Genomic DNA, 69998 nt, shown 5'->3' on the forward strand with positions numbered 1-69998 from the left:
GTTTCCCTTTTAGTGTTTTGCTTACAGTTCTAAAACTTCAATACAATTAACCGTAGCGTAGATAATGGATACCCTTGTATTGTTTCTGATCACATTAAAACACTTAACTCCATCAAGAGTTTATATGTAAAGAAAAATGAAAATGAATCTTACTGTGTACATAAACGCAACTGATTAATGAAAACTTTTTGTTTAAAGTTGAAATATAGCATAAAATAAATATATCAATGAAGATTAAGAGAATATGTACATATGAAATTATTGTAAAGGATTGCAAACTTATTCACAGACAAGATTATTAACCAACCAGAACTTGGTTAATACCTACCCTGTACCCTTTATGGAAAGAATATGTTAAACTGCAAGACCTTGGCCCTAGCATTCAACATCTAAATATCTAGTTATATTCATTAACATACCAAGAGACAAAGAGCTTCCAACTATGCAAAGGATTGCATCTAATGTGTTAATACCCACTGATATTAATGACTGATTGTATTGCCAACTATTTTTCCAAGCACTTGTCTGTATGCACAGATCCCACACCTTAGACTGCTGCAAAGTCATGAACCTTGTCCCTGAAGCTGATACTATCCAAAGGGCAGATTCAGACACTGAACAAATAATACCTAATATAAACATCACAGTGACACTGTTTTGTTACCTATATCAAATATCAGATCTAGGTGCATCAGCTTCTTTGAGTTTCTTATCTCTTTAACCTTTTGGTAGCTATTGTCTAACCTACAAGTATAGCATTAATAAAAGACAGAAAGAATTGCTGTATGACTTGTAGCACACATATGCACAAAAAAAAAGGTATGCTTTACAAGCAAACTGGATGTGTCTTAAGTCATTTGCACAATTAAGATTATTTGTCCAATTAAATGTATTTATCAAAATTCATAATACATCCTTAATGTTTTATTATAAGGAGGGGAAGTAACAAGACAAGTCTCATTCCAAGGGTTACAAATGAAAATAACTTTTATTAGACATTGAAATTATTTCACAACTATGAGAATTGTTACTCTCAATTTATTTTTTTAATATGTTCTGTGAATAAAAAGTAAAATTTGGAAATGCAAATGAAGAAACAGTCCATTGACTCAATCTACATATTAAATTTGAATCCAAATACCTTCTTTTACCTCAAAACTTACACTGTCTTTAACATTCATAAAATGTGACACATTGTAGATCTCCAAGTAGAAATACTTTATATATTCCTTTATTTTAGTCTCTCTGACTCAAAAATAATTGTGTTGGGGTAGTATTGTTGTACTTCCAACCATGCCAAAGGAAATCATAAATATCAAAGTATGTAATAAGAGTAGTCATCACTTTTTTCCTTGCTTAAACAGTTGCACTGTAAATTGCAACAAGCCGAAGAAAATAAATTTTTCCAAAAATTAAAACCACCTATGAATTGAATTAACGATGTCCTAAGAGGAACTTTTTATAAGAGTCAGTAAACTTCTCACTCAAAGTTCCAAGTTCTCATTCTTGAAAACCCATTCTATATGAACCTCATGCTAGTTTCAGGGGTTATAATAATATACATACTATTATCACAGCATGTGAACTGTACTGACCCTGAAAAGTTAACTAAGTTGCAAGGACCTGGAATGATTTCTGTCCTGTTAAAAGAGCCTTTAGTCCAAATAGACAGCTATTGGTCACCGCCAACACATGAGTGCCCATTATTGGAGCTTTGTGGACATTTTGCCTTGCTGATAATTGTTTGTAATGTTGAAGCACTGCTGATTGATTAACCTCCCTTAAGAGCTTGTACGGTGTTTTCTGAAACCCTGGAAGCGCGACTGTAGGAAGGCTTTCAGGTATTCAACTCGAAATAGCTAATCCTGTGTCCTAAGTGTGAGGTGTCTTCAATAATACTGTCCCACAATCAACCTCAGAGAGAAAACTGAGGGGCACACCACTCATCTATACTTACTTATTTCATATATTAGGAGTCATCTGTAATAACCAGACAAACACAGACACTCTAGAGGTAAAGAAATCTGAAAACATTTCAGGGAACCAGAGCTTTAAATGAGATACTAGATCTCATTCCAGAAGACAAAGGATGATGTGTGAAAAAATTGATGAAACACAAGTTAAATGTAAAATCTTTTGTGCTCTGATGCTGGGGACTCATTCTTAATAGACATGCCAAATAAACTGGGGACAGGATCCTTCCGGTTTTTATCTGTGCCCTGGAGCTGACTTTATGCCAAGTGCTCCATATGCAAATCCCTCCATCAGAGAGCTGGTTTCCCAGGATTGCTGACACACCTGAGAACACAGGTGAGAACACAACTTCTGCTCAAATTCCTGGCCCAAGAGGGAGAGACCTGAACAGAGCCCTCAGGACACAGGAACCAAGGAACAGCAGAGGACAGGATCCTTCTGGTTTCCTTCTGTGCCTGAAGCTGACTATGTGCCACAGCTCTCCATATGCAAACTCCTCCCAGAGAGAGCTGGTCTCCCAGGAGTGCTGACACACAGGCAAACAGGAGGGACAAGTCAGTCAGAGACAGCAAGACCAGTTAACATCACAGATAACAAGATGGTGAGAGACAAGTGCAAAAGCATAAGCAACAGAAACACAGACTACTTGGCATCATTAGAACTCACTTCCAACACAGCAAGCCCTAGATACCCCAATACACTTGAAAAGCAAGACTTATTTAAAATTACATCTCATGATGACGATAGTATCTAAATATCTCCCTTAAAGGAATACAGGGGAACACAGGTAAACAAGCAAATGCTCTCAAAGAGGAAACACAAAAATACCTTAAATGAATTACAGAAAAACACAAGAAATAGGTGAAGGAATTGAACAAAACCATCCAGGATCTAAAAGTGAAAATAAAAACAATAAAGAAATCACAAAGGGAGAGAACCCTGGAGAAAAAAAAAAAAAAAAAAAAAACCTAGGAAAAAGATCAGGAGTCAACAACAGAATACAAGATAGAAGAGAGAATCTCAGATGCTGAAGAAACCATAGAAAACATTGACACAATAGTCAAAGAACATTCAAAATGCAAAAAGCTCCTAATCCAAAACATCCAGGAAACACAGGACACATGAGAAGACAAACCTAAGGATAATATGTACAGAAGAGAACGAAGATTCCCAACTTAAAGGGCCAGTAAATATCTTCATCAAAATTATAGAAGAAAACTTCCCTAACCTAAAGAAAGACATGCTCATAAACATACAAGAAGCTTATAGAATTCTAAATATATTGGACAAGAAAAGAAATTCCTCCTGTCACATAATAATCAAAACACCAAATGGACAAAACAAAGAATATTAAAAGCATTAAGGGTAAAGGATCAAGTAACATATAAATGCATAACTATCAGAATTATACCAGACTTCTCACCAGAGATCATGGAAGCTAGAAGATCCTGGACAAATGTCATACAGACCCTAAGAGAACACAAATGCCAACCCAGGCTACTATATCCAATGAAAATATCAATTACCATAGATGGAGAAACCAAGATTTTTCCATGACAAAACTATATTTACACAATATCTCTCCTCACATACAGCCCTTTAAAGGATAAAATATGGAAAACTCTGACATAAGGAGAGAAACTACAAACTAGAAGAAGCAAGAAAGCAATCTTCTTTAAACAAACACAAAAGAAGATAGCCACACAAACATAATTCCATCTCTAACAAAATATATATATATAGCAGCAAGCAACAAACACCTTTCCTTAATATCTCTTAACATTAATTAATTCAATTCCCCAATAAAAAGACATAGACTAACAGACTGGCTACGTAAACAGGGTGCAACATTTTGCTACATACAGGAAACCCACTTCAGTAACAAAGACAGATACTACCTCAGAGTAAAAGTCTGGAAAACAATTTTCCAAGAAAATGGTCCCAAGAAACAAGCTGGAGTAGCCATTCTAATATTGAATAAAGTCAACTTTCAACCTAAACTTATCAAAAAAGACAAGGAGGGGCACTTCATGCTCATCAAAGGTAAAATCTCCCAAGATGAACTCTCAGTTCTGAACATCTATGCTCCAAAGGTAAGGGCATTCACATTCATTAAAGAAACTTTATTAAAGCTCAAAGCACACATTACAACACAGACTTCAATATCCCACTCTCATCAATGGACACATCATGGGAACAGAAACTAAACAGAGACATAGTGAAACTACAGAACTTATGAAACAAATGGATTTAACAGATATCTATAGAACATTTTATTCTAAAACAAAAGGATATACCTTCTTCTCAGCATCTTGTGATCCATTCTCCAAAATTAACCATATAATCAGTCAAAAAACAGTCCTCAAGAAGATTGAAATAATCCCATGCATCCTATCAGATCACCACAGACTAAGGCTGATCTTCAATTACAACATAAAAAATACAAAGCCCACATACAGGTAGAAGCTGAACACCACTCTATTCAATGATAACTTGGTCAAAAAAGAAAGAAAGAAAGAAAGAAAGACTTTTTAAAGTTTAATGAAGATGAAGCCATAACATATCAAACTTATGGAACACAATGAAAGCATTCCTAAAAGGAAAACTCATAGCCCTGGGTGCCTCCAAAAAGAATCTGGAGACAGCATAGATAAACAGATTGATAGCACATCACAAAGTTCTAGAAAAAAAGAAAGCAAATTCACCAAGAGGAGTCGATAGCAGGAAATAATCAAACTCAGGGCTGAAATGAAACAAAAAGAAACAAAAAGAATTATGTAAAGAATCAACCAAACCAGGAGCTGGTTCTTCGAATAATCAACAAGATAGATAAACCATTAGCCAGACTAACTAGAGGGCACAGGGACAGTATCCTAATTAACAAAATCAAAAATGAAAAGGGAGACATAAAAACAGAGTCTGAAGAAATCCAAAATATCTTCAGATCCTACTACAAAGGCTTATATTCAACACAACTGGAAAACCTGGATGAAATTGACAATTTTCTAGACAAATACCAGGTACCAAGGTTAAATAAGAATCAGATTAACAATCTAAACAGTCCATGCCCTAAAGAAATAGAAACAGTCATTAATAGTCTCCCAACAAAAAAAGGGCCAGGACTTGATGGGTTTAGTGCAGAGTTCTCTCAGACCTTCAAAAAAGACTTAATTCCAATACTACTCAAACTATTCCACAAAATAGAAACAGAAGGCACTCTATCCAGTTTGTTCTATGAAGCCACAATTACTCTGATACCTAAACTACACAAAGACCCAACAAAGAAAGAGAACTTCAGAACAATTTCCCTTATGAATATCGATGCAAAAATACTCAATAAAATTCTCGCTAACTGAATCCAAGAACACATCAAAATGATCATCCATCCTGGCCAAGTAGGTTTCATCCCAGGGATGCAGGGATGGTTTAATATACAGAAGTCCACCAATGTAATCCACTATATAAACAAACTGAAAGACAAAAACCACATGATCATCACTTTAGATGCTGAGAGAGCATTTGACAAAATCCAACACCCCTTCATGATAAAAGTCTTGGAAAGATCAGGAATTCAAGACCCATACCTAAACATGATAAAAGCAATCTACAGCAAACCAGTAGTCAACATCAAACTAAATGGTGAGAAACTTGAAGCAGTCCCACTAAAATCAGGGACTAGACAAGGCTGCCCACTCTCTCCCTACCTATTCAACATTGTACTTGAAATCCTAGCCAGAGCAATTAGACAACAAAAGGAGATCAAAGGGATACAAATTAGAAAGGAAGAAGTCAGAATGTCACTAATGCAGATGATATGATAGTGTACATAAGTGACCCCAAAAAGTCCACCAGAGAACCTCAGTGAATTAGCTAAATATAAAATTTACTCTCTGCAGTCAAGCTCTCCTCTTACAGGGAAGGTGCACAGAAATATGGAGCTCAGATCCACCTCCTGAGTCCTGGGGTCAGAGCCCTCCCTGGAGGCTGACTCTCCTCTGACTGGGAAGGTGTCTAGGGGTCTGGGTCTCAGCTCTGTCTCCTGGCTGAGGATGAAGGCCCGAAGGGACCCTGCCCCAAAGCTCTGGTGCTTCTGCTGCCCACATGCTCTCCTGCATAGACTGGTCTCAGTGATCCCAAGATTCTGGGTGTGTTAGGGCCTGCCTTTGTCGTTTGTTTTTTTTGTTTTTTTTTTTTTTTAAGATTTATTTATTTATTACATGTAAGTACACTGTAGCTATCCTCAGATACTCCAGAAGAGGGAGTCAGATCTCATTACGGATGGTTGTAAGCCACCATGTGGTTGCTGGGATTTGAACTTCGGACCTTTGGAAGAGCAGTCGGGTGCTCTTACCCACTGAGCCATCTCACCAGCCCTGCCTTTGTCTTTTGACCCAGTTGCTGCTAGCACAAGACCCTCTGGGTTTTTGGGAACTGATGCTGTGTTCTACTCTCCAGTGATCTCATGATCGCAGGTGTGCTAGGGTGCCTGCAGTGTGGAGAGTCCTCTGGGGACCATGGGACCCTCCACCAAGATCTCGCCCAAGATGGCATGGGGGCGGGGGAGGGGGTGGCACCGACCAGAACCCAGATCACAATCTTAAGAAAATCTAAAGGATATCCACGAACTATATTTTAGGAGTACATCAGTATGTTGGAAATTTTTAAAATCCTATAATTATGGCCAATATAGTTATATCCATTTCAACTTTTTCTTTTTCAACTTTCAGAACCATTGCACAACCTAGTTTAACATATAGTTGTATTTACACCTTTTATAATCTAGTCTTTTTCATTTGCTATAGCTTTATACTTACATCATTGTAACCATTTTCTCTGTACAGCTTCTGATCCCTTTTCCCTTTTTAAAAAATATTAAGACTTTTAATAGCAAAAACATAGAACTTTATAAGCATACTAAAACAGAAAAAATATAACTCTAAAGTTCTTTACCCATTAACCATACAATACGAGTTTTATCTAGAAAGGAATCGGCTCTGCTAAAGCATTTAGAGATTGCAGAGTCATTTTTTCATATCATCATTGGCAGAAGTAGACCAACTTACTAGAACCTGCCTCATGGAACTGATGCCAGGAATGGAGGCTGTGTCTCCTATTCTCAGTCAGAGCTGTGAAATAAATTAGAAAAGAGTAACCACCAGCAACAACCCAGAAAGACAAAGCCAAACAGATGGAGTCCGTGTATCTGAGGCCACTTGAGGTACAAGACAAGTGAAGCAGCCAGAACAGATAAATGTATTAGACCAGAAACTGTAGCAATAATGCATTGTGTAAAGATTATTCTTGTGATATTCAAATGCTGACTTTTCTGCCCTCATATCTTGTTTCAATCCAGACACAGCATTGTAAGGCTTAGGTCAAGAATCTCCTGTCTCTAGCTTGTGTAAGCAATTCTAACATTTATTCTCTGTCTTGTCAATAAATGCTGATCACCCAATGGATAGGCAGAAGAAAGAATAGGATGGGAATCTGCCAGGCAAGGGAAGAAGAGAGAGAGGGAGTTTTCAGATCGGCATGAAAAGGAAAGTGTTCAAGAAGACACTGTGAGAACAACATCTGAAGCCCAAAGAGCTAGATTAATAATAATATGCAGTATCATGGTTTGGGGCTAGGATGTAACCAGATTAGCATAGGGGGTTATTATAAATCATTTATCTGTCCAGTAGGGAGGTGCATCTTTAAATAAATCTTAGTTTCTTGTGTTGTTATGGAGGACTAGCAGAGGTAAAGAAATACAGCTGCTGAATTAATCCACTGGCTACACTTATACTTAAAATAATTAATTTTCCAAGAAACCACATGGCCCACAATGTGGGAAAACAAGTCAGAATGGATCAGTACACTAGACCACAGTACACTAAATGGGATGGCCTATTACCCAATTAGTAAAGAACAGAGTAATAAAGTAAAGTGATGAAAAAAAGAAAGATATAGTTTTAACTTAGGGTTGAAACCAGAGAGCAGAGGGATTCAATTTGTTGTGGGGAATGGAAAGAAAGTGCTGAAACTGGGAAAGGGAAGGTCCCCAAATGAAATTACAAGGCAGCACCTTGTAAGATTTTTTGTCCTAGAACACAAGAGTATTCCAGTCTCAAGGAGCCTTCAGAATAAAGTATACTATACATGTGTAAACATGTGATGCAATAATACAGACTAGAAAGTGCCTTCAGGCACACACTAGCAGCTTGACAGCACATCTAAAAGCTCTAGAAAAAAAAGGAAGAAAATTCACCCAAGAGGAGTAGACAGCAGGAAATAATCAAACTCAGGGGTGAAATCAACCAAGTGGAAACAAAAAGAACTATTATTCAAAGAATTAACCAAACGAGGAGTTGGTTCTTTGAGAAAATCAACAAGATAGATAAACCCTTAGCTAGACTCACTAGAGGGCACAGGGACAACATCCTAATTAACAAAACCAGAAATGAAAAGAGAGACATACCAACAGATCCTGAAGAAATCCAAAACACCATCAGATCCTTCTACAAAAGGCTATACTCAACAAAACTGGAAAACCTGGACGAAATGGATAAGTTTCTAGACAGATACCAGGTACCAAAGTTGAATCAGGATCAAATTAACGATTTAAACAGTCCCATATCCCCTAAAGAAATAGAGGCAGTCATTAATAGTCTCCCAGCCAAAAAAAAGCCCAGGACCAGATGGGTTTAGTGCAGAGTTCTAACCAGACCTTCAAAGAAGATATAATTCCAGTTCTGCACAAACTATTCCACAAAATAGAAGAAGAAGGAACTCTACCCAACTCATTCTATGAAGCCACAATTACTCTGATACCTAAACCACAGACAGATCCAACAAAGACAGAGAACTTCAGACCAATTCCCTTATGAATATAGATGCAAAAATGCTCAATAAAATTCTCGCTAACCAAATCCACGAACACATTAAAGCAATCATCCATCCTGACCAAGTATGTTTAATTCCAGGGATGCAGGGATGGTTTAATATACAGAAATCCATCAACGTAATCCATTATATAAACAAACTCAAAGACAAAAACCACATGATCATCACTTTAGATGCAGAAAAAGCATTCGACAAGATCCAACACCCATTCATGATAAAAGTTTTGGAAAGATCAGGAATTCAAGGCCCATACCTAACCATGATAAAAGCAATCTACAGAAAACTAGTAGCCAACATCAAAGTAAATGGTGAGAAGCTTGAAGCAATCCCACTAAAATCTGGGACAAGACAAGGCTGCCCACTTTCTCCCTACCTTTACAACATAGTACTTGAAGTATTAGCCAGAGCAATCGGACAACAAAAGGAGATCAAGGGGATACAAATTGGAAAAGAGGAAGTCAAAATATCACTTTTTGCAGATGATATGATAGTATATATAAGTGACCCTAAAAATTCTACCAGAGAACTCCTAAACCTGATAAACAGCTTCGGTGAAGTAGCTGGATATAAAATAAACTCAAACAAGTCAATGGCCTTTCTCTATACAAAGAATAAACAGGCTGAGAAAGAAATTAGGGAAACAACACCCTTCTCAATAGTCACAAATAATATAAAATATCTTGGCGTGACTCTAACTAAGGAAGTGAAAGATCTGTATGATAAAAACTTCCAATCTCTGAAGAAAGAAATTAAGGAAGATCTCAGAAGATGGAAAGATCTCCCATGCTCATGGATTGGCAGGATCAACATTGTAAAAATGGCTATCTTGCCAAAAGCAATCTACAGATTCAATGCAATCCCCATCAAAATTCCAACTCAATTCTTCAACGAATTGGAAGGAGCAATTTGCAAATTTGTCTGGAATAATAAAAAACCTAGGATAGCAAAAAGTCTTCTCAAGGATAAAAGAACTTCTGGCGGAATCACCATGCCAGACCTAAAGCTTTACTACAGAGCAATTGTGATAAAAACTGCATGGTACTGGTATAGAGACAGACAAGTAGACCAATGGAATAGAATTGAAGACCCAGAAATGAACCCACACACCTATGGTCACTTGATCTTCGACAAGGGAGCTAAAACCATCCAGTGGAAGAAAGACAGCATTTTCAACAATTGGTGCTGGCACAACTGGTTGTTATCATGTAGAAGAATGTGAATCGATCCATATTTATCTCCTTGTACTAAGGTCAAATCTAAGTGGATCAAGGAACTTCACATAAAACCAGAGACACTGAAACTTATAGAGGAGAAAGTGGGGAAAAGCCTTGAAAATATGGGCACAGGGGAAAAATTCCTGAACAGAACAGCAATGGCTTGTGCTGTAAGATTGAGAATTGACAAATGGGACCTAATGAAACTCCAAAGTTTCTGCAAGGCAAAAGACACCGTCAATAAGACAAAAAGACCACCAACAGATTGGGAAAGGATCTTTACCTATCCTAAATCAGATAGGGGACTAATATCCAACATATATAAAGAACTCAAGAAGGTGGACTTCAGAAAATCAAATAACCCCATTAAAAAATGGGGCTCAGAACTGAACAAAGAATTCTCACCTGAGGAATACCGAATGGCAGAGAAGCACCTGAAAAAATGTTCAACATCCTTAATCATCAGGGAAATGCAAATCAAAACAACCCTGAGATTCCACCTCACACCAGTCAGAATGGCTAAGATCAAAATTCAGGTGACAGCAGATGCTGGCGTGGATGTGGAGAAAGAGGAACACTCCTCCATTGTTGGTGGGATTGCAGGCTTGTACAACCACTCTAGAAATCAGTCTGGCGGTTCCTCAGAAAATTGGACATAGTACTACCGGAGGATCCAGCAATACCTCTCCTGGGCATATATCCAGAAGATGCCCCAACTGGTAAGAAGGACACATGCTCCACTATGTTCATAGCAGCCTTATTTATAATAGCCAGAAGCTGGAAAGAACCTAGATGCCCCTCAACAGAGGAATGGATACAGAAAATGTGGTACATCTACACAATGGAGTACTACTCAGCTATTAAAAAGAATGAATTTATGAAATTCCTAGCCAAATGGATGGACCTGGAGGGCATCATCCTGAGTGAGGTAACACATTCACAAAGGAACTCACACAATATGTACTCACTGATAAGTGGATATTAGCCCCAAACCTAGGATTCCCAAGATATAAGATATAATTTGCTAAACACATGAAACTCAAGAAGAATGAAGAATGAAGTGTGGACACTATGCCCCTCCTTAGAAGTGGGAACAAAACACCCTTGGAAGGAGTTACAGAGACAAAGTTTGGAGCTGAGATGAAAGGATGGACCATGTAGAGACTGCCATATCCAGGGATCCACCCCATAATCAACATCCAAACGCTGACACCATTGCATACACTAGCAAGATTTTATTGAAAGGACCCAGATGTAGCTGTCTCTTGTGAGACTATGCCGGGGCCTAGCAAACACAGAAGTGGATGCTCACAGTCAGCTAATGGATGGATCATAGGGCTCCCAATGGAGGAACTAGAGAAAGTAGCCAAGGAGCTAAAGGGATCTGCAACTCTATAGGTGGAACAACATTATGAACTAACCAGTACCCCGGAGCTCTTGACTCTAGCTGCATATATATCAAAAGATGGCCTAGTCGGCCATCACTGGAAAGAGAGGCCCATTGGACTTGCAAACTTTATATGCCCCAGTACAGGGGAACACCAGGGCCAAAAAGGGGGAGTGGGTGGGCAGGGGAGTGGGGGTGGGTGGATATGGGGACTTTTGGTATAGCATTGGAAATGTAAATGAGCTAAATACCTAATAAAAAATGGAAAAGAAAAAGAAAAAAAAAGGGGGGGCTCAGAACTGAACAAAGAATTCTCACCTGAGGAACACCGAATGGCAGAGAAGAACCTGAAAAAAATGTTTAACATCCTTAATCATCAGGGAAATGCAAATCAAAACAACCCTGAGATTCCATCTCACACCACTCAGAATGGCTAAGATCAAAAATTCAGGTGACAGCAGATTCTGGCGAGGATGTGGAGAAAGAGGAACACTCCTCCATTGTTGGTGGGATTGCAAGCTTGTACAACCACTCTGGAAATCAGTCTGGCAGTTCCTTAGAAAATTGGACATAGTACTACCGGAGTATCCAGCAATACCTCTCCTGGACATATATCCAGAAGATGCCCCAACTGGTATGAAAGACACATGCTCCACTATGTTCAGAGCAGCCTTAATTATAATAGCCAGAAGCTGGAAAGAACCCAGATGCCCCTCAACAGAGAAATGGATACAGAAAATGTGGTACATTTACACAATGGAGTACTACTCAGCTATTAAAAAGAATGAATTTATGAAATTCCTAAGCAAATGGATGGACCTAGAGGGCATCATCCTGAGTGAGGTAACCCAATCACAAAGGTACTCACACAATATGTACTCATTGATAAGTGGATATTAGCCCGAAACGTAGGATACCCAAGATATAAGATACAATTTGCTAAAAGCATGAAACTCAAGAAGAATGAAGACCAAAGTGTGGACACTGTGCCCCTTCTTAGAATTGGGAACAAAACACCCATGGAAGTAGTTATAGAGACAAAGTTTGGAGCTGTGACAAAAGGATGGACCATGTAGAGACTGCCATACCCAGGGATCCATCCCATAATCAGCTTCCAAACACTGACACCATTGCATACACTAGCAAGATTTTGCTGAAAATGGAAAGATCTCCCATGCTCATGGATTGGCAGGATATAGCTGTCTCCTGTGAGACTATGCTGGGGCCTAGCAAACACAGAAGTGGATGCTCACAGTCAGCTATTGGATGGATCACAGGGCTCCCAATGGAGGAGCTAGAGAAAGTACCCAAGGAGCTAAAGGGATCTGCAACCCTATAGGTGGAACAACATTATGAACTAACCAGTACCCCGGAGCTCTGGACTCTAGCTGCATATGTATCAAAAGATGGCCTAGTCAGCCATCACTGGAAAGAGAGGCCCATTGGACACACAAACTGTATATGCCCCAGTACAGGGTAACGCCAGGGCCAAAAAAATGGGAATGGGTGGGTAGGAAAGTGGGTGGGGAGGGTATCGGGGACTTTTGGGATAGCATTGGAAATGTAATTGAGGAAAATACGTAATAAAAAAAAGAGAGAGAGAAAAAGAGAAAAAACAAGAAAAAAGATAATGAAAGTGCCTCCATGAAAACATGTAGAGAGAATATGAGAGGTGAGGGGCTCCAGGAGATTCCCAGACAACCGATAGTGATGCTTTCTGCTTAAGACAGAGCTACTATACACTTGGCAACATGCTCATCTGTCTGTTATACTGAAGGTTTCCACCAAAATAAAGACAATGCATACTGTTTACATGACTCTCACTGGGTTGTAAATAAGTATGGAGACAGTTCTAAATGTGATCTGTGATAGCTAATCTTGGTTGTCAACTTGACTACATCTGGAATCAACTAAAACCTAAGCAGCTTAGCACATCTGAAGGATCTTCTTAGTCACTTGAGGTTAGAAAATTCACATTAATCTAGATCATTTGAGTTAAGAAGATCTACCACCCTAAAGCTGGGCCACACATTCTGGTGACAGCCTCCATAAAAAGACATGGAAGAATGAATCTTTTGCTTTTTGCCTTCACAAGTTTTTTCCTGACAAGTTCATCTATGAATGCTGCTGAGGCAGTCCTTCAGTGATATTAGAACCTACTTCTTTTTTTTGTTTTGTTTTTATTTTTATTTTTTTAATATTTTTTATTACGTATTTTCCTCAATTACATTTCCAATGCTATCCCAAAAGTCCCCCACACCCTCCCCCCCACACACACTCCCCTACCCACCCATTCCCATTCTTTGGCCCTGGCATTCCCCTGTACTGGGGCATATAAAGTTTGCGTGTCCAATGGGCCTCTCTTTCCAGTGATGGCCGACTAGGCCATATTTTGATACATATGCAGCTAGAGTCAAGAGCTCCGGGGTACTGGTTAGTTCATAATGTTGTTCCACCTATAGGGTTGCAGATCCCTTTAGCTCCTTGGGTACTTTCTCTAGCTCCTCCATTGGGAGCCCTGTGATCCATCCAATAGTTGATTGTGAGCATCCACTTCTGTGTTTGCTAGGCCCTGGCATAGTCTCACAAGAGACAGCTCTATCTGTGTCCTTTCAGCCAACGCTTGCTTGTGTATGCAATGGTGTCATCGTTTGGAGGCTAATTATGGGATGGATCCCTGGATATGGCAGTCTCTAGATGGTCCATCCTTTTGTCTCAGCTCCAAACTTTGTCTCTGTAACTCCTTCCATGGGTGATTGTTTCCAATTCTAAGAAGGGCCAAAGTGTCCACACTTTGGTCTTCGTTCTTCTTCAGTTTCATGTAAAGATCTGTATGATAGAACCTACTTCTTAAGAGTTCCACTGTACAAGCCCCTTCTGCTCCACTCGAGCCCCAGACTACCTTGCCAGCGGAGTCGCCTGACACCCTCAAGGGCCCACACAGGATTCCACAAGGGATCCTAAGACCTCTGGTGAGTGGAACACAGCGCCGGACCCAATCCAATCGCGCGGAACCTGAGACTGTGGTACATAGGGAAGCAGACTACCTGGGCCTGACCTGGGGCACAAGCCCCTTCCGCTCCACTCAAGCCCCTGGCTACCTTGCCAGCGGAATTGCCTGACACCCGCAAGGGCCCACACAGGATTCCACAAGGGATCCTAAGACCTCTAGTGAGTGGAACACAACTTCTGCCAGGAGTCCGGTTCGAACACCAGATATCTGGGTACCTTCCCTGCAAGAAGAGAGCTTTCCTGCAGAGAATACTCTACCCACTGAAACTAAGGAGAGCGCTACCCTCCCAGGTCTGCTTATAGAGGCTAACAGAGTCACCTGAAGAACAAGCTCTTAACAGAGAAAACTATAACAGCTAGCTTCAGAGATTACCAGATGGTGAAAGGCAAACGTAAGAATCCTACTAACAGAAATCAAGACCACTCACCATCATCAGAACGCAGCACTCCCACCCCACCTAGTCCTGGGCACCCCAACACAACCGAAAATCTAGACCCAGATTTAAAAACATTTCTCATGATGATGATAGAGGACATCAAGAAGGACTTTCATAAGTCACTTAAAGAACTACAGGAGAGCACTGCTAAAGAGTTACAGGCCCTTAAAGAAAAGCAGAAAAACACAGCCAAACAGGTAGAAGTCCTTAAAGAAAAACAGGAAAACTCATCCAAACAGGTAATGGAAATGAACAAAACCATACTAGAACTAAAAAGGGAAGTAGACACAGTAAAGAAAACCCAAAGCGAGGCAACGCTGGTGATAGAAACCCTAGGAAAGAGATCTGGAACCATAGATGCGAGCATCAGCAACAGAATACAAGAAATGGAAGAGAGAATCTCAGGTGCAGAAGATTCCATAGAGAACATCGATACAACAGTCAAAGAAAATACAAAATGCAAAAGGATCCTAACTCAAAACATCCAGGAAATCCAGGACACAATGAGAAGACCAAACCTACGGATATAGGAATTGATGAGAATGAAGATTTTAAACTTAAAGGGTCAGCTAATATCTTCAACAAAATAATAGAAGAAAACTTCCCAAACATAAAGAAAGAGATGCCCATGATCATACAAGAAGCCTACAGAACTCCAAATAGACTGGACCAGAAAAGAAATTCCTCCCGACACATAATAATCAGAACAACAAATGCACTAAATAAAGATAGAATATTAAAAGCAGTAAGGGAGAAAGGTCAAGTAACATATAAAGGAAGGCCTATCAGAATTACACCAGACTTTTCACCAGAGACTATGAAAGCCAGAAGAGCCTGGACAGATGTAATACAGACACTAAGAGAACACAAATGCCAGCCCAGGCTAATATACCCGGCCAAACTCTCAATTACCATAGATGGAGAAACCAAAGTATTCCACGACAAATCATAATTCACACAATATCTTTTCACGAATCCAGCCCTTCAAAGGATAATAACAGAAAAGAAGCAATACAAGGACGGAAATCATGCCCTAGAACAAGCAAGAAAGTAATCCCTCAACAAACCAAAAAGAAGACAGCCACAAGAATAGAATGCCAACTCTAACAACAAAAATAAAAGGAAGCAAAAATTACTTTTCCTTAATATCTCTTAATATCAATGGACTCAATTCCCCAATAAAAAGACATAGACTAACAGACTGGCTACACAAACAGGACCCAACATTCTGCTGCTTACAGGAAACCCATCTCAGGGAAAAAGACAGACACTACCTCAGAGTGAAAGGCTGGAAAACAATTTTCCAAGCAAATGGTCTGAAGAAACAAGCTGGAGTAGCCATTCTAATATCAGATAAAATCAACTTCCAACCCAAAGTTATCAAAAAAGACAAGGAGGGACACTTCATACTCATCAAAGATAAAATCCTCCAAGAGGAACTCTCAATTCTGAATATCTACGCTCCAAATGCAAGGGCAGCCATATTCATTAAAGACACTTTAGTAAAGCTCAAAGCACACATTGCACCTCACACAATAATAGTGGGAGACTTCAACACACCACTTTCATCAATGGATAGATCTTGGAAACAGAAACTAAACAGGGACACAGTGAAACTAACAGAAGTTATGAAACAAATGGACCTGACAGATATCTACAGAACATTTTATCCTAAAACAAAAGGATATACCTTCTTCTCACCACCTCACGGGACCTTCTCCAAAATTGACCATATAATTGGTCACAAAACAGGCCTCAACAGATACAAAAATATTGAAATTGTCCCATGTATCCTATCAGACCACCATGGCCTAAGACTGATCTTCAATAACAACATAAATAATGGAAAGCCAACATTCACGTGGAAAATGAACAACACTCTTCTCAATGATACCTTGGTCAAGGAAGGAATGAAGAAAGAAATTAAAGACTTTTTAGAGTTTAATGAAAATGAAGCCACAACGTACCCAAACCTATGGGACACAATGAAAGCATTTCTAACAGGGAAACTCATAACTCTGAGTGCCTCCAAGAAGAAACGGGAGAGAGCACATACTAGCAGCTTGACAACAAATCTAAAAGCTCTAGAAAAAAAGGAAGCAAATTCACCCAAGAGGAGTAGACAGCAGGAAATAATCAAACTCAGGGGTGAAATCAACCAATTGGAAACAAGAAGAATTATTCAAAGAATTAACCAAACGAGGAGTTGGTTCTTTGAGAAAATCAACAAGATAGATAAACACTTAGCTAGACTCACTAAAGGGCACAGGGACAAAATCCTAATTAACAAAATCAGAAATGAAAAGGGAGACATAACAACAGATCCTGAAGAAATCCAAAACACCATCAGATCCTTCTACAAAAGGTTATACTCAACAAAACTGAAAACCTGGACGAAATGGACAAATTTCTGGACAGATACCAGGTACCAAAGTTGAGTCAGGATCAAGTTGACCATCTAAACAGTCCCATATCACCTAAAGAAATAGAAGCAGTTATTAATAGTCTCCCAGCCAAAAAAAGCCCAGGACCAGACGGGTTTAGTGCAGAGTTCTATCAGACCTTCAAAGAAGATCTAATTCCAGTTCTGCACAAACTATTTCACAAAATAGAAGTAGAAGGTACTCTACCCAACTCATTTTATGAAGCCACAATTACTCTGATACCTAAACCACAGAAAGACCCAACAAAGATAGAGAACTTCAGACCAATTTCTCTTATGAATATCGATGCAAAAATTCGTAATAAATAAAATAAAAATTCATAATAAAATTCTCGCTAAACGAATCCAAGAACACAATCATCCATCCTGACCAAGTAGGTTTTATTCCAGGGATACAGGGATGGTTTAATATACGAAAATCCATCAATGTAATCCATTATATAAACAAACTTAAAGACAAAAAACACATGATCATCTCGTTAGATGCAGAAAAAGCATTGACAAGATTCAACACCCATTCATGATAAAAGTTTTGGAAAGATCAGGAATTCAAGGCCCGTACCTAAACATGATAAAAGCAATCTACAGCAAAACAGTAGCCAACATCAAAGTAAATGGTGAGAAGCTGGAAGCAATCCCACTAAAATCTTGGACTAGACAAGGCTGCCCACTTTCTCCCTACCTTTTCAACATAGTACTTGAAGTATTAGCCAGAGCAATTCGACAACAAAAGGAGATCAAGGGGATACAAATTGGAAAAGAGGAAGTCAAAATATCACTTTTTGCAGATGATATGATAGTATATATAAGTGACCCTAAAAATTCTACCAGAGAACTCCTAAACCTGATAAACAGATTCGGTGAAGTAGCTGGATATAAAATAAACTCAAACAAGTCAATTGCCTTTCTCTATACAAAGAATAAACAGGCTGAGAAAGAAATTAGGGAAACAACACCCTTCTCAATAGTCACAAATAATATAAAATATCTCGGCGTGACTCTAACTAAGGAGGTGAAAGATCTGTATGATAAAAACTTCAAATCTCTGAAGAAAGAAATTAAAGAAGATCTCAGAAGATGGAAAGATCTCCCATGCTCATGGATTGGCAGGATCAACATTGTAAAAATGGCTATCTTGCCAAAAGAAATTTTCAGATTCAATGCAATCCCCATCAAAATTCCAACTCAATTCTTCAACGAATTAGAAGGAGCAATTTGCAAATTCATCTGGAATAACAAAAAACCTAGGATTGCAAAAAGTCTTCTCAAGGATAAAAGAACCTCTGGTGGAATCACCATGCCTGACCTAAAGCTTTACTACAGAGCAATTGTGATAAAAACTGCATGGTACTGGTATAGAGACAGACAAGTGGACCAATGGAATAGAATTGAAGACCCAGAAATGAACCCACACACCTATGGTCACTTGATCTTCGACAAGGGAGCCAAAACCATCCAGTGGAAGAAAGACAGCATTTTCAACAATTGGTGCTGGCACAACTGGTTGTTATCATGTAGAAGAATGCGAATCGATCCATACTTATCTCCTTGTACTAAGGTCAAATCTAAGTGGATCAAGGAACTTCACATAAAACCAGAGACACTGAAACTTATAGAGGAGAAAGTGGGGAAAAGCCTTGAAGATATGGGCACAGGGGAAAAATTCCTGAACAGAAGAGCAATGGCTTGTGCTGTAAGATTGAGAATTGACAAATGGGACCTAATGAAACTCCAAAGTTTCTGCAAGGCAAAAGACACTGTCTATAAGACAAAAAGACCACCAACAGACTGGGAAAGGATCTTTACCTATCCTAAATCAGATAGGGGACTAATATCCAACATATATAAAGAACTCAAGAAGGTGGACCTCAGAAAATCAAATAACCCCCTTAAAAAATGGGGCTCAGAACTGAACAAAGAATTCTCACCTGAGGAATACCGAATGGCAGAGAAGCACCTGAAAAAATGTTCAACATCCTTAATCATCAGGGAAATGCAAATCAAAACAACCCTGAGATTCCACCTCACACCAGTCAGAATGGCTAAGATCAAAAATTCAGGTGACATCAGATGCTGGCGAGGATGTGGAGAAAGAGGAACACTCCTCCATTGTTGGTGGGATTGCAGGCTTGTACAACCACTCTGGAAATCAGTCTGGCGGTTCCTCAGAAAATTGGACATAGTACTACCGGAGGATCCAGCAATACCTCTCCTGGGCATATATCCAGAAGAAGCCCCAACTGGTAAGAAGGACACATGCTCCACTATGTTCATAGCAGCCTTATTTATAATAGCCAGAAACTGGAAAGAACCCAGATGCCCCTCAACAGAGGAATGGATACAGAAAATGTGGTACATCTACACAATGGAGTACTACTCAGCTATTAAAAAGAATGAATTTATGAAATTCCTAGCCAAATGGATGGACCTGGAGAGCATCATCCTGAGTGAGGTAACACAATCACAAAGGAACTCACACAATATGTACTCACTGATAAGTGGATACTAGCCCAAAACCTAGGATACCCACGATATAAGATACAATTTCCTAAACACATGAAACTCAAGGAAAATGAAGACTGAAGTGTGGACACTATGCCCCTCCTTAGAAGTGGGAACAAAACACCCATGGAAGGAGTTACAGAAACAAAGTTTGGAGCTGAGATGAAAGGATGGACCATGTAGAGACTGCCATATCCAGGGATCCAACCCCTTAATCAGCATCCAAACGCTGACACCATTGCATATACTAGCAAGATTTTATCGAAAGGACCCAGATGTAGCTGTCTCTTGTGAGACTATGCCGGGGCCTAGCAAACACAGAAGTGGATGCTCACAGTCAGCTAATGGATGGATCACAGGGCTCCCAATGGAGGAGCTAGAGAAAGTACCCAAGGAGCTAAAGGGATCTTCAACCCTATAGGTGGAACAACATTATGAACTAACCAGTACCCCTGAGCTCTTGACTCTAGCTGCATATGTATCAAAAGATGGCCTAGTCGGCCATCACTGGAAAGAGAGGCCCATTGGACACGCAGACTTTGTGTGCCCCGGTACAGGGGAACGCCAGGGCCAAAGGGGGGGAGTGGGTGGGTAGGGGAGTGGGGGTGGGTGGGTAAGGGGGACTTTTGGTATAGCATTGGAAATGTAAATGAGCTAAATACCTAATAAAAAATGGAAAAAAAAAAAAAAAAAAAAAAAGAAACTCCAAAGTTTCTGCAAGGCAAAAGACACCGTCAATAAGACAAAAAGACCACCAACAGATTGGGAAAGGATCTTTACCTATCCTAAATCAGATAGGGGACTAATATCCAACATATATAAAGAACTCAAGAAGGTGGACTTCAGAAAATCAAATAACCCCATTAAAAAATGGGGCTCAGAACTGAACAAAGAATTCTCACCTGAGGAATACCGAATGGCAGAGAAGCACCTGAAAAAATGTTCAACATCCTTAATCATCAGAGAAATGCAAATCAAAACAACCCTGAGATTCCACCTCACACCAGTCAGAATGGCTAAGATCAAAAATTTAGGTGACAGCAGATGCTGGCGAGGATGTGGAGAAAGAGGAACACTCCTCCATTGTTGGTGGGATTGCAGGCTTGTACAACCACTCTTGAAATTAGTCTTGCGGTTCCTCAGAAAATTGGACATAGTACTACCCTAGGATCCAGCAATACCTCTCCTGGGCATATATCCAGAAGATGCCCCAACTGGTAAGAAGGACACATACTCCACTATCTTCATAGCAGCCTTATTTATAATAGCCAGAAGCTGAAAAGAACCCAGATGCCCCTCAACAGAGGAATGGATACAGAAAATGTGGTACATCTACACAATGGAGTACTACTCAGCTATTAAAAAGAATGAATTTATGAAATCCTAGGCAAATGGATGGACCTGGAGGGCATCATCCTGAGTGAGGTAACACATTCACAAAGGAACTCACACAATATGTACTCACTGATAAGTGGATATTAGCCCCAAACCTAGGATTCCCAAGATATAAGATACAATTTGCTAAACACATGAAACTCAAGAAGAATGAAGACTGAAGTGTGGACACTATGCCCCTCCTTAGATTTGGGAACAAAACACCCATGGAAGGAGTTACAGAGACAAAGTTTGGAGCTGAGATGAAAGGATGGACCATGTAGAGACTGCCATATCCAGGGATCCACCCCACAATCAGCATCCAAACGCTGACACCATTGCATACACTAGCAAGATTTTATTGAAAGGACCCAGATGTAGCTGTCTCTTGTGAGACAATGCCGGGGCCTAGCAAACACAGAAGTGGATGCTCACAGTCAGCTAATAGATGGATCACAGGGCTCCCAATGTAGGAGCTAGAGAAAGAACCCAAGGAGCTAAAGGGATCTGCAACCCTATAGGTGGAACAACATTATGAACTAACCAGTACCCCGGAGCTCTTGACTCTAGCTGCATATGTATCAAAAGATGGCCTAGTCGGCCATCACTGGAAAGAGAGGCCCATTGGACTTGCAAACTGTATATGCCCCAGTACAGGGGAATGCCAGGGCCAAAAAGGGGGAGTGGGTGGGTAGGGGAGTGGGGGTGGGTGGGTATGGGGGACTTTTGGTATAGCTTTGGAAATGTAAATGAGCTAAATACCTAACAAAAAATGGAAAAAAATATTATCAGTCTAAGCAATTAAAAAAAAAAAAAAGAGTTCCAATGTAGACAGAAGATTAGCTGAGAAACCCAGACGTGTGGACTGAACATTTACCAGATTATTGGCCTTTCTTTCAGGAGACAGCCATGGCTGGATTACTAGACTCAAGTCTATAAACCAATCCAAGAAACCGCCTTTTAATACATATCCATTTATTATGTGTAATACATCCATATATTAAATTGATATGGAACAAGTGATTTCTCAAAGCTACAACAAGGAAACACTTTTTCTTTGGAAGAAATCAATTCCCATGGCTGTCATGGAATCTTAGGCAAGAATGAATATGCTGGACAGCAGCACTGAATCCTCTCCATATACAATATAAGTCCATTAATTCTAGAAGCTTGCTCCAAATTCTAGGCAATGTCCACTTTACATTTACTACTGGACAATTTGATAAGTGGTTTTTTTCTACAGTTTTTCCACATGTATGATACTAATACATCTGGTTTTTGCCTTAAATTTTCTTCAGTATGAGGATGACATAATCTTGAAGAATGAATTGGATAATATTTCCTATCACTCAGTTTTCTAGAATGGAATGTGTACAACTATTCTAAATGTTTTTCTATGTGTTTGACAGAATTTCATAGTAAAATTAGGTAGGCCTAGAAATTTTCAATGTGTTTTAGAATTATGAATACATTTTCTTCAGTGATGCAGAAAAATTCAGATATCTCTTTCATGTTGTGGACATTGAGAGCTAGCTCAGGACAGGTCATGATGTATATGAGCAGAACTACTTTTTTAATACTTCTGGTAATCTTTTCAATGTTGGAGAGGTTTAGCATACCTAGTCTTATGAATAAATAAGCTTATTTACGTGTCATCGACAAACAGTTTTGAATGTTATGAACAGAATTATGAACTCTAACTTCTCTAGAACATTTACTCATCGTCATCCTACTGTACCAATTTCCAACTAGAGCAAGAATGACATAAATGTCTATAATACCAAATTCCCGGTATAGCAGTGATAGCAGATGTCTCATTACCAAGAGTTAAAAAAAAAAATTATACCCAGTCACTGTTCAGTCTTGTGCTAGCATGATGTTAGGTGATTGCAAACAACTCTTTATTGCAAATGTCCATTTTGGTTGCATTTTGAAGTGATTTGGGAGTAAAAAATTCACCATGAAGAAAGCAAGTAAGTAACGGAGCCCTTTAACGGGTAATCTGGCAAGGTCAAGTCACTACTCAGTTCAGCAAGTGGTGGATACTTTACAGAATTCTGAGTCTGATGAGGAGACACTTTGCAAAGATTACCTTTCTCTTTCTGATTCAAGTGACAATTACACCGTGGAAGCATTGAGTGAAAGTGAAAGTAGTGATTCTGAAAATGAAAGAGTGTATTGTAAGAAGGGGACATGCCCACATCCTTCAACCTAGTGATAAGGAGAGGCGGGTGTGTTCTGTGAGGGTTTGACTAGGAACTTTGTGGCACCAAATGTGGATCTAAGCTTTAATGAGGAGGATGATAAAGGGCCAGTGAACATTCCAGATCATATCAGTGGAGAAAGAACAAACATATATTTTTCTCTCCTTGTTTATCAGGGACAGAATATAGCAGAATATGACAGAAAAGACAAATTTACATGCCCATCAAATGCATACAGAAAACTACTATTATCCCAAGAACTTCAAGGATGTTTCTATTATGAAATGAAAGCTTTTATTGGGCTCAGGATATGCATGGAGTACTTGTGTATAAAACCAAGCTATCAGGATTACTGGTCAAATGAGGGACCCGACTTTCTTGCGAGTGGATGATGGGCAGGATGTGAACGTTGATAAAACAGACACAAAAGCTGAATATTGGCATTCCAAGCAAGGAATTATTTTCTTATTTTCTGCAACCTCTCCAAGTTTCATCTAAATCTAACCACTGTGACACGTTACTAACAGGTTTTTTTTAACATATGTACAGTTTTTCAAAATTTTGCTCAGGAAGCCAGTCAGGGGGTTAAGTATGTTCAGTGGCTCAGGTCTGGTAGGGCTGATTGTTTCATCAGATGACTAAGCTTATATTATCTTAAACTGCATCCTCTGTATCATGATTACTTAGATATCTATTAAATAAAATCAAGATATATTTGCTATTTTCTGTTTCAATTTAAGTAAAGGTATCCATTTCACAGACTTTTCTCTGTATAATCATTTGTTTGGGCTTAGTTATTTACAGTTGAAGCAACATACTATAAAAATATTACATGAAAATCACACGTATGTGGTAGCTTGAGTTCTTTATTGAAAGAAGTGATTATCTGTGTTTAAGTAAGAAGACAGAAGACACATGTAGATGTCAAGCTTCATCCTGGCAGGCGCTATAAAGTCGGTTGATGTTGATGTAACTACAGCCCATTCTTCCATTGCAGGTTAATTTAGGACACAAATAGTTTTCTCTTTTTTTCAAAGTTCCAGAGGTGAATGACCTGATATGGTGCAACTTTCAAAATTCTCCACTTGATTCAGTTCACTATATTTAAAGCAGCAAAGTTGGTCCAATTCCAAAGTTGTTATACTAAATGACAACCTTTTTAAATGGCTGTTCTGAAAGATATTAATGTATGAATCTAGGAAGGAAAGAAGCCTTGTCATTTGGGATGTGACATGTCACTAATCTCCTATAGATTTTCCCCATCAGTCTCAACTAAGTCTGTACCCCTTCCTCATATAGTCTGTCCTGCTGCACACTGGGCATGTTAATGAATTTTGTCTTCACACAAACAAGTAGCCTGGCACTTTGTCTTGAGCAACTCATGTTTACAGCCTGCTGAAGTCTTCAAGGATTCACAGTTACTAAGTAAATCTTCAAAATCACAGCTATTGGCTGAAATGAAAGCAGATGCGGTTATCTTATTGCCATTGTCTGAAGTAGCAGGGGAAAAAAATCCATTCATCAAATGTCAAAAGAGAGGTAGGAAGGAGAAACACACTAGCATAATTGCAAATTTGATCAGTCTCAGATGACACAGGAGGGACCTTAACCTATATATATATATATACATATGTTCAACTCCATGGAATATTTCTAAGATAAATTGACCTGCCTATGTCTATTAACAGCCAAAGGGGGAACATGATATAAACATATGTCCATCTGCTAATTCCAATGCAAACCCACTAGGCAAATACAGCTATTTTAATTTATGGTAAATTAAATTAGCTTGTTAGTCTAACTAGCCCATCTTAAGTTCCCACAGGGCAGGTATCCATTAGTGGCTAAGCTTATAAGGCACATATTATAGAAACTCTTTCTCTTATCTCACAGTTTGGAAACACAACTTTATACTTTCAGAATTAAATACCCTTTGTGAATAGATTGAATCGAGAATGGTGTGCCATGTTTTTCTTGGAACTCCTGAGATGCTCAAAATTGATGATTGTTCATGGGCATTATCAAATCACAGCCCTCCCACAAAAGGATATGAAACTCCAACAACTCTGCATTTAAGTCTGGACCAGGAATCAAACTGCACTCTGATCCTTCTTCTAATAAGCATATACCCAGCACTCAAACACTGGCTGTTTACTCAGCTCATGTTGCAGTAATACACCCTACATTTAAAGCATGTTTCTCCACTGCTTCTGAGATGGTTGCCACTTATGATTTCTGCATACTGGTGGCAAAAAAAAAAGTTGTTTTTTTTTTATGAAACCTGACTAACACTCACTTTTGTTGAAAATTCCCTGTTGAATACTCATTAAAAATTGTATAGATTCCAAACTTTTTAGCAAATATAATTCAGCAGAGGCATAGTCATTACACACACTTTCTAATTAGTTTGTAGCTTTGATACTAACTAATTTTAAATTATAGATACACAATTTAGTCAGGAATAATGCTAAGTAAAAGTGAACACACTAGAAAGATAAAAATCTCAGTGAGGGGTGGAATTCTATCATTGATAGTAATTTTAACAAAAATATCTTAAGTGCTGGAATCCAATAGTTATGCCTACTTCTATTCATGAAAAAAAATAAGATGCATGGTTTTTATTTTATATTTTCATTTGCAGCCATGGCTTTTGGATAAGCCAATACTGTATAGAACTTAAATATTGTAATTAAGTATTTTCAAAAACTATCAACTACTTATAGGAAAAATTATTATTTAAAAGGTAAACACTATGTTTCTGAGTATACTATAGAAATGTTAAAATCAACAGTGAACTCAAACACTATCGTTATAGGAGGTAAGATGGGTAAAACATGGTCTCAACTCCTCTAGGTATACATGATTTAATTTTTTAATGATTTTTAAAGTTATGTGTACATGTATACCTGCATTTCTGTATATCTCTATATTCAGATATCTACAAAAGGCAGAGAGGACACCAGATTTCCAGAAACTGGAGTCATAGTCAGTTGTGATGGCTAATAATTAGTTCTTGGAGTGGAAAATAGGTCCTCTGCAAGATCAACAAGTAATCTTAACCACTGAACCATCTCTCTAGCCCCATTTCTTGATTTTTCAAAATACACTTTGGGTGTATTGATATTAACTTTACAGAATGGTTTATGAATGAAACACACAGTGACTAGTCTCCACATGTCATAGTCATTGAGGGTAAGGTAAATGTTAAATTATGTAACATATGTAAAATTATTTTCATTACAAATAAAATGTACGATTCTGATCCATATAAGATATTTGACATTTTTGAGTAGGTTTACTCCTCTCCCAAGAATGCATCATTTAGTCAATTTTGAAGTTCACAGAATAAACTAAAATGCTACCTCTATGATAAACTACCAGTGAATTATATCACACTTACTGCACAGCCCATTTTCACAGTTATTGGGACAACTAGCACAAGGTGTTCCTTGTTGATATGGGGTGCTCTTTTTCATCACATTGTTACCCCTGAAATTTGAAATATACAATTATGTTTACCTTTGCTGCTTGTTTTATACACTGTGGCATGACTTAACATATATATATGTTACACAGTTTTGAATTTTGTTTAACAAAACTGAAAGTTAAGATTTTCACAGTGTAACCCAGACAACTATCCAAATAAAGGAAACACTTCATACATGAACCCTTTCTTTCTAGTTTGCTATCTGTTGCTGAGATAAAGCATAACTAAAAGCAACTTGGGGGAAGAAAGGATATATTTTACCTCACAGGTTATAGTCTATCAAAAAACAAAGCTAAGAGAGTAACATGGAGGCATGTCCAACAGTGGGGCAGACACTCCTACACTAAATAGCAACCAAGAAAATGCCCCATAGACATGGACACAAGTCTATTTGACATAGGAAACTCCTCAACTTGAGGTTCCCTCCACCTGTGTTTAGGTGATAACAAAGATTAGCTATCATACCATCTCTCTGAACATAAGTCACCAAACTAAGTAAGAAAATCGAGGTTAACTGACATCTAGAATTTTCCATCTTGTTGCCAGATGGATGAAACAATTACTAAGTTAAGACCGTACAAGATGTGGGTTCAGGGAACACATCATTCTAGACAAAGAATATCTCCAAAATGGGAGTGGTAATGGAAAACCATTCATTACTAAGCACTCTCTATTTGAAAAACTGAGTTATACCACAGTTACTCTAACATGGAAAAATAAAGTTTCAGTATTTGTCTCTTATAGCTGAGGATGAGTTTATATTGTTTGTGTATGGTTAGTAGTATGTGCTTAAGCAAATCTGGCTAGTCATTAAAGAGATATCATGGGTGGGAATCTCATATTTACTAAGAAAAAAATGACAATTTGCTATGTTTTGACTTTTGCCAATATCCAAAGTATAGTGTCTTATGGGAATTGATGTGCGACTCAGGATGGTCATTGCCCCATAGGCCAGTTAATGAACTTGAACATACATAGGAATCTAACTATTCACTGTGCACATGAAACAAGAGCACAAGGCAATGCCAGTGTGTCTTGGTGTATTGGGTGAGTGCTTTGAGAAACCATTGGTTTTCTAGAAATTATCTGTAGGTGCCTTCCCTAGAATCCTCCTATTATTGATTCCACATATTGTGTTCTATGCCTACCTGTGTGATGCTTTTATAATAGCACAATATATTTGCATATCTATCTCCATGATCTGTGAATTCCATCTACTAAACACTAAAAGATGTGCTGAAGAAAAAATTCTGAGTTCAAAACAATTCTACTGCAGTTTTCTGTCACCTGAGAAACCATCTCTAAACAAATCTGACAGGAAGTATGATTCCTTACCCCCTTTAAAAAGTAAATATAGATTTGCTAAGTCTATTCCACAGCTCTCTATAAACAAACAAATCCAGCCAGGTGATAGCTGGTCTCCCAGGAGTACTCTTACCCCTAAGCTCAGAGGTGAGATCACTACTTTCTCTCCAAAAAAAAAAAAAAAAAAAAAAGTACAAATGGGGACTGGCCAGTAGTGCACAGGGCACGGAAACAGTGGAGCACCTAGGACAGGATCCTTCCAGTCTGCATCTGCACCCAGGAGCTAAGGTTGTTCCACACCCTCCAAATCCAAACTCTACCCAGAGAGAGAGAGCTGGTCTTACCAAACGTTCTGACACATGCTTACAGACCCACAGGAGGGACAAGCTCCAGTCAGAGACAGCAAAATCAACTAACTCCAGGAATAACCAGATGGCAAGAGGACAGCACAAGAAAATTACAAACAGAAGCCAAGGCTACATTGGCATCATCACAACTCATTTCTCCCACCATATAAAGCATTGGATACACCAAAAACACCAGAAAAAGAAAGATTTGGATTTAAAACCATATCACATGATGCGGATAAAGGACATTAAGAAGGACATAAATAACTCCCTTAAAGAAATATAAGAGAACACAGGTAAACAGGCAGAAGACCTTAAAAAAGGAAATACAAAAAAAATTCCTTAAAGAGTTATAGGAAAACACAACCAAACAGGTGAAGGAATTGAACAAAACCCTCCAGGTTCTAAAATGGAAATAGAAAGAATAAAGAAATCACAAAGGGAGACAATTCTGGACATAGAAAACCTAGGAAACAGATCAGGAAGTCATAGATGCAAGCATGATCAACAAAATATAAGAGATGGAAGAGAGAATATCAGGTACAGAAGATATCATAGAAAACATTTACACAACTGTTAAAGAAAATGCAAAAGACAAAAAACTCCTAACCAAAAACATCCAAGAAATCCAGGACACAATGTGAAGACCAAACCTAAAGATAATAGGTATAGAAAAGAGTGAATATTCTCAACTTAAAGGGCCAGTAAATATCTTCAACAAAATTATAAAAGAAAACTTCCTAAACTAAGGAAAGAGAAGCCCATAAACATACAAGAAACCTACAAAACTCCAAATAGATTGGACCAGAAAATAAATTCCTCCCGTCACATAATAATCAAAACACCAAGTGCACAAAACAAAGAAAGAATATTAATCATCAGTAAGGGAAAAAGGTCAAGTAACATATAAGGGCAGATCTATCAGAATAACACCAGAATTTTTACCAGAGACTATGAAAACTAGAAGATTCTGGACAGATGTCATACAGACCCTAAGAGAACACAATACCCATCTAGGCTACTATACCCAGCAAAAATCTCAATTAACCTAGATAAACTAAGATATTCCATGATAAAAAAAAAAAAGCAAATTTACACAATATCTTTCCACAAATCTAACCACCATTCAAAGGATAATAAATGGAAAACTCCAAAACAAGGAGAGAAACTACAACCTTGAAAAGCAGGAAAATAATCTTCTTAGTACAAACCAAAAAGAAGATAGTCACATAAACATATTTCCACCACTAACAACAAAAATAACAGGAAGCAACAATCACTTTCCCTTAATATCTCTTAATATCAATGGGCTCAATTCCTCAATAAAAAGACATATACAGACTGGATACAGAAACAGGACCCAACATTTTGCTGCATATGGGAAATAAAGTAATAAAGACACACAATACCTCAGAGTAAGAGGCTGAAAAACAATTTTCCAAGCAAATGGTCCTAAGAAACAAACTGGAATTGCCATTCTAAGGTAGAATAAAATCGACTTAATGCACAAAGTTGTCAAAAAAAAAAAAGTACAGAAGGAAATTTTATACTCATTAAAGGAAAAACCCCACTCTCAACAATGGACTGAACATGGAAACAGAGACTAAACAGAGGCACAGTTAAACTAACAGAAGTTATGAACCAAATAAATTTAACAGGTATTTATAGAACATTTCATCCTAAAACAAAAGAATATACCTTTTCTCAGTACCTCATTGTACCTTCTCCAAAATTGACCATATAAACAGGCCTCAACAGATACAAGAAGATTGATATAACTCTAGGCATCCTATCATATCACAACAGACTAAGGCTGACCTTCAATAACAAGAACTGAAAGAAAGAAAGAAAGAAAGAAAGAAAGAAAGAAAGAAAGAAAGAAAGAAAGCAAGCCCACATGCATTTGGAAGCTGAACAAAACTCTACTCAATGAGAACTTGGTCAAGAAAGAAATAAAGAAAAGACTTTTTATAATTCAATGAAAATGATGCCACAACATACCCAAACATATGTGACACAATGAAAGCAGTGCTAAGAGGAAAACTCATAGTTCTGAGTGCCTCCAAAAAGAAACTAGAGAGCCCATACTCAAGCAGATTGACAGCACATCTGAAAGCTCTAGAACAAGGAGAAGCAAATAAACCCAAGAGGAGTAGATGGCTGGAAGTAATCAACCTCCAGGCTGAAATTAACCAAGTGGAAACAAAAAGAAATAAAGAAAGAACCAATAAAACCAGGCGCTGATTCTTTGAGAAAATCAACAAGATAGATGAACCCTTAGCTAAATTATCCTGTGGGTACAGAGACAATATCCAAATTAGCAAAATCAGAAATGAAAAGGGAGACATAACAACATAATCTGAGGAAATCCAAAAAAATCATCAGATCCTACAACAAAAGCCTGTACTCAACAAAACTAGTAAACCTGAATGAAAAGGGCAATTTTCTAGACAGATACCAGGTACTAAATTTAAATCAGGATCAGATAAACCATCTAAATAGTCCCATAACCCCTAAAGAAATAGAAGCAGTCATTAAGTCTCCCAACCAAAAACAAAACAAAACAAAACAAAACAAAACAAAACAAAACAAAACAAAACAAAACAAAACAGTCCAGGGTCAGAAGGGTTTAGTGCAGGGTTCTACCAGACCATCAAAGAAGACCTAATACCAATACTCTTAAACTATTCCACAAAATCAAAACAGAAGGGACACTACCTACTTCGTTCTATGAAGACACAATTACTCTGATACCTAACCCACACAAAGACCCAACAAAGAAAGAGTTTTCAGACCAATTTTCCTTATGAATATTGGTTTAAAAAGACTCAATAAAATTCTGGCAAACCAAATCCAAGAACACATCAAAATGATCAACAATCAAGATCAAGTAGACTTCATCCCAGGGATGCAGGAATGGCTCAATATATGGAAGTCCATGAACTTAATCCACTATATAAACAAACTCAAAGGGAAAAAACAAAAAACAAAAAACACCACATGATCATTTCATTAAATGCTGAGAAAGCATTTGACAAAATCCAACACCTGTTCAAGATAAAAGTCTTGGAAAGATCAGGAATGCAAGGCCCATACCTGAACATAGTAAAAGCAATATACAGCAAACCAGTAGCAAACATCAAACTAAATGGAGAGAAACTTGAAACAACCCCACTAAAATCAGGGACTAGACAATGCTGCACACTCTCTCCTTACCTATTCATTGTAGTACTTGAAGTACTAGCAAGACCAATTAGACAACAAAAAGAGGTCAAGGGATTATAAATGGGAAAGGAAGTAGTCAAAATACAACTATTTGCAGATGATATGATAGTATGCTTAAGTGACCCCAAACTTCAGGTAAGTGGTGAGATATAAAATTAACTCAAACAAATCACTGGCTTTCCTCTACCTAAAGGAAAACACAGGCTAAGAAAGAAATTGGGGAAACAACACCCTTCACAATAGTCGCAAATAATGTAAAATACTTTGGTGTGACTCTAACCAAGCATGTGAAAGATTTTTATGACAAGAACTTCAAGTCTTTGGAGAAAGAAATCAAAGATCTCGGAAGATGATGCTCAAGGATTGGCAGGATTAATATAGTAAAAACATCCATCTGGCTGAAAGAAATGTACAAATTCAATGCAATCCCATCAAAATTCCAATTCAATTCTTCATAGAGTTAGAAAAAGCAATTTTCAAATCCATCTGGATTAACATAAAATCCAGGATAGCAAAAAGTATTGCCAACAATAAAAGAACTTCAGGGGGAATCAATGTCCCTGACCACAAGCTGTATTACAAAGAAATATCACTATATAGTACTACTCATCTATTTAAAACAATGACTTCATGAAATTCTTAGGCAAATGGATGGAACTAAAAAATACCATCCTGGGGGAAGGTAACCTAATCACAAAAGAACACAAATTGTATACACTCACTAATAAGTGGATATTAACCCAAAAGCTCAGAATACCCAAGGTACAATTTACAGACCACATGAAGCTCAAAAAATAGTAAGTTCAAAGTGTGGATACTTTGGTTATTCTTAGAAGGGGGAACAAAATACACATGGGAGGGGATACATAGATAAAGTGTGGAGCAGAGAATGAAGGTATGACCGTACAGAGACTGCCCCACCTGGAGATCCATCACAGATACATAAACAGTAGAAAGCCCACATACAGGTAGAAGCTGAACACCATGGTCAAGGAAGAAATAAAGAAATAAATTAAAGAATTTTTAGAGTTTAATGAAAATGAAGCCCAACACAAACAAACTTATGGGACACAATGAAAGCAGTACTAAGAGGAAAACTCATAGCCCTAAGTGCCTCCAAAAAGAAACTAGAGAGGGCATACACTAGCATTCTGACAGCACACATAAAAGCTTTAAAAGGAAAGGGAGAAAATTCACCCAAGAGGAGTACACAGCAGGAAATAATCAAACTCAGGGGTGAAATCAACCAAGTGAAAACAAAAAGAACTATTCAAAGAATCAACCAAACCAGAAGCTGGTACTTTGAGAAAATCAACAAGATAGATAAACCCTTAGCCAGACTAACTAGAGGTCACAGGGAGAGTATGCTAATTACAAAATCAGAAAAGAAAAAGAAAACATAACCACAGAACTTGAGGAAATCCAAAACATCATTAGATCCTACTACAAAAGGCTACACTGAACAAAACTGGAAAATCTGGGAAATGGACAACTTCCTAGACAGATACCAGGTACCAAAGTTAAATCAGGATCAGATTAACGATCTTAACAGTCCATGCCCTAAAGAAATAGAAGCAGTCATCAATAGTCTCCCAACAAAAAAAAAAAAACAGGACCAGATGGGTATAGTGCAGAGTTCTATTAGACCTTCAAAGAAGACCTAATTCCAACTCTCCTCAAACTATTCCATAAAATAGAAAAAGAAGGTACTCTACCCAATGCATTCTGTGAAGCCACAATTACTCTGATACCTAAACTACACAAAGATCCAACAAAGAAAGAGAACTTCAGAACAATTTCCCTTATAATTATCGATGCAAAAATACTCAAAATCCTCACAAACCAAATCCAAGAACACATCAAAAGGATCATCCATCATGACCAAGTAGGCTTCATCCCAGTTATGCAGGAATGGTTTAATATACAGAAATTCATCAACATAATCCACTATATAAACAAACTCAAAGATAAAAATCACATGATCATCTCATTAGATGCTGAGAAATAATTTGACAAAATTCAACACCTCTTTATGATAAAAGTCATGAAAGATCAGGAATTCCAGGCCCATACCTAAACATAATAAAAGCAATATACAGCAAACCAGTAGCCAACATCAAACTAAATGGAGAAAAATGTGAAGCAATCCCACTAAAATCAGGGAATAGACAAGGCTGCCCACTCCCTCTCTCTACCTATTCAATATTTGAAGTCCTAGCCAGAGCAATTCAACAACAAAAAGAGATCAAGGGAATACAAATTTGAAAGGAAGAAGTCAAAATTTCACTCTTTGGACATGATATGATAGTATATATAAGTGACCCTAAAAATTCCACCAGAGAACTCCTAAACCTGATAAACAGCTTCAGTGCAGAAGATGGATATAAAATTAACTCAAACAAATCAGTGGCCTTTCTCTACACAAAGGATAAACAGTGTGAGAAAGAAATTAGGGAAACAATACCCTTCACAATAGTCACAAAAATATAAAATACGTTGGTGTGACTCTAACTAAGGAAGTGAAAGACCAATATGACAAGAACTTCAAGTCTCTTAAGAAGGAAACTGAAAATCTCAAAACATGGAAAGATCTCCCATGCTCGTGGATTAGCAGGATTAATATAGTAAAAATGGCTATCCTGCTGAAAGCAATCTACAGATTCAATGCAATCCCAATCAAAATTCTGACTCAATTCTTCACTGAGTTACAAAGGGCAATTTGCAAATTTTCTAGAATAATAAAAAAAACCTAGAATAGCAAAAACTATTCTCAACAATAAAAGAACCTCTGGTGGAATCACCTTGCCTGACCTCAAGCTATACTACAGAGCAATTGTGATAAACACTGCATGGTACTGGTACAGCAACAGACAGGTAGATCAATGGAATAGAATTGAAGACCCAGAAATGAACTCATACACCTATGGTCACTTGATCTTTCACAAGGGAGCTAAAACCATCCAGTGAAAAATGACAGCATTTTAAACAAATGGTGCTGGCACAACTGGTGGTAATCATGTAGAAGATTGGAAATCAAACCATTTTTATCTCCTTGTACAAAGCTGAAAGGACCCAGATATAGCTGTCTCTTGTGAGACTATGCCGGGGCCTAGCAAACACAGAAGTGGATGCTCACAGTCAGCTAATGGATGGATCACAGGGCTCCCAATGGAGGAGATAGAGAAAGTACCCAAGGAGCTAAAGGGATCTGCAACCCTATAGGTGGAACAACATTATGAACTAACCAGTACCCCGGAGCTCTTGACTCTAGCTGCATATGTATCAAAATATGGCCTAGTCGGCCATCACTGGAAAGAGAGGCCCATTGGACACACAAACTTTATATGCCCAGTACAGGGGAACGCCAGGGCCAAAAAAATGGGAATGGATGGGTAGGGAAGTGGGCGGGAGGGTATGGGGGACTTTTGGGATAGCATTGGAAATGTAATTGAGGAAAATACGTAATAAAAAGAAGAGAATGAATTTATGAAATTCCTAGGCAAATGGATTTACCTGGAGGGCATCATCCTGAGTGAGGTATCCCAATCACAAAAGAACTCACATGATATGTACTCACTGACAAGTGGATATTAGCCCAGAAACTTAGAATACCCAAGATACAAGATACAAAGCACATGAAACTCAAGAAGAACGAAGACCAAAGTGTGGACTCTTTGCCCCTTCTTAGAATTGTGAAGAAAACACCCATGGAAGGAGTTACAGAGACAAAGTTTGGAGCTGAGACAAAAGGATGGACCACCTAGAGACTACCATATCCAGGGATCCATCCCATAATCAGCCGCCAAACACAGACACCATTGCATACACTAGCAAGATTTTGCTGAAAGGACCCTGATATAGCTGTCTCTTGCGAGACTATGCAGGGGCCTAGCAAACACAGAAGTAGATGCTCACAGTCAGGTATTGGATGGATCACAGGACCCCCAATGGAGGAGCTAGCGAAAGTGTACAAGGAGCTAAAGGGATTTGCAACCCTATAGGTGGAACAACATTATGAACTAACTAGTACCCCCTGGAGCTCGTGTCTCTAGCTGCATATGTATCAGAAGATGGCCTAGCCAGCCATCATTGGGAAGAGAGACCCATTGGTCGTGCAACCTTTATATGCCCCAGTACAGGGGAATGCCAGGGACAAAAAGTGGGAGTGGGTGGGTAGGGGAGACTTTTGGGATAGCATTGGAAATGTAAATGAGGAAAATACCTAATAAAAAATTTAAGAAAAAGAAAGGCTCCAGTAGATAAAATCACTAATACTGCTATCATCTTCAATATTATTTGTGTGTATGGGACATCTAGGAAAACATAACCCCAAAATCAGAAATTATCTATAATATAGAAAGCCATAGTCTTTAAACTTACTCAACTTCACAAGTCTCATCATTAACCAGCTCCTTCCTATGGTCTTGCATTGAGGCAAACAGATCTTGGGAAACCCATTCTAAACTAGGGGTTAAAGGATAAGGACTCTAGCTTGTTAGAAAAAGAAAAAGAAAAAAAAAAGAAAGAAAGAAAGAAAGAAAGAAAGAAAGAAAGAAAGAAAGAAAGAAAGAAAGAAAGAAGGAAGGAAGGAAGGAAGGAAGGAAGGAAGGAAGGAAGGAAGGAAAGAAGGAAGGAAGATGGATTAAAGAATTTACAAATGGAGACAAGCCTGGAGATTAAAACCTAGGAAAAAGAACAGGGATTAAAGTTGTAAGCATCACCAATAGAATACAAGAGGTGGAAAGGAGAACCTCAAGCACAGAAGATACTGTAGAAGACATTGATGTATGTGTCAAAGAACATACAATGTGTAAAAAGTTCCTAACCCAAAACATCCAGGAAACTTAGGACACAGTGAAAACCTGAGACTAATAGGAATAGATGAAGGTGAAGATTGCCAGTTCAAAGGGCCAAAAAGCATCTTCAAAAAAATCATAGAAGAAAATTTCCCTAACCTAAAGAAAGAGATGTCCATACATATATAAGAAACATACAGAACAACAAATAGACTGGACCAGGAAAGAAAATCCTACCACTATATAATAATAAAAACTCTAAATGTACAGAATAAAGAAAGAATATTAAAAGCTGTAAGGGGAAAATGCTAAGTAGCATATAAAGGCAGACCTAGCAGAATTACACCAGACTTCTCTCCAGAGACTATAAAAGCCAGAAGATCCTGGACAAACGTCATGCAAACCCTAAGAGACCACTCATGTCAGCCCATGCTACAATATCAAGCAAAACTCTCAATTACCATAGATAGAGAAACCAAGTTATTTCATAACAAAACCAAATGTAAATACTATCTTTCTACTAATCCAGCCCTACAAAGGATAATAAAATGAAACTCCTACACAAGAAGGGTAACTACATCTAGTAAACACACACACACACAAAAAATTAATCATCTCACCACAAACCCAAGAGAAGAGAATCCCAAAGACATAATACCACCTCCAAATAACAAAAATAACAGGGACTAACAATCATTTAATATCTTTCAACATCAATGGACTCAATTCTCCAATGAAAAGACACAGGCTAACAGACTGAATACCAAACAGGATCCATCATTCTACTGCATACAAGAAACACACCTCAGCAATAAAGACAAGCACTACCTAAGAGTAAAGATGGGGAAAAGTCTTCTAGGAAGGAGGTCCCGAGAAACAAGCTGGAGTAGCCACTGTAATATACAATATCAAAAAGACTTTCAATTAAAAGTAATCAAAAGAGACAAAAAAGGACATTTCATACTAATCAAAGGAAAACTCCACCAAGATGAAGTCAAAATTCTGAACATCTATGCTCCAAATGGAAGTGCACCCACATTCATAAAAGAAACTTTACAAAACCTCAAAACACACACTGAAACTCACACAATAATTGGAAGATTTAAACATCCCACTCTTGCCAATGGTCAGGACATTGATACAGAAACTCAACAAAGGCACAGTGAAATTAACAGGATTTATGAACCAAATTGAATTTAACAGATGTCTACAGAACATTTCACCAGAAAACAAAAGAATATAACTTCTACTCGGCAATTCATGAAACCTACTCAAAAACTGATCATATCATCACACAGAAAATAAGTCTAACCCAATAACAGAAGAATGAAATGATCCCATGAATCCTATTAGATCACTATGAATTAAGTCTGGACAACAACAACAAAAAAACAAAAAAAAAAAAAACAAAAAACAAAAAACAAAAGCCCACATACTCATGGAAACCGAAAAACTCCCTACATGAAAACAAAGGCACAACGTATCCAAATTTATGGTGCAATAAAAGCAGTGTTAAGAGAAAACTCCATAGCACTAAGTGCCTTCAATAAAGAAACTGGAGAGACCTTAAACCACCAACTTGACAGCATACCTGAAAGCTCTATAACAAAAAAGAAGTAAACACACCCAAGAGGAGTAGATTTCAGAAAATAGCCAAACCTAGGTCTGAGATCAATCAATTTTTAAAAAAGAGAGAGAGAGAACAGTACAAGAATCAACAAAACCAAGAGCTAGTCCTTTGAGAAAATCAACAAGATCAATAAATAGACCCTTAACCAAACTAATTAAAAGGTACAAAGACAGCACCCAAATTAACAAAATCAGAAATAAAAAAGGAGACAAAAAAAAACTGAGGAAATTAAAAAAAATCATCAAATCTTACTACAAAAAGTCAATAGTCGTTAAAATAAGAAAATCTAGATGAAATGCATGATTTTCTAGAATGATACCACAGGCTAAAGTTAAATCACGATCAGGATCAGGTAAACTAAACAGTCCTATAACCCATAAGGAAATAGAAGCAGTTATTAAAACACAACCCCACCCCACCCCAAAAAAGCCCAGGGCCAGATGGTTTTAGTGCAGAATTCTACTAGAACTTCAAAGAAGTTCATTCATTCTGTGACGCCACAGTTACTATGATACCTAAATTACAAAAGACCTGAACTAAGAAAGAAAACTTCAGACCAGTTCGCTTGTGAATATAAATGTAAAAATATTCAATAAAATTCTCACAAACCAAATCCAAGAACACATGAAAAACATCATTCATAACAAACAAGTAGGCTTCATCGCCAGGATGCAGGAAAGATTCAACATACAAAAGTCCATCGATGTAATTCATCATATAAACAAACTCAAAGAAAAAAGCCCCACGATCATCTCATTAGATACTGAGAAAAAAATAAAAAAGAAAGAAAAAAAGAAAAAAAACTTCGACAAAATCCAGCACCCCTTCATGTTATAAATCTCCGAGAGATCAGGAATTCAAGGCACATACCTAAACATAATAAAAGCAATTTATAGCAAACCAAAAGCCGACATCAAATTAAATGAAGAGAATCTTGACGCAATTAAAATCAGGGACAAGACAAGGCTCTGCACTCTCTCCTTATCTATTCAATATAGTACTTGAAGTTCTAGCTTGAGCAATAAGAACAAAATGAGATCAAGAGGTTATAAATTGGAAAGGAAGAAGTCAAGGTATCAATCACTATTTGTGGATGATATGATAGTATACATAAACTGGGTGGGATATAAAATTAACTCAAACAAAGCAGTTGCCTCCTTCTACTCATAGGATAAACAAACTGAGAAAGAAATTAGGGAAATAACACCCTTTACAATAGCCACAAATAATATAAAATACCTTTTGTATCTAACCAAGCAAGGGGCAGATGTGTATGACAAGAACTTCAAGTCCCTGAAGAAAGAAAATGAAGAAAAGTTCAAAAGATGGAAAGATCTCCCATGCTCATGGATTGATAAGATTAACACAGTAAAAATATCCATCTTACCAAAAGCAATTACAGATTCAATGCAATCTCCATCAAAATTCCAGCACAATTCTTCACAGACATGGAAAGAGCAACTCTCAACTTCATATGGAAAAAACAAAAAAACCCAGGTTAGCCAAAACATTTCTCACCATTAAAAGAACTGGGGGAATCACCAACCCTGACCTCAAGCTGTACTACAGAGCAATAGTTATTAAAGAAAAAAAAATGATATTGATACAGAGACAGACAGGTCAACTAATAGAACAGAATTAAAGACCCAGAAATAAACCAACATACCTATGGACATTTGATCTTTGACTACAAAGTAATTAGTCATACAGTGCAAAAAAGAAAGCATCTTCAACAAGTAGTGCTGGTCTAACTGGATGTCTACATGTAGAAGAATGCAAATTGATCCATATTTATCACCTCTCACAAACCTCCAGTCCAAGTGAATCAAGAACCTCAACATAAAACCAGGTTCACTCTATCTAATAGAACAGAGAGTGGGAAATAGCCTCCTATACATTGGCACTAGGGAAATTTTCTTGAGCAGAACACCAATGTCTCAGGCTCTAAGATCAATAACTGATAAATGGAACTTTATAAAACAGAAAGGCTTCTGAAAGGCAAAAGATGCAATAGGACAAAACAGCAACCTAAAGATTAGCAAAAGATCTTCACTCCCCCTACATCTGATAGAGGACTAATAATTATTCAAAATATATAAAGGACTCAAGAAGTAAGACTACAAAACAAAAAACAAAAAACAAAAAACAAAACCAGTAACCCAATGTAGAAATGAGATACAGAGGATGGCCTTGTTGGACATCAATGTGAGTAGAGGCCCTTGGTCCTGTGAAGGGACGATGCCCCAGTGTAGGGGAATGCCAGGGCGGGGTGGTCGGGAGTGAGTGGGTGGGTGGGTGGGTGGGTGTGGGTTTATCCTCATAGAAGCAGGGGAAGGGTAGAGAATAGCAGATTTTCAGAGGGAAACCCAGGAAAAGGGGTAACATCCGAAATGTAAATAAATACAATATCCAGTAAAAAAAATTAAATTAGAAAAGTGGGGTACAGGGCTAAACAGAGAATTCTCAACAAAGAATCTCTTGAATGGTTAAGAAATACTGAAAGAAATGTTTAATGTCTTTAGTCATCATGGAATTACAAATCAAAACAAATCTGAGATTCCTCTGTTCAACAATCAGAATGGCTAAAATCAAAAACTCGAGTGACAGTCCATGCTGGCAAAGATGTGGAGAAAGAGGAACACTCTTCCATTGCTGATGGAATTGCAAACTGGTACAACTCCTCTGCAAATCAATCTGGTGTATCCTGAGAAAACTGGAAATAGTTCTCTTTAAAGACCCATCTATATTGATCCTAAACATACACTCAAAAGATGTTCCACCAAACCACATTCTCCACTATGTTCATAATAGTCAGGAACTAGAAGAAATCGAGGTGTCAAGTGAAGAATGGATACAGAAAATGTGGTTCATTTACACAATGGAAAACTATTCAACTGTTAAAAATGAAGCCATCATGAATTTTACAGATGAAGAGATGTAAATAGAAAATACCATCATGTGTGAGGTAACCAAGACCTAAAAGCACATGCATGGAGTGTACTCACTGATACGTGATATTAGCCAAAAATCACAGAATACTCATGATACAACTCACAGACCATAAAAAATTTAGCAAGGAGACCCAAGTGAAGATGCTTCATTTCCACTTATAAAAGGGAACAAAATAATCACAAGAGGCAGATGGGAGGGAGAGATATGGATGGGAGAGATCTGGATGGGAGAGGGGAGGTGGAGGGGAATGGGGTGGCAGGATCAGGTATGGGGGGAGACAGGAGAGAAGCCAAGTGTGCCAGGAGAATGAATGAAAATATGCAATTTCTGGAAGTGGGGTGGGGGTAGTTTCTAGAAAGTCTCAGAGACTTAGGATGTGAGAAGCACCCAGAACTCATTTGGGTGCGGTGACCTTATCTGAAATGCCAAACAGTAGTAAGATGGAATCTGAAGAGGCCACCTCCAGTAGACAGACAGGGACCCCAGTGGAGGCATTGGGTCACTGATCCACCTTCAAAATTTTTGACCCAGAATTGTTCCTGTCTAATAGAAATGCAAGGACAAACAACGGAGCACAGATGGATGGAAAGGCAGTCCAGTGACCGGCCCAACTTGGGATCTATCCCATGGGTGGGCATCAAACACTGACACTATCATTGATGCTATGTTGTGCTTGCAGACAGGAGCCTAGCATAGCTATCCTCTGAGAGGCTTTCCCAACAGTGGTCTGAGACAGATGCAGATACTTAGAGCTAATCATTGGACTAAGGTCAGGAACCCCTATGGAAGGATTAGGAGAAGGACTGAAGAAGCTGAAGGGTATTACAACCCCGTAGGAAGACCAACAGGGTCAACTAACCCAGACCCCTGGGAGTTTCCAGAGACTATGCCACCAACAAAAGAGTATGCACAGTTGACTCAGAGGGCCCCGGCACATGTGTAGCAGAGGACTGCCTTGTCTGGTCACAGTGGGAAAGGATGCCCCTAATTCTGTAGACTCCTAATGACCCAGAGAAGAGGGACATGAGGGCAGGGGTTGAGCATCCTTTCAGAAGTGAAGGGGAGAAAGATAGGTGAAAAACTCTAGGATGGGGCAACATGTTAGATGTAAATAAATAAAATAATTAATTTTTAGAAATAAAAAAAAACTGTCTTGAAACAAAGAGAAATGAATATCTGAATAAGAAAAAAAAAAGCTGAAATGAAGGTTTGTCACTCCCATATGCAAGCTAACAGCTTAAAAACCAGTGGGTCCACCATCAAACTTGTGCAGTCCTGGAGTGTGAAATTAGCAAAATAAATAACATGAAATCTTAAAGAAATCCACAGCATCAATGGTCCGTGACTGAACATGAGCATAGGGAAGGAAAATGGAAAGCGAGGACATTATTTCCTAAATGTTGAAGGAGATCTTAGATCTTTACATTCAGAGCTGTGGAACCTCTCCTCTGACAAACTAAAGTTGTCTAGACCTTAAAAGTGAGAACCCTGACATTTGTATCTCCCTTGGTGGGGCTACCTTTGCAACTCTGGTTTGCTTTATATAAGATATTTCATAAATTAGATTGCAGGTAAAATTACACACATTTCATTCTGAAGTGCATACTTACATAGGACAGTAATGGCAAACATAGAAATATTTCAGGTTGTCTTGATTGGGACAGTAAGCAATTCCACATCCAATTTTGAAAGATGAATACCAAACAAGCTACATGTCCATGGGAGATAAATTCATGGATTTTCATTAGAAAATTGGTAAAATACTCAAAAGTAACTATTAACATGTATAGCACATAAATATGTGGGGGCTACAGTTTATAACCTATACCTTACAAAATAATTAACTTTTGTATTTACAGTAGTATATTTTCACTTTCAGGATCTTTTTAAATACTAAATATATGAGTTCACTTTTCATACATTTATAATGGCAAGATCTACTATATGCTTTCCTATCAGCAATTCTTCAGATTCTAGGCATAAAGTAATATTTCTTAATGTATCACGTCAATAACAGAACTATATAGTACCTACTCAGCCTGTCCCCTCAAACTGAAATTAGGAATGGGTCATAAGTTGGTCATTACATTACCCGATAGGATGTTTGTAACTACGGCATCTTTGTCTGCTCTACTCACCTGAGTGTAATGTCCGACAGCTGAATTGGGTTTAGCTCCTACACCATAAACAAAATCTTCATTTTCATTGTACCAGCTTTGAATTACAGTTGACCAGAGGGTAGGATCAGTTGACATATAGAGATTCTCACCACATCTTATATCTGGGAAGGAATGTATTTATGATCAAAACTAAAACTTTCAATGGCAAAATAAATTGACTATACAAATGCAAAATGCTGTACTTCAGCCATAGGACCTAAGGTGGGTATCTATTGGTTGATGTGGAAGCAGGCTGCTACTTAGATTAATTGATTGATTGTTTATTTAATTAATCAGATGAAAAGAGCCATCTGACACAAGCAACAGGCTTAAGCATGTAAATATTTAAATAGATTGTGAAACCCCAATTCTTTTTAAAGCCTGCTGTGTTTGCATTGCCAAAAATGCAGTCATGTAGGTACCAAATTCATGTGTTATGCCTTGCTTGCTCTCATCTTTGTGATGTAGTCTTACTAAAGATAGTGACCAGAACTTGAAGATTGTCTCCTTTGCTCTCATTCACTAATTTTCACATACACACACACACACACACACACACACATACAACCCTAAGGAAAAGTTCATGTTGTTTTTATTATACGATGAAGGCAGAAAGACATTTGAGACTATTTTAAAGAGACAACTGTAGGCAGGATGAAAGATGGTTTTGCAGTCTTAATCCTTCTCCTTGGAGAACCAAATACAGCCAGGACAAGTGTAATGATAGCCACTTCCTCATTTGATCTGTGGAAGCTTGAAATCCCATGTCTTTACTGCATACAATAAATATCAAAAATGCTAACTGTCTTGGCTAGGATTCCCATTGCTTTGAAGAGACACTGTGATTACCACGGCAGCTCTTATGAAGGACAGCATTTCACTGTGGTTGGATTACAGGTTTAGAGGAATACACCATTGTCATAATGGTAGGAAGTGTGGAACCATTCAGGCAGACATGTTACTAGAGGAGCCAAAAGTGCTACATCTTAATCTGCAAGCAGCAGAAGAAAACTGTCTCCACACAGGTAGCCAGGAGAGACTGCCTCACACTGGCCAGGCTTGAGCATATGGATGCGACCTAAATAAATGGCTTTTGCAAGATAGCAGGAATAACACTTATGTGCACAGTCTTAATGCAATGTCCCACAAAGGACTGTTAGGGTTGAATTTATTCATTTATTCAGCAGCCACATGTAAATACATACTGATCTTCCGGTCATCTTTAGAACTGTGTTCTAAAATACACTTATTAGCCCACTTTTGAGCATTTGTTGTTGCTTGTATGCTCCATTCCTAAATATCAAAAGAAAAAGAAAACCGTAATGATCCCAAACATAATGAAAGCATATAACTTGATTAGTTAGCAAAACTATAAAACTTCTGTAAAAGATTTTGTAATTATCACTGATATTGAGATTAATTAATAAAAATCAATATATTACTTAATTAATTAATGGTAAAAAATTAAATCAAGCCCTTTTGCGTGTTTTAATTCCAGTGTGTACCAGTTTCCACATGAAGAGAAATCTAATAGGGATAAGGGCAAATATCTAATTGTAAAGCCACATCCAGGATGTGTGTGAATGATGTTAAATGTTGACATATGTGAATGATTCTAAGGATATTTTAATATTGTAAGATGATCTGGGTTATTCCAACGTCCTTTGATTCCTATTGCTTTCATGTGGGAGATATGCACTTGAATAAGCTAAAAGGTTATTAACACTGCCCTGGGAAATGCCTTACATCAAAAAGGCTATAGGACTGAAGATGAAGAGATAGCTTAGTGGCTAAGAGAACCTACTCCTCTTTTGAAAAGGCCCCATATTTGGTTCTCAGCACTCCAATCAATTGACTCACAGCTATCCATAACCAAGTCCCATGGAGAATCTGATGTCCCTGGTCTCTCCATCTATACACTTATACACATGTGTACATGTCTCCTCCACCTCTCTCTCTTCTTCATACAGACAAACAGAGAGAGAGAGAGAGAATAAAAATAAATCTTCTTCAAGAAGTAAGCTACTGAAAGACATTGGCTTGACACATGCTTACAGAAGACAATGGACAAAGTCCTTCTTCCTAAAGCACTTTGGATGCTCAAAGACTTAGTTAGCTTCTAATTCTAACTTATTAGACCCCAAAATTGGCAAGTAATTTAACCATGTTAAAAACAAAAATAATACAATCTTTCCCAAATAGAATTTAAATAAAATAGCAAAAAAATCAAAACATGAACATTTTATATGACAATATGAAGCCATTATCAACTGCTCCTCCCTCTACTTCTATTTCCTCCCCCATAGCTGGCTCCTCCCTCCACAGTTGACCCACACCATTACAGTCTCTTACCATTTTTAGTATGTCGCTGCCAGTAGGGTTAACTGATCTCCTCAGCTCATTGTGTTTATTTACGATCTCTCTTTGAACTTGTAGTTGGTTAGTTAACAAAGAAGTAAAGTCTGGATCCTGAAGGAAAATGACTTTTAACATTTTTTTTTAAATATCTCATCCAGCTAAGAAATTACTTCAACAAAAATCACTTTAAAACTGTTTTTCCATAATATCACACAGATAGAAAAGGAATTAATTTGGCAATGCCAATGATTCTAAGTCAAAACTTAATTTTAATAGGAATAAGTAGACAGAAGACTTGGCATTGGTAAGTAATTCAATGCAAAATAAAAATTCCTCTGAGGCCACAAATGCTAGATTTTGATTTTTATTCAACTTTCATCATTATTATTTTTATTAAATCCTATGTGAGCCGGTGTTAGAAGGTAATATCTGACAGATACAAACCTTTAGACTTTCAACAGTGATCTACAAAACCCAATACACTGGTGCAATATGGCATCAATTTTATGGAAGTAACAAACTACCTTTTTATTATATTTAAGGCCTACTTCATAAGATAGAATCCATACAGAACACTGCTAAAGTAGTTAACAAGATTATTGCTAAACCCACAGATCAATGCATCATTCAGACCTTATCAAAGAAGTTTCTTCTTGTAGTAGATGGGAATTAGTATAGAGCCCTACACCTGGACAATGTGTGCAGCATGTCAGACTTTAGAGCACTCAGTTCTAAGTGAGATGTCTCATCAAAGTCCTGCCCTCAAGGTTCAGGGATCCATGCAGAAAAAGTAGCAAACTGATGCTAATAACCAAAGATGATAACTCCAACAAAACAATGTCTTCCAGACAGCAGACAAACACACATATCAACTCACAGAGACAGTAACAGAACACACCAAGACCTGTACAGGTCATCAGATAAGAATCCCGGTACTGAAAGGGAAAACTTGACATGGGGTCCTGTCCCTAACTGCGAAAATATTTGTGAATGATAACTGCTGGCAAAGAAAAAATCAGTCTTCTTCAATGGAGTGTCACTATATTTTTTTATTTTTTTATTAGATATTTTTTCATTTACATTTCAAATGCTATCCCAAAAGTCCCCTATACCCTTCCCACCCTATACCTCAACCCACCCACTCCCGCTTCATGGCCCTGGCATTCCCCTGTACTGGGGCATATAATCTTTGCAAGACCAAGGGCCTTTTCTCCCAATGACAGCCGAGTAGACCATCTTCTGCTACATATGTAGCTAGAGACACGAGCTCCGGGGGTAGTGGTTAGTTCATGTTGTTGTGCCTCCTATAGGATTGCAGGGAGTGTCAGTATTAACCACACTCCACTCTTGGCAGGCTCCATGCCAAGAGGTAATTGGCCAACACAGACTCTATCTGTTTTGATTTATTTTGTTTCATTTCACTGTGTTGTGGACCTTTTGTTTTGTTTTGACTTTTTTTGTATCGTTATTTGATTGTTTTGCTTTCTGTTTTGGGAGTTTGGGGTTTGGGGGGGGGTTGGTGGGGGTTTTTTGAGTGATAGAGAATATGAATTAGGAGAGTAGGGAGGTGGGATAATTTGGGAGTTGGTGGAGGGGAAGTTATAATCAAAAGAAATTGTATGAAAATAAATAAATAAATAATATTTTCATAAATTATTCGTAGTAGTCCACGTAAGCATAACCATTCACATTTGATCAAGTAAGTTGTGGTAAGTTAAGTCAATGATCATCGTAGACTTTATAGGAGACATTATTATCTGTGACATCTACACTTGGAGACAGAACATTCAAATTCAGGCCAAATTCCTGTGTCCCATCCAGCATTCTAGCAAAACCATTAGACCGCAAATATTCCAAAATGGCTCAATACATACTTTCTAAATGTTTTCCACACAATTTGAAGGCAACAAATTCATCTATTGAATGAAATATTCCTCACTTTGCTCAGTTTAGTAATAAAATTGGTAGTGTTTGTATTTTCAGCTTCTCTTGAGGAGTAGGTACATATGACAGCTATTTCTAAGAGCGGAATGGAACTTTTGATTGTTAGACATGTTCTAAGCCTATGTTCATACAATGCTCCAATAATTCATGGGTTTAAGCAAGGTTTTGAAGAATGTTTAATAGACACATTAATCACAGTAGGTTTTCTGATACTTTGGAATTGTTATCTACCCCTCCCCTATCATCCTGAGTTCCCTCAAGACTTGTCCTCATACTTCTAACCACAAAGCATTGCCATTTTTGACTCTCTGTCAGTGTCTACCTCCTGCTTTGGGTTCCTAAGAATAGAGACTAGTAGGTATTGCCTTGAACCAACAGATTTAGCCCAGTTGCATATTCCTAAGTTATAATGGATGCACAAGTCAAGCACCAGCAATGACCCACTCCAGAATTATCAGCCATTCCTATGTTGCTGCTCCATGTTCTCCTCGAAATGTCACTTAAAGTAATTTCAAAACTCACAAATGTTGGTTTTTTAGAACTAGAACTTATTTTCTGATTACTATGCCATTGTGTTTTATACATGAAAATGTTACTTATAAGTGTAATTTTTTTATTTTAGAGGAGTATTAGTAGAGCTTTTATTGGGGGTGTCAGGATGTAAAATATGTATCAACTCTAAAATAAACAAAAAACCAGGATCTACCTTACAGAGTTGATATTGCATTAAAAAAATATTGCTCTGGTGGGTGGAGTCTTTATGAGGAGTGATCAATTTATTGAGGATAAGGAAGAGTTCATAGAAGATGATTCTGGGTTAGGATTTTAAAAGATGGACAATGTCCATTGGACTTCTGAGAAGCACATAAGGTTATGTTGAGTGAGGTAATCAGTATGCATTTGATGGTGCTCAAATCCAATGACATCTCACTTTGCAATGACTTTATGAATGACGGCCAAGAGTTGGACCAGGAAGTAAAAAGAGAATTGTGAAGGTCTAGAAGGGGAAAAAAAATCAAGGGAGAAAAAATGAAGAACTGTTATAATAAAGCCCCAGAAGGATAAGAAGAACATTCTCTCCAGTCTAAGAAATTGACTATTTTGATGAACTGATTAAAGCTATGAATGACAAATGAAGTCTAAACAACTATGAGAGTCTTGAGTTCTAGCTAATGTTGAATGCTAGCAGTCAGAGCAGAGTGTGAGAACAGACAACAATGACCATAACACCTCATATCCACAGGCTTCCAGGCCAGGAAGGGAATGCCATGTGTGAGCCCTACACACACTGATAAGGGTAACCAGCCTTGTTCTGGGATCATTAAAACATAAAGGCATATGTGAAGTAGAGGGTCTGAACTCAGGATTTCCACACAGCAACAACATTTTACATGTTAATTCCGTGATCATTGAAAAACACAGTAGAAAGACCTTAGAATCCATTTTTTTTCAATTTAGAAATCAGCTCAATTGCTTGTACACAGTATCTACAAGAACTACAAGAGATAAATATAGTGATCAAAGTGAAGAAAATGCAAAGTTGAGATTATATATTCTTAAATTTCTGTACCAATCACATGGAAATGGGATAACACAGAAAATGCACTTTGAGCAGAAGATCCGTAATTAATTAGCTCTTTAAATCCATATAAAATGCTATCTTTTTTAAAATATAATTTTGAGGTGACATGCAACTTTAACTGGAGATGGCTCTACTGAAATGTGTCAGAAGTTAATTTCTGCAATATATTTATTTGTAATAAATTGAGTGATTGCCCTCTAGACATACTTCCATATTCTGATTCTAAGGACCAGTAAATATAGTCTTATTGGGGAAGAAAAAGACTTTACAGAAGTAATCAATGTGAAGATCTTGACACAAAATTAGCCTAAAGTATCAAAGTGAAAGCTGAATGTCAGGCCAAGTGATTTCAGGAGAAATAGAGAGAAGATTGTGTCAGCAGCAGGAGGAAGTTGTGGTGACACAGCTTCCTGGCAAAGGAGAACAATTGACAGATGTCACCATAAAGAGGATGGAGTGAGTCCCTTCAGAGAGATCTTAATTGGAGACTTCTAGCCTGTACAGCCAGAGGAAATGCATTTCTACTGTATGCAGCAAGCAAGTCTTTGGTAATTCTTACCACAGTGCTCTGAACTTAATATATTATTTGGTCAAGTATACAAAAATACTGTTTAAAAGAATACTTGTGAGTTTTGTTGTTGAATTTCTGCACATCTTTGTTGTCTGTTTCTATTTGAAATACATTTTGTCTTTTCAAGTGTCCAGTAGGCACATGTATCTATTGGCTCTCACAGCCATGAGTGATGGAGCAAATAACCTTAGCCTCTTATCTCTATTTCCCTGTGAAGTGCTTTGAGCCACCCGAGACACTTTTCCACCTGCCAGGATACTCTGGATTCTTCTGTTCTCACAATATCCTGGCACTTTTCCAAAACTGACAGGCGGCTGTAAGAAGATGTTTCAGCTTTAGATTTACCTTTCCTTCTGTGAGTGGTGATCGCAGCAGCAACGCAAAGACAAACAGCATTACCTGGAACCAAGCCATGGCCGAAAGCTATCAAAAACAAAAACAAACAAACAAACAAACAAACAAAAAAATCTCCACTGAAGTCAGTAAAGCAGGAACAAAGGATGGAGGGAATTGGGGGTTCTGAGTTTGCAAAGCACCTGTAACATCAGAGTTCACTCACAGTGTAACAGTTAAAGAGTCACTATGCAGTGCTAATAGAATCACAATGAAACAGCCTTGGCTCTAAAAGGATCATCAACTGAGAATCTTGTAGCTTGCCCTTGGACTTGCACATGCAGAGACTTGGGAATTCCTAGCATCTTCCTGCAAACATCCATTGCCCTTTCTTTAGCTAAAATGTGAAAAAAGAAATCATCTATCTGATTGTGAGAAAGAGGGTTCATTTATCACTGTGTCCCACAGCTCAGCTTCTTATTCTCAATGAGAGCAAGAACTATTCATTTATCTGGACCAGAATTTAGTCAAGGTTTCAGAGTTGGGATTATGTAGATACAAATTACCAAACATCTTAGAAGAGGTTATTTCTATAAGAGAGAAATTAGAAATCGTGTTTATTTTTTTTTCTCATCCTTGTATTATTGTCAAAAGTCCTGGTATAGACAAGCAACAATATAGTCAGTGAATTAAAAGCCTTCTCAACTCAGTTCTGGCTAAGCCCTGACTTAGTCTAAAGACTTTAATATTTATTGTGTTTTAAATAGCCTTCCTGTTCTCCCTCATACTACTTCTTTTAAATTGGATAATACCCTGTGAGTCGTTAGCATAAAACTAAAAGCAGCTCAGTTGAGGAAATACTCATATTCCCAGTCATTACTCACCAATAATGACTTCAAATCCATTGTACATAGTTAAAAACAACAAGAAAACAGTTTCACTTTTGAAAAAGAAATCATTAATCGGGCTTCATGAACCCACTCCGTTTTTAATACTTCTCATGTAATCTCATATATTAAATGATACACATCATTAACATGTTTTCATTTTTCCAATAAACACAGTTCTACTGTGGACATAACAAAAACATGAGAATAAGCTATATGTTTACATATGTAAAAAGTTCATTTACATAAAATTGATATTATTGTTTCTCTAATAGCATTGCAAAAAGAGCTTCATTAATATTCACAGAACAATTTCTCAGCTTTCTAAGCACAGGTAGATTAAGGGTATTAAGGGTAGCTTTTTACTCATGGCAACATGGCAGGATGAAATACTCACATTAGAATGGTCACTTACTGTTGATTTGACAGTTGAAATATCTGCCTTATCTGTGTCAAGAAAGAAGGTGGAGAGAGATGACAGATTATACATCACAACCATCTCTGGACATATTCTGCATCTTGAAGTCAGTCCCAATCAAATCTACCTTGAAATGGTATGGTATTTTTCACACCAACAGGCTCAGATTTCACTGCCAGGTCTTTATTATTTGGTTCATATCTAAACTATGGCCTTTGCTTCCTTACCAGATAATGCCTCCGTGCTGCTGAAATGCTTACAAACATATGGGTGTAGGGGCTTGGAAAGAAAACAATATTTATAAGGAGTCCAGAATTGCCTGAACTTTTGTGAGATGTTCCTTAGTGAAAGAACTGCATACCAGTGAGTAGGATAGAAAAGAATTAGCTGAAATTTATTTAAATACTGTTCTTTATTTCAATGAAATATTGTTACATAAAATAAAATAATAAATTTGTAACAATTATAATGTTTTAGAAAATAGAGCAAACAAATAGCATCTAGACAAAGTATTAATATTTTGAATAATAAAACTTTTAAAATTGAAAAAAGTTCTTAAGCATATTACAATCTAGAGTCTAGATTCTAGACAATGTCTTTGGAAACTTGTGTTTCTGTATTGACTACCCAAGACTATTTAACGCCTCAGAAAATAAATAAAACATATTTTATAACTGAATGCTTTCCTGAATCAACTTTTTATGACTTTTACTTCCTATCTATAGTTTACTGTTAAGATACAGTCTTTGAAATGAGCAAGCTCAGGAAATCTACCACAGCCACTATGTTCTCTTAGACCAAAAAAAAAAAAAAAAAAAAAATGAATTTCTATAGTTTTACTTTGAAAATTCAAAGACAAAATTTTGTAAAACTCCTAACACATACACTATAATGTACATAACCATACATATTCAATAATGATATTTTTATTATCAATTGCAGTACTTAAATTTGGCTAACCCTATCAGATATTTCCATTTTTAAAAAAATGTGATTTGGTTGAAAGTTAATTTCCAAATTGTTTGAAACCTTTTTTTTTTTTTAAATCGTCATTGTGTCACAGTGGGGAAAAAGACAGTATAGTCTAGAAAAGAATCAAGTGCTGAAGGCATGGTCCACCTTAACATAAGGAAAATGAATCAACAGCATCCTTATTCAAAGACACACTCATATTGTTCCAATCCAAACTGCCGTCATCTTTGTTGAGTCCAAGAAAGGATACCTTTGCTGAAAATATATTCAAGGAAAAATATCTTACACATTCCCTCTTTTTTATCTTTATTCTTGAAACTTACATTTATACTTAGGTGAGAAAGTGGCTATCATGCTCTCCTTACTACATATAAATAGAACAATACCTTGTCCTTCCTTCCGATGTTTTAGGATCAGGAGGGCATGCCTCTTCTAAAGTGTGAGGGCTATGGTGTTTCCCTTCTTTGTCCTGGAAGAGGGAAAACAATTTTGGACAACGATGTAAAGACAGCCTTATATTGTCTACACTTTATCACAGACTTACAACCTGTTAGTTAATGTCCTCTTAATTCTTCAATCTTTGATGTCACTATAACCTGCTTTGGGGCACTGATTGTACTTCAGCATTTCCTTCACTGTAAACTAAAAAGCCTGCTTGTTAACAAATTCAGTAATCGCTGTTTGGCTGCCACCCTAAAAAAAAACCTCAGCATGTAGTGAAATATCCTCTTTGATCTAGCACTTCGTGCTTCACATGTTTCAAAAGCTGTTGTCTTTAACTCCAACAATGTTGACTATGTGCATTGGTGTTTGATCAATATAACGTCACATTTTCTATTCCGGAAGTCGATGACAGGATGTTTGGAAGAGCTAATGACCCTAGATCTAATTGATGAAGTCCTGAATAAAAGACTGACATTTTTCATTCGACTGCAGAAAAGTCAGACTTTGAAATTGTTTCAAGCTTCCTCCGTGACTCGGTAGAAATCAAACACACAGGACAATTTCTTAAGGTCAAGAGGAAATCTCTAGTGATTTCTTGCTAGGAAAAGTGAACTAACAGTTGTTCTGGGATCTGCTGACGGCTCCTAACCTCACACATCTTTCTCTGCACTACCTTCACTCATTTTCTCCACCCTGGTCACATCCACTCTCCCAGCCCGCCCTAATATTTACGCTGGTTCAACAGCACAGGTCTTCATGCTGTCAGGAAGGAGCCAGAAAGGGCTCTTGTTGCCCCTCCCCTCGGTGAGCAACGATAACCGCCTCCAGCCGCCACGTGGGGGCGGTGTCACGAGGCTTTATTCTGTCAAAGTAAATGCTCTGCATAGATCTCTCCACCCTTCTCTCAGTCACCGCTGTGTAGGATGCCACGGGAGAACTTCTTTTATATTTACCCCTTTAAAATATAAAGTTATCATTTGTTTTCGCCATTTGTGAGGGGTGCTGGAGTCAGTATCTGTTTACTCAACAGAGAACCAAGAAGAGAAGATAGGAAGTATTTCAGGAGTTTGAAAGCCCAGGGACGTGGATAGAGAAGCAAGCGCTCCCTTTCCAGAATGTCTGAGTGAATGAGCTTCATAATTGAAAACGAAAACCAGAAACGTCTTACTTAAAGGCTTTCTTACATTTTCAGAATCGTGGCAGTCCCAACTGAATCGTGGCCAAAAAAAAAAAAAAAAAAAAAAAAATGCATTCAGTCCCAAAGAGTTAGCATTCTGGTTTTCTGTTTGTTTGTTTGTTTGTTAACTCTCCCTGGTTATCTTTGTTACACACAAGTTTGGTGGTCAGAAAACTCAAGAACGATAGCTGGGTCAGCTTTTTAATACCTGAATTTCCTGACCAAAGATATCTATACTCAGGTCAAAAAGCTAGTTTTCCTTCATTAATGAACACTGTGTGGTCTTCACAGCTGGACTATAAATGATAGATTTAGTGGATAGAAAGGGGGAGGGTTAGCTCATTGCTGAAAAGAAGAGTTAGAAGATCTCCAATTAAGCTCCCTCACCCATAGAGGAATTTTGACGTCTAGATCAATATGATAGTTATGTGACAATAGTGATAAAAGTGTAATCATAATGCAAGATGAAGACAGCGTATTTCAAGCAATGTCAAATCACCCAGACCACTTCACAAAGCCATAATCATCCCTGAGCACAGTTAGGCAAAGAAAACTTTTATGTATTTTTTCTTGGCTAGTGTGTTTACAGCTGCTCACAGTATACATGTTTCCCTCTGCCATTTGATTATTAGAGGTTTTTTACTATTTGAGACCCAACAAAAGGCTTCTTTAACATATAAACAAAGATTCTCAATCTGTGATCTGGTGATATAATAATTATGTTGGTATTGTGTTGTCTCCCAAGTTGGTTCCATTTTCTTTCTTTCCTCACTATGGCTTTAATGTTATCAAACTTCAACTGAACTCATACTACAAAGCAGATGCTGTGACGTATTAGGAAGTCATGAGAACAAATAAAATATGATGTCTGCCCTTATAGCAGTGGTTTTCTGTAATACTACTGTACAATAGTATCACATGCTGTGGTGACCCCCCCCAAGCATAAACTTGTTTCATTACTACTTCATAACTTTAATTTTGGTACTGTTATGAATCATAATGTAAATATCTGGTATGCAGGACCTCTGATAGGTGACTCCTGTAAAATGGTCATTCAAGACGTCACAACCAACAGGTTGAGAACTGCTACTTTTGTATGTTCTAAGGTATGGACATGCTATTAATTATTAATAATTGTGTAAAATGTGTTTCAAAGACAGGTAGTAGACCTTAGAAACATAGAAATGACAGCTAATTGTCTGTGAATTACAAGGACAGGTTCCCAAGGGAAGTATAGAAAAGGACCTGGGTCTTTAATAGACCAAGATCTGTTACTGACCTGAAAAGTCAAAAGCTTTGACTGAAAGAAAATCATAAGACGCAGGAATGTGAACATTTCCTTGCATCTGAACTTTAGAATCTAAGGTCAGAAACCAAGTTTAAAAGACTGCAAAAAGATATCCATGACGTGCTGGAGGTCTTTACTATATTAAGTGCTTAATAAGTAACAAATAGGGCCTAAGCCACAGCAGCAGCGGTCGCCATCTTGGTCCCAGACCCGCCGAACTTAGGAAATTAGTCTGAACAGGTGAGAGGGTGCGCCAGAGAACCTGACAGCTTCTGGAACAGGCAGAAGCACAGAGGCGCTGAGGCAGCACCCTGTGTGGGCCGGGGACAGCCGGCCACCTTCCGGACCGGAGGACAGGTGCCCACCCGGCTGGGGAGGCGGCCTAAGCCACAGCAGCAGCGGTCGCCATCTTGGTCCCGGGACTCCAAGGAACTTAGGAATTTAGTCTGCTTAGGTGAGAGTCTGTACCACCTGGGAACTGCCAAAGCAACACAGTGTCTGAGAAAGGTCCTGTTTTGGGCCTTCTTCTTCGGCCAGGAGGAGGTCCAAATACAAGATATCTGCGCACCTTCCCTGTAAGAGAGCTTGCCAGCAGAGAGTGCTCTGAGCACTGAAACTCAGAGGAGAGAATCTGTCTCCCAGGTCTGCTGATAGACGGTAACAGAATCACCAGAAGAACAATCTCTAAACAGAGTCAACTATAACTACTAACTCCAGAGATTACCAGATGGCGAAAGGTAAACGGAGGAATCTTACTAACAGGAACCAAGACCACTCACCATCACCAGAACCCAGCACACCCACTTCGCCCAGTCCAGGGAACCCCAACACACCTGAGAACCTAGACCTAGATTTAAAAGCATATCTCATGATGATGGTAGAGGACATCAAGAAGGACTTTAATAAATCACTTAAAGAAATACAGGAGAACACTGCTAAAGAGTTACAAGTCCTTAAAGAAAAACAGGAAAACACAATCAAACAGGTAGAAGTCCTTACAGAAAAAGAGGAAAAAACATACAAACAGGTGATGGAAATGAACAAAACCATACTAGACCTAAAAAGGGAAGTAGACACAATAAAGAAAACTCAAAGCGAGGCAACACTAGAGATAGAAACCCTAGGAAAGAAATCTGGAACCATAGATTTGAGCATCAGCAACAGAATACAAGAGATGGAAGAGAGAATCTCAGGTGCAGAAGATTCCATAGAGAACATCGGCACAACAATCAAAGAAAATGGAAAATGCAAAAAGATCCTAACTCAAAATATCCAGGAAATCCAGGACACAATAAGAAGACCAAACGTACGGATAATAGGAGTGGATGAGAATGAAGATTTTCAACTCAAAGGTCCAGCAAACATCTTCAACAAAATTATTGAAGAAAACTTCCCAAATCTAAAGAATGAGATGCATATGAACATACAAGAAGCCTACAGAACTCCAAATAGACTGGACCAGAAAAGAAATTCCTCCCGACACATAATAATCAGAACATCAAATGCACTAAATAAAGATAGAATACTAAAAGCAGTAAGGGAAAAAGGTCAAGTAACATATAAAGGCAAGCCTATCAGAATTACACCAGATTTTTCACCAGAGACTATGAAAGCCAGAAGAGCCTGGACAGATGTTATACAGACACTAAGAGAACACAAACTGCAGCCCAGGCTACTATACCCAGCCAAACTCTCAATTATCATAGAGGGAGAAACCAAAGTATTCCACGACAAAACCAAATTCACGCATTATCTCTCCACGAATCCAGCCCTTCAAAGGATAATAACAGAAAAAAACCAATACAAGAACGGGAACAACGCCCTAGAAAAAACAAGAAGGTAATCCCTCAACAAACCTAAAAGAAGACAGCCACAAGAACAGAATGCCACCTTTAACAACTAAAATAACAGGAAGCAACAATTACTTTTCCTTAATATCTCTTAACATCAATGGTCTCAACTCGCCAATAAAAAGACATAGACTAACAAACTGGCTACACAAACAAGACCCAACATTTTGCTGCTTACAGGAAACTCATCTCAGAGAAAAAGATAGACACTACCTCAGAATGAAAGGCTGGAAAACAATTTTCCAAGCAAATGGTATGAAGAAACAAGCAGGAGTAGCCATCCTAATATCTGATAAGATTGACTTCCAACCCAAAGTCATCAAAAAAGACAAGGAGGGACACTTCATTCTCATCAAAGGTAAAATCCTCCAAGAGGAACTCTCAATTCTGAATATCTATGCTCCAAATACAAGAGCAGCCACATTCACTAAAGAAACTTTAGTAAAGCTCAAAGCACACATTGCACCTCACACAATAATAGTGGGAGACTTCAACACACCACTTTCACCAATGGACAGATCATGGAAACAGAAACTAAACAGGGACACACTGAAACTAACAGAAGTGATGAAACAAATGGATCTGACAGATATCTACAGAACATTTTATCCTAAAACAAAAGGATATACCTTCTTCTCAGCACCTCATGGTACCTTCTCCAAAATTGACCACATAATAGGTCACAAATCAGGCCTCAACAGATTCAAAAATATTGAAATTGTCCCATGTATCCTATCAGATCACCATGCACTAAGGCTGATCTTCAATAACAAAATAAATAACAGAAAACCAACATTCACATGGAAACTGAACAACACTCTTCTCAATGATACCTTGGTCAAGGAAGGAATAAAGAAAGAAATTAAAGACTTTTTAGAGTTTAATGAAAATGAAGCCACAACGTACCCAAACCTTTGGGACACAATGAAAGCATTTCTAAGAGGGAAACTCATAGCTATGAGTGCCTTCAAGAAAAAACGGGAGAGAGCACATACTAGCAGCTTGACAACACATCTAAAAGCTCTAGAAAAAAAGGAAGCAAATTCACCCAAGAGGAGTAGACGGCAGGAAATAATCAAACTCAGGGGTGAAATCAACCAAGTGGAAACAAGAAGAACTATTCAAAGAATTAACCAAACGAGGAGTTGGTTCTTTGAGAAAATCAACAAGATAGATAAACCCTTAGCTAGACTCACTAAAGGGCACAGGGACAAAATCCTAATTAACAAAATCAGAAATGAAAAGGGAGACATAACAACAGATCCTGAAGAAATCCAAAACACCATCAGATCCTTCTACAAAAGGCTATACTAAACAAAACTGGAAAACCTGGACGAAATGGACAAATTTCTGGACAGATACCAGGTACCAAAGTTGAATCAGGATCAAGTTGACCTTCTAAACAGTCCCATATCCCCTAAAGAAATAGAAGCAGTTATTAATAGTCTCCCAGCCAAAAAAAGCCCAGGACCAGACAGGTTTAGTGCAGAGTTCTATCAGACCTTCAAAGAAGATCTAACTCCAGTTCTGCACAAACTTTTTCACAAGATAGAAGTAGAAGGTATTCTACCCAACTCATTTTATGAAGCCACTATTACTCTGATACCTAAACCACAGAAAGATCCAACAAAGATAGAGAACTTCAGACCAATTTCTCTTATGAACATCGATGCAAAAATTCTTAATAAAATTCTCGCTAACCGAATCCAAGAACACATTAAAGCAATCATCCATCCTGACCAAGTAGGTTTTATTCCAGGGATGCAGGGATGGTTTAATATACGAAAATCCATCAATGTAATCCATTATATAAACAAACTCAAAGACAAAAACCACATGATCATCTCGTTAGATGCAGAAAAAGCATTTGACAAGATCCAACACCCATTCATGATAAAAGTTCTGGAAAGATCAGGAATTCAAGGCCAATATCTAAACATGATAAAAGCAATCTACAGCAAACCAGTAGCCAACATCAAAGTAAATGGAGAGAAGCTGGAAGCAATCCCACTAAAATCAGGGACTAGACAAGGCTGCCCACTTTCTCCCTACCTTTTCAACATAGTACTTGAAGTATTAGCCAGAGCAATTCGACAACAAAAGGAGATCAAGGGGATACAAATTGGAAAAGAGGAAGTCAAAATATCACTTTTTGCAGATGATATGATAGTATATATAAGTGACCCTAAAAATTCCAACAGAGAACTCCTAAACCTGATAAACAGCTTCGGTGAAGTAGCTGGATATAAAATTAACTCAAACAAGTCAATGGCCTTTCTCTACACAAAGAATAAACATGCTGAGAAAGAAATTAGGGAAACAACACCCTTCTCAATAGCCACAAATAATATAAAATATCTCGGCGTGACTCTAACAAAGGAAGTGAAAGATCTGTATGATAAAAACTTCAAGTCCCTGAAGAAAGAAATTAAAGAAGATCTCAGAAGATGGAAAGATCTCCCATGCTCATGGATTGGCAGGACCAACATTGTAAAAATGGCTATCTTGCCAAAAGCAATCTACAGATTCAATGCAATCCCCATTAAAATTCCAACTCAATTCTTCAACGAATTAGAAGGAGCAATTTGCAAATTCATCTGGAATAACAAAAAACCGAGGATAGCAAAAACTCTTCTCAAGGATAAAAGAACCTCTGGTGGAATCACCATGCCTGACCTAAAACTTTACTACAGAGCAATTGTGATAAAAACTGCATGGTACTGGTATAGAGACAGACAAGTGGACCAATGGAATAGAATTGAAGACCCAGAAATGAACCCACACACCTATGGTCACTTGATCTTCGACAAGGGAGCCAAAACCATCCAGTGGAAGAAAGACAGCATTTTCAACAATTGGTGCTGGCACAACTGGTTGTTATCATGTAGAAGAATGCGAATCGATCCATACTTATCTCCTTGTACTAAGGTCAAATCTAAGTGGATCAAGGAACTTCACATAAAACCAGAGACACTGAAACTTATAGAGGAGAAAGTGGGGAAAAGCCTTGAAGATATGGGCACAGGGGAAAAATTCCTGAACAGAACAGCAATGGCTTGTGCTGTAAGATCGAGAATTGACAAATGGGACCTAATGAAACTCCAAAGTTTCTGCAAGGCAAAAGACACTGTCTATAAGACAAAAAGACCACCAACAGACTGGGAAAGGATCTTTACCTATCCTAAATCAGATAGGGGACTAATATCCAACATATGTAAAGAACTCAAGAAGGTGGACCTCAGAAAATCAAATAACCCCCTTAAAAAATGGGGCTCAGAACTGAACAAAGAATTCTCACCTGAGGAATACCGAATGGCAGAGAAGCACCTGAAAAAATGTTCAACATCCTTAATCATCAGGGAAATGCAAATCAAAACAACCCTGAGATTCCACCTCACACCAGTGAGAATGGCTAAGATCAAAAATTCAGGTGACAGCAGATGCTGGCGAGGATGTGGAGAAAGAGGAACACTCCTCCATTGTTGGTGGGATTGCAGGCTTGTACAACCACTCTGGAAATCAGTCTGGCGGTTCCTCAGAAAATTGGACATAGTACTACCGGAGGATCCAGCAATACCTCTCCTGGGCATATATCCAGAAGAAGCCCCAACTGGTAAGAAGGACACATGCTCCACTATGTTCATAGCAGCCTTATTTATAATAGCCAGAAACTGGAAAGAACCCAGATGCCCCTCAACAGAGGAATGGATACAGAAAATGTGGTACATCTACACAATGGAGTACTACTCAGCTATTAAAAAGAATGAATTTATGAAATTCCTAGCCAAATGGATGGACCTGGAGAGCATCATCCTGAGTGAGGTAACACAATCACAAAGGAACTCACACAATATGTACTCACTGATAAGTGGATACTAGCCCAAAACCTAGGATACCCACGATATAAGATACAATTTCCTAAACACATGAAACTCAAGAAAAATGAAGACTGAAGTGTGGACACTAGGCCCCTCCTTAGAAGTGGGAACAAAACACCCATGGAAGGAGTTACAGAAACAAAGTATGGAGCTGAGATGAAAGGATGGACCATGTAGAGACTGCCATATCCAGGGATCCACCCCATAATCAGCTTCCAAATGCTGACACCATTGCATACACTAGCAAGATTTTACTGAAAGGACCCAGATGTAGCTGTCTCTTGTGAGACTATGCCGGGGCCTAGCAAACACAGAAGTGGATGCTCACAGTCAGCTAATGGATGGATCACAGGGCTCCCAATGGAGGAGCTAGAGAAAGTACCCAAGGAGCTAAAGGGATCTTCAACCCTATAGGTGGAACAACATTATGAACTAACCAGTACCCCTGAGCTCTTGACTCTAGCTGCATATGTATCAAAAGATGGCCTAGTCGGCCATCACTGGAAAGAGAGGCCCATTGGACACGCAGACTTTGTGTGCCCCGGTACAGGGGAACGCCAGGGCCAAAGGGGGGGAGTGGGTGGGTAGGGGAGTGGGGGTGGGTGGGTAAGGGGGACTTTTGGTATAGCATTGGAAATGTAAATGAGCTAAATACCTAATAAAAAATGGAAAAAAAAAAAAAAGAAATAAGTAATAAAGCTAACATTTTGAAATGGAAAAAAAAAAAAAAAAGACATGAGTATCTTGAATACAGTGCCTGATATGAAACTGCTTTAGCCCACCCCATGGACTCCATAAAAAAAAAAAAAAAATAAGTAACAAATAAAAGATTTTTTAAGATTGTATTTTTGGGTCTGGAGAGATGGCTCAGTGGTTAAGAGCACTGACTGCTCTTCCAGAGGTCCTCAGTTCAATTCCCAGCAACCACATTGTGGCTCACAACTATCTGTAATGGAACCTGATGCCCTCTTCTGGTGTGTGTCTGAAGACAGCTGCAGTGTACTCATATAAAGATAGATAGATAGATAGATAGATAGATAGATAGATAGATAGATAGATAGATAGATAGATAGATAGATGATAAATAAAAGATTGTGGTTTTGTCTGTAGCTGAGCAGATCTTTTGATTGTATATTATGGCTTCCAAATTTCTGTTTTTTATGGGATTCCTGTGTGTGTGTCTGCATTTATATGAGTTTCTTAAGTTTTTGTTTGGCTCTTTTTTCAGGTTTGTTTGTTTGTTTGTTTGTTTGTTTGTTTGTGTTTCATATCGTGTTTTACTTTTGTTTTTTTTCCTTCCCTTTCTCTCTCCCTGCATCTCTCCTCTTTGCCTTTTTTTCTTGTACTTGGTATTAGGCTAAACTCTTCTCCACTAATCCCTGCTTCTCAAAGCTGCTTTTCATCTGCCACATAGGCTCTGGCAAGAAAAGTGAGTCATAGACCAATGACCCTGTGTTGAAACATTCATCTGGTTTGCCTAATGCAGTTTACTATAGTGAATTTTTAGTAATTAACTGGTATGTTTAAATTAATCATCCAACCCAGGCCAAAAAAGTCAATGAAGTTGTGTCTATAATAATATATTTTAATAACTTGGAATGTGTTCATTAGCATGTTCCTGCCTGCCTGCGGGCACTGTACAGGGGTGTCGAGAGAGTCTCTCTTTTCAACTGCAATCATTTCTAAATCAGAACACAAGAATTTAAGCTATTCATCAGAGACCTCAAAGTGCCAAACTGGATGGATCAGTTAATCATAGTGGAATGTTATGTCCTAATCCTTAAAGCTGGAGATTGAAGTCAAAAGAAGCAAAGTCAAATACCATTGCATTGAGAAGTTGAATTAGATCAGAACAAAATAAAGAGATGCATTTCATCAAACTTAAGCCATGGTGAATGAAAGATTTCTTTAGCTGTTATAATAATCCAGTGACAATTTGGAAAGGTCTCCTTAGAAAAGCTAGCAACAGCCTTTCATGTTAATACACACCTGGCATCCCAGGTATGGGCAGGTAAAAGTGGAATCATCATCTAGAGTTCAAAGTCTGGGCTGCCTAATGAGACCCAAGTGATCAAAAGGAAACACAAGCATGAATAGTAATTGCCAAGTTGTTTATACTTAGAAACCCGTTGCTTGTCTTCAATTTATTTTTAACTTGTGTTAGTTCTTTGTGAGTTCATTCACTGTAGTTTGATCATATTCACTCCCTTCTCCAACTATTTTTAGATTCATTCCCAACTTTCTGTACTCACCAAACTCAAGATATGCCCACTGGTGTAATAGCAGCATGAGCATCATGGAAGTAATCAAGTATTTTCTAATTGAATTTAAAGTCCGTTCACAAGATGAAACTCATACTTGACACCATTATAGAGCTAGAAACCTATATACATGGTCTTGAACTCTAGAGAATGGAAACAGTGTAAGATCGAGAAAGGATGGATGATTGCAATTTCTTTTTTTTACCCCAGAAATAATGTCTGTGTGGATATAATCTCGTGGTTCTCACTTACAAAAAACATTCTGAGTTCAATGTCAGGTCCTCTAATCCCTGGTAGTCTTCTCAGTGCAAGAAGTGCTGCACTGAGTCTGGGCATCTCTCCAAATGTATCAGGAGAGACAACTGCTCATGGATCTTTCTGTCAGTACCTGGGAAGCTCTCAGCAATCCTGTGGATAAATAGCAAGTCAAAGAATGGTGCAAGGAAGATGATATCACATCGGAGCATCAGTCACTAACTATAGACTCTATGTCCTCTCTGAGGAAGAGGTAGGATTTTTTTTTGGAAGGATACAGAAAAAAATTCACACAATCAAACAAATGCCAAAAACAGGAAGAGAAGTTCCACTAAAGCATGCAATGTTATGTCACTACAGCATTTGCAGAGAGACTCCTTAAATTCTGCAAACTGTGGGTCAAAGAATTCACCTGACCAAGACAGAATCCAAGTATATAAAGAATAGGCAGTGAGGATCACAACCTGAAAGCAAATTTAAAATTTCTTCAAAATAGTCTTGGCTGTAAATAAATAAATATGACAAAAGTAAAACTAATAATTAAAGTGACTGTATCTAATAAATCGTCAAGACTTGAATTATACCAATATTGCCATGTTTACTGTAAATAATTTTGACTTTATAGAGTAATGTTATTTCCAACTATTAGGAGAAAATTGCATGGACAGAAACTGGGATTCATCCAAGTTCACTTATCACATGAAGTTGTGCTGTGCTGTCTGGATACAACCCTGTTCTATACTGAACAGTCCAAAGTAGCCTTTCCTTTAGGTTTGAATGCATAACGCTTCAAAATGTGACTTTTATCCATTGACTCGTAATCTCCCCCATAAAAATCTACAGTGACATATAAAGTTGTTTGCTATTTGTGGGGGATTTTTGTGTGTGTGCATGTGAGAACTTTCAAAAAAACGATTATTCAATGAATTTAACCAGATCCAAAATCTATGAAACTCTACAAAATTCAGCTAGCCATTCTGAAGCTTCACATTAGATTTTATGCATTTACTGCCAAATATACATTTTATATATTTATATTTCACCGGGGTGGGGAACTCCATGACAGTTAAAACGAGACAATTAGCTTTCTTGTTTTCTTTTGTTTTATTTTTAATTAGATATTTTCTTTATTTGTATTTCAAATGTTATCCCCTTTTCTAGTTTCCCTTCCCTTATCCCCTCCTGCCTCCCCTGCTCCCCAAGCCACCCACTCCCGCTTCCTGGCCCTGGCATTCCCCTATACTGGGGCAGAGAACTTTCACAGGACCAAGGGCCTCTCCTCCCATTGATGACCGACTAGGCCATCCTCTGCTACATATTGGTGGTTTAGTCCCAGGGAGCTCTGGGGGTACTGGTTAGTTCAGAATGTTGTTCCTCCTATGAGGCTGCAAACCCCTTCTCCTCTCCCTCATAACTGAAGGGTTTGTCATTCTCATTTAGTCTTCACTTATCAGCTAACACTTGTCCTTTCCTCTCCTTTCCACAAGTTACACTGCCTACATACGCATTTGTTTGCACACATTGTTATAGTCACGGACCTGTACATGGTAATTTTTCTGAGATTACATAGCCTCACTTAATAATATACATTCTAAACTATGCCTTTCCCTTGAAAATCTGGCTATTGTCTTTTTTAGAGCTGAATAGTACTCCACTTTGTTCATATACCAGTTTCATTATCTGCTCATCTGTTGAGAGACTAATAGGTTGGATCTGTTCCCTTGATATAGTGAATAAAACAGTAACATTTTCGTTTTTCTCATTGTCTGAGAAAGCCCATTGAGCACATCAGGCTGGTTTGAACTCAGTAAGCAGCTGAAGATGACGATGAATTGATCTTCCTGCCTCTACTTCCATATGCTGGGATTACAGGGTGATGGCATGGAATAAGGCTTAGTCATTCTGGGCTTAAAATCATGTCTTTGTGCATACTAGTCAAGTCTTGTATCAATTGATCTATGTCCCTATCACATTTGGCAGCTTTCTGCTAAAATATCAATACATAGTTTGTATTCACATTAAGGGACAATTTTATCATCTTTCAAAATTAAAAGGTAAGTCTGTAATTATAAACTGCATGGCTAACTTATTAACATATAAAGCCTTGAGTGGGTGATATAGCACAATGAGAAAGTGACTGCCTGCCATACCTTCTGGGTTTGATTCATATATACATGTAATGCTAGATGTCATAATCTAGGCCTGTGACCCGAGCTACTGAAGAGGCTGAATCAGGATGATCAGAGCTTATGAGTCAAGATCAGACTGGGAAAAAATAGTAAAATTGATGGATATAGAAAAATGCTTTAGATTTATATTTCCAAACAAGGCATATGTATGTGAAAACATACTTGTATGTAAATATATAGCAGGACAGCAGAAATATAAATATCAACCTATTGCCACACACAATTATTGGTGTTTCTGTGATCTAGTACCTGAAACACTTGATAGAAAAGTGCCAAATTCTATTATCCACAGAAAAACTGAACAGTTTTAAAATGAGAATGATTTGCTTTTAAAGTTAGGTACTGGAAACACTGAGCTGGCATTAGACTAGAGCAACACTTCAGAAGTTGATTGCACAACTGCTTTCAGGACAAGCAAAAGCAAAGAGCCTGGCAAGTATTAGCTGTTAACAAAGTCATCAAATACCTAAACCATTCCAAAGTCTAGGCTCTGCAAACAGAGACACATTGAGAAATGCAGTTGTAAAAAAGTGAAACTAACTTTTTAGAAGGAACAAAAGTAAAGACCTGATGTTTTCCAGGAAGCACTTCAGTTCCACCCTTATCTTTGAAAAGCAGCTTGAATAAGGCCACCTCTGCAGTACATGACGTCCCTTCGACATAAGCTGAGTACTCCCATGAGCCAACGGCCAGGCTTCTAATCAGATGGGTATCTCTGGAAGCCAGGAGCAAGTGTCCATGCCTGCCCTCCACCACTTTCTTGTTCTCTAGTTCTTCCTCCCTCCTTTTTCTTTAGTTTAATTTAAGATAGTGAACATTCTTTGTACATTATTATTCAAGGATGTGTTTGTTGAGACATAACCCTTTCTGAGAAGGGTTGTAAAGTCAGACTATTTTTAAAACAAAACTTTCTACTTTAACTAAGTAATTTGAGTAAATGTCAGCAGGACCATGCAAATGTTGTGAGGGCCCTTCTGATGTCATGTGATAAAAAAGGCACTTTGCCTCAGGGACACCCAAACCAAACACCGATAAACCTACACTAATTGTGAGAAAATGTAAGGTAAGCCCCAACTCAGGGTCAGGGAGCATATCCTACAGAAGGTCTAGGATTTTACTGTTTCATGTGATCAAAGGCAAGCAGAGACTGAAGAACTGTTTTCATGACGCCTCTGTGAGTTTGTGATCCTCCTAATCTGATCACAAGCCACTGGACAGCCCCACCCCCAGAAACACAGGCAGAACATAAATCACAGATAAAGAAGAGGACCCAAAGGTGTGTGGGGAAAGGAAATAAAAGAAGATCAAGGGGGATTTAATTAGGAGTGGGAAGTGGGTTGGTTAAATATAATAAAATACATTGTATCAAATCCTCAAAGAATTGATAAAAAATGAAAATATGGTTTTCACTCTGGAGCAGAAAAAAAGAACAAAAAGGTGGTAGAAAAAATCTAGAGTTTACTAGAAGTGTTATCTGAGTGTAATCCTGTTCTTATATAATTATACTATTGTAATTAAAATGCCTTGTTGGAGATTAGTGGGAGAAACTGAATGAAAGGTGACATGAAATTATCTGGTGTCATTTCAACTCTTCTACAAACCTAGTCACGCAAAATGAAAACTCTAGACACTGAGGGCAGAGTAAGAGACGGTTCTAAGGCTGTGGTGGTGCTAATTCCAACATAATTTATTGATACGAATATGCAAAAGAAAATTAAACTTCCAGCAGTGGCTGTTAATACAATTTCCATCCTTTGAGACAAAATAATTCTCTCATTTTTCTAAAGCCACACAGCAGGTGAAGGCTAGTCTTTACCAAGCTGGGAACCTGGCTACTTAATTTATAATACTCGGCAACTTTACCTCACTATTTTAAAAGGATCAGAAGAGAACTAGCCTGTGTTTCAGGAGATGTGGCACTGAAGAACACCCCAGGCCTCCAGCTTGCTCTCTTTACAACTTCAGAGAGAGACTTTTGAAAAAAAGGCAGTTAGTGTTTCCTGACCCACACTGTCCTCTTTGCTTGCAGCCAGATTTCAGGTCCTTCCAAGCATCCTGATTTGAGCTTAGTCATCAGTTTGCTCCAGGCATGGAAGTAGTGATGACAAGCCCTTGTTGTTGGAACAGTGACAGAGTCTACAATATCCCAGTTACTGCTAAGATGCTACAGTATTGTATTTATGATTTATTAAATTATGGGTCATATAGCAGTATATGTACATACTGTATAAACATATATACATATACAGAAATGCTGAATTAATTAAAGTTAAGCTACCCCTCCTCCCTCACTCTTACCATTTAGACTGCTCCTAATCCCTTCTTCAATTCCTTCCCAGTTCAGCTCTCCTTAATGATACTGATCATTTTTATACTGTTAAATACAGTATTGATATTAGACATGCAACATGCTAAAGAGACAGAATCTTGTCCCCAGAAGCTAGCAGGTCAGTTAGATGTTTGTCTGGTTGGTTGGTTGGTTGTTTTTCTAGTATCCTTTCTTTAAAGTTCTTTTTAAAAAAAAAATCATACGATATATTTTAATTACATTTCCCTCCCCCAACTCCTCTTGGATTCTCCCTGCCTCCCTATCCTCCCTCAATGCAATGTTCTCTCTCATCTATCTGTATTGCTCTATATTTCTCTGTCTTTCCCTTTCTCTTCAAAAGTAAAGAAAAAGAGGGAAATGAAAAATCAAAACAACAAACAAGTAAAATAAAAATACCGAAACAAAAGCAGAACAAAAAGCTCATAAAAATAGAAACCACCAAGTAGTCTGCTTTTTGTTGGCCAACTATTCTTGGGCATGAGGTCTGCCCTGGAGTGTGGTTGATATACTCACTGACAAACCATTGGGGGAAAAAAATCTGATTTTTCTCTTTCCCAGAAGGTGTCAATTGGAGTTATCTTCATGGTTAGGTGTGAGCTTTGTGCTCACTTCTCCCCGATGCTAGGATTTTGGGGCATTTTTGAACCCATGCAGCTCTTACACATGCTGTGCGTTCCTATTTCTGTCAGTCCTGTTGTAGATGGATGCTGCTGGCTCTTGAAGTCATCCACCACCTCCAGTTATTACAAACTTTCTGTCTTCTCTTCTCCATAGATCCCTGAGCTTTGAAGGAAGATATTTGATGAAGACATCCCATTTAAGACAAAATGAAAGTTTGTGAAGCAAAGCAAGTGCTTTACCTAGTGAACCATCTTCCAGCATCCCAAACTATGCTTTGTAAAAAAAAAAAAAAAAAAAAAGAAAAAGCAAAAACAGTTGGCAGTTATAGACTCTAAATGATCTATCAGACATTTGCATTTTCCTCCATGTTTTGCATAGAAATTTTTGAAACTGGATTAAGAGACTGAATTTATCTAACTGTTATCTTTATGTTCTCAAAACATGAATATATTCTACTAGGAGAAAAATCCCAGGTCAGGGGAAAAGTCGCCCATCCACATGGTAATTTGGGACTACATATCAATTGATTGATAACATTTGTCAAGATAGTAGAACAGCTATTTCTCTGATTAAATTCATTCTCTTCTATAAAAAGGTGAAAATATGCATTCTAATACATTTTTTGCATCTTATGTATTGACATTTGTGTAAATTAGTGTGTAGTGGTTTGAGTGAGAATGGCCCACAATGGGCCCATACCTAAATGTTTGGTCCCCAGTTAGTAAAACCATTTGGGAAGGGTTAGGATGGGTTGCCTTGTTGATGTATGCCTTATTGAAGGAGTTATGTCACTGGGGTGGGCTTTGAGATTGGAAAAGACTCAATGCTTCTCTCTCTGCCTGCAGTTTAGGATTTAAAACTGTCGGCTACTATTCCATTGGCATACCTGTCTGCTTCCTATAAGCTCCCAATTAAATGCTTTGTCTCATAAGGTTTACCTTGGTCATGATGTCCCTTCACAGCACAAGAACAGTGGCTAAGACACGTGTAGGTGTTGAAAAGTATCACCTGGCAAAGCTGGTTCTTAGTATGCTATATATTCTTGTAACCAACGAGATAGCCACCAGCATCCTCAGTGTTGTATGCATGGCCCCTGCTGACACAGACAATCAATAATACATATTTATTTCTGGCCACCCCATTCTTCCCTTCCAATATCACTATTTTCCAAGTTTGCTTAACAAATTGCCATACCCTAAATATACTGTGATTTTCTAAGATGTAGCCTGTCCCACCTATGTTTTAGAGAAAAAGCCCATTGAGTTTCCATACCAATTCAGCTTTACAAGCTAGTGATCTTAGCTTAAG

The 69998-nt window shown here is 38.0% G+C and overlaps 1 protein-coding gene across 4 annotated transcripts; it reads right to left on the reverse strand.

The window, feature by feature from the left end:
• Window positions 1-24280: 24280 nt before the first annotated feature.
• Crisp2 (cysteine-rich secretory protein 2) lies at window positions 24281-53693 on the reverse strand. 4 transcript variants are annotated; one of them, NM_001204071.1, is made up of 10 exons: window positions 53575-53693; window positions 52785-52867; window positions 51424-51455; window positions 50134-50211; window positions 45686-45802; window positions 44539-44626; window positions 43313-43455; window positions 42785-42882; window positions 26833-26921; window positions 24281-24884 (listed from the first exon to the last, which is right to left on the reverse strand). In NM_001204071.1, exons 4-10 carry the CDS (start codon window positions 50200-50202, stop codon window positions 24757-24759), a joined length of 732 nt encoding a protein of 243 aa, NP_001191000.1. In that variant the 5' UTR covers window positions 50203-50211; window positions 51424-51455; window positions 52785-52867; window positions 53575-53693; the 3' UTR covers window positions 24281-24756. The 4 variants fall into 4 exon arrangements, with proteins under 4 accessions (NP_001191000.1, NP_033446.1, XP_006524099.1 ...); NM_009420.2 differs by having other exon boundaries at window positions 51406-51455; XM_006524036.3 differs by having other exon boundaries at window positions 45686-45816; window positions 53575-53677.
• Between the last annotated feature and the right edge of the window lie 16305 nt (window positions 53694-69998).

Source organism: Mus musculus, chromosome 17, assembly GCF_000001635.26.
Source record: "Mus musculus strain C57BL/6J chromosome 17, GRCm38.p6 C57BL/6J".
Taxonomy (NCBI): domain Eukaryota; kingdom Metazoa; phylum Chordata; class Mammalia; order Rodentia; family Muridae; genus Mus; species Mus musculus.

Bases quoted from the DNA above. Each gene is read 5' to 3' on its own strand.
- Crisp2 (NM_001204071.1), bottom strand. From the start codon at position 50,202: ATGGCTTGGTTCCAGGTAATGCTGTTTGTCTTTGCGTTGCTGCTGCGA. The intron at 43,456-44,538 runs GTATGTATTTAC...ATTCCTTCCCAG, and splicing joins TAAAGATGACCGGAAGATCA to ATATAAGATGTGGTGAGAAT. The intron at 42,883-43,312 runs GTGAGTAGAGCA...ATGGACATGTAG, and splicing joins CTGTCGGACATTACACTCAG to CTTGTTTGGTATTCATCTTT.